The 59,796-nt window shown below is 43.2% G+C and overlaps 4 protein-coding genes across 5 annotated transcripts; all 4 read left to right on the plus strand.

Moving 5' to 3' along the window:
- Positions 1 to 2,406: 2,406 nt before the first annotated feature.
- Positions 2,407 to 2,812, plus strand: LOC306698556 (retinal cone rhodopsin-sensitive cGMP 3',5'-cyclic phosphodiesterase subunit gamma-like; the record flags this gene model as incomplete). The annotated part of the gene is made up of 3 exons (XM_079162913.1): positions 2,407 to 2,519; positions 2,606 to 2,640; positions 2,736 to 2,812. The coding sequence occupies 3 exons, from the start codon at positions 2,407 to 2,409 to the stop codon at positions 2,810 to 2,812; spliced, it is 225 nt and encodes a 74-aa protein (XP_079019039.1).
- A 6,641-nt stretch (positions 2,813 to 9,453) lies between these two features.
- Positions 9,454 to 16,431, plus strand: LOC306700173 (guanylyl cyclase-activating protein 2-like). The gene is made up of 5 exons (XM_079165111.1): positions 9,454 to 9,769; positions 12,928 to 13,135; positions 13,447 to 13,596; positions 14,283 to 14,379; positions 15,194 to 16,431. Exons 2-5 carry the CDS (start codon positions 12,941 to 12,943, stop codon positions 15,313 to 15,315), a joined length of 564 nt encoding a protein of 187 aa, XP_079021237.1. The 5' UTR covers positions 9,454 to 9,769; positions 12,928 to 12,940; the 3' UTR covers positions 15,316 to 16,431.
- Positions 16,432 to 19,919: 3,488 nt separating this feature from the next.
- Positions 19,920 to 21,123, plus strand: LOC306694780 (guanylyl cyclase-activating protein 2-like; the record flags this gene model as incomplete). The annotated part of the gene is made up of 4 exons (XM_079157784.1): positions 19,920 to 20,120; positions 20,216 to 20,365; positions 20,801 to 20,900; positions 21,002 to 21,123. The coding sequence occupies 4 exons, from the start codon at positions 19,920 to 19,922 to the stop codon at positions 21,121 to 21,123; spliced, it is 573 nt and encodes a 190-aa protein (XP_079013910.1).
- Positions 21,124 to 25,043: 3,920 nt separating this feature from the next.
- On the plus strand, positions 25,044 to 56,278 carry LOC306695944 (uncharacterized protein). 2 transcript variants are annotated; one of them, XM_079159383.1, is made up of 29 exons: positions 25,044 to 25,179; positions 26,664 to 26,723; positions 27,585 to 27,770; positions 28,769 to 28,906; positions 29,190 to 29,300; positions 29,628 to 29,783; positions 30,086 to 30,265; positions 30,347 to 30,469; positions 30,556 to 30,669; positions 31,097 to 31,409; positions 31,625 to 31,740; positions 32,559 to 32,676; positions 32,794 to 32,885; positions 32,972 to 33,122; positions 36,562 to 36,668; positions 37,506 to 37,629; positions 38,756 to 38,889; positions 39,541 to 39,650; positions 39,908 to 40,076; positions 40,163 to 40,267; positions 40,870 to 52,197; positions 52,451 to 52,533; positions 52,847 to 52,877; positions 53,000 to 53,146; positions 53,458 to 53,574; positions 53,717 to 53,814; positions 54,202 to 54,294; positions 54,800 to 54,893; positions 54,982 to 56,278. In XM_079159383.1, exons 2-29 carry the CDS (start codon positions 26,679 to 26,681, stop codon positions 55,138 to 55,140), a joined length of 14,742 nt encoding a protein of 4,913 aa, XP_079015509.1. In that variant the 5' UTR covers positions 25,044 to 25,179; positions 26,664 to 26,678; the 3' UTR covers positions 55,141 to 56,278. The 2 variants fall into 2 exon arrangements, with proteins under 2 accessions (XP_079015509.1, XP_079015510.1); XM_079159384.1 differs by having other exon boundaries at positions 37,506 to 37,596.
- Positions 56,279 to 59,796: the final 3,518 nt, after the last annotated feature.

Consider the following 59,796-nt stretch of genomic DNA (forward strand, 5'->3'; position numbering starts at 1 on the left):
GCCGTGATGACAGGAGTGACACGAGAGGCCTCCTTCTGGTTTCTATGTTGGGATGCTAATATTTAATATTGCCAGTGGACACCACCGAGGCTTGTGTTGATAATCTGTAGATCTGAAAGGTTGTGTTTCTCTTTACATTAGCTCTCACCTGTGATGCATAAGCTGACCTCACACCAAAGCGTTTCCTTCCACTCCATAACAGATGGTCTCTGATGTGGCATTGACTTGTTGCAGGTCCAACAGTGAGTAACAAGGCGACGTATACGTGGGTTGAAGATTGCATCACCTCCTCATAATTCAGGTCGTCGAGTGTAATCCAATCCAAACGCTGACCTCCTCCCTCCACACATACTGCTGTCATGTTGTCCTCTTAGTGTGGCGCCTCCACTGACCTGAAACAGAAAGTCAACACGTATTAATGAGCATGTTTAGTAGAAGGAAACAAATCTCAACAATGTTTTTTGCAGAGCGCTGTCCGCTGCCTCCCTTCTGTGTGCTTTCTTTAGCATGTCAACCATCTCCAACATGAATAAACTCACCAGCATCACACACACTGCCTCCAAAATCTTTTTGCCACATCCAATCCCTCCAACATGAGCGGCAGAGCCTCGATCAACACTTCACATCGCTACCGTCTGGTCGGAGCTCGTCTCAGCAGGAGTTCTGTCCCTGAAGCAAACTTCACCTCGCTGACACTGCTGTGAGCTGAGTGTACATGAAGACCTTATGTATTGTCTGTTTCTTTCTTTTGTTGTAATGTCTGTGAAAACAAACCTCCGTCTGGGACAATAAATCTAAATGTAAAACTTTAAAGACTGTCTGTAGTCTGTCGCATGTGAGCTCTGATCTACATCAGTAAAGACGGATGATGACACACCTCTCCGACATAGGAGCAAGACGCAGACCTTAGAGTTTAAAAGCCTATTTAGTTGTTTTGTCTCTTTGTAGTGCATCTTTTAGTATTTTATTTGTGTTTCCTTGAAGTCATTTTGTGTCTGTTTGTCACTGTTGTGCTTCTTTCTGTGGTTTTTGTCTCTTTGTGGTTGTTTTGTCTCTTTGTAGTTGCTTTGTGACTCTTTGCTGTTGTTTTGTGACTCTTTGTAGTTGCTTTGTGACTCTTTGTAGTTGCTTTGTCTCTTTGTAGTTGCTTTGTGACTCTTTGCTGTTGTTTTGTGACTCTTTGCTGTTGTTTTGTGTCTCTTTGTAGTTGCTTTGTGACTCTTTGCTGTTGTTTTGTGACTCTTTGTAGTTGCTTTGTGTCTCTTTGTAGTTGCTTTGTGACTCTTTGTAGTTGCTTTGTGTCTCTTTGTAGTTGCTTTGTGACTCTTTGTGGCTGTTTTGCCCCTTTTCATAGTCGTGGGTCTCTTTGTGACTCTTTGTATTCGTTTTATGTTTCTTTGTGGTCATTTGAGTCTCTTCCTCGTTGCTACGTGACTTTCTGAGTTACGTTTTGTAACTTGTGCCCGGTAGGCCTGTTCAGTAATCCATTAATGACAGTTGGCTGATCTTATTGCTTGAGAACTAACCTGTTATCCGATCTAATCCAATCAAATCTGATCTAATCTCTGCCACTACAAAACATTCAGAAAGTACAGAAGGTCAGCTGGCTGAAGTTTGATAAATGGTGGTTCTCCTAATTTAATCATTCTCAAAAATAAAAAACTAATTTACAATCTTAATGAGATATAAGAGCAACACTTTAAAGTAGGACATTGTTCAACTGTCTTCTTCTCTATTATTCACTACTGTATCTGTTCTGTTAGCGCACACTTATCCATCCAATGCCTCGTGCACACGTTCTCCTTGTTTTTGTATTCCTCTTCATTTCCTCCACCTAAAGGCTGCATTAATGAGCTCACGATGACCCATAATGCTTCATGTCTGTCAAACACCACAGGTACGGGCTGTTCTCCTGCTCATTATTAGATTATCCCTCCCAACTCTATTAACAGCTTTGTGTCTGAACACAGCAGGTATATAAACACTGACACCGAGGAGGACGCAGAGAGACAGAGAGACTGCAAAAAGAAAGAGAACCTTCTCTTTGTTTTGCATTTCTTTCGCTGCTCAGCGCTTCCAGATCCAGACAGCTTCTCTTCACCGATCCAAACCCCCAGAAAACCAACTCACAGGTGAGGCTCTCAGCTGACTCACCACCATGCATTCAGTTTCTCTAGTGAGCAATTTCATAAGTTCAACATGTGTCAAGAGAGCATTAATGCCATATTGTCTTAAATGCATTGCTGTGGAATTAGACACAAAAACAAATTGTTGAGCCTGAAATTGTAAATTGCTCGATGTGTAGAGACCATTTATGAAAAACTGACACCCGGCATCATTACCTCAGTATTTGTTCTGTTTCTTTATCGGCTTTTTCTTCTGAATCTTTGCTGCTTCTCAATAGACATGAACGCAGCAGCAGCAGCAGCACCCGGAGCCTCCAAGGCCGCTCCCCCCAAGTTCAAGCAAAAGGAGACCAGGCAGTTCAAGAGCAAGGCTCCCAAAGCGGGACAGAAGGGGTGAGTCCAGAGCAGAAAACACACAACTCCACTGCAAAAGGGTTAATCACAACTGTAGGATAATGGAGTCTCTGTCCTTTTCTTAGATTCGATGACGTCCCAGGGATGGATGGCCTTGGAGGTAACTATCAATCAAAGCACTGACTGACGAGCAGCTAGTCAGTCTAAAGTAGTCGATAAAGGTCAGATCCGTTGACCTTTGTTCCTCTCCTGCAGATGCGGAGGTCGTGTGCCCCTGGGAGGCGTTTGGTGACATGGAGCTGAATGATCTGGCCCAGTTTGGCATCGTCTGAAAATCAAATTGGAAACGGTTTATTCCTGGTGGCTGCAATCCAGCAGCTTTTCTTTCATTTGTCAGCGCTCCTCATGAGATCCCCCCCTCTCGCCGGGTGTGGAGACGAACCGGAATGGAAACCATTTTAGGACGACTGACGGACGGAGAGGGAATTCTTTTCTCTCCCCCTCGACAAGTGGAGGAAGAAGCTCTTGGACAGCAGCCCCCAAGAATGAGTCTCCTTCTGTTCTTGGGCACGATACATCTCGCCACCCGGAAGTTTTAGCATCTCTCTCAGTCTCTCTGTATATATCTGTCAGGATGTCTCTGTTGTGGCCTTGTTGTCCCGTGCAGCCCAGAGCATGTGTAAAAGTGTAACACGCTGTACCGCCGCTTGGGTTTAGTTAAAGGGATGACGAGTGAACAACCTGGGGATCAATAAATCTTTCCTGAAGTCCATGTAATCTATCTATCTATCTATATCTATCCATCTCTATCTCTATATCTATCTATCTATCTCTATCTCTATATCTATCTCTATATCTATCTATCCATCCTGTATACTGTGTTAACGCTTTATATCCTATAATAAAGTGTATTTTAGTCACATTATTCTGGTCTGTCTCTCCATTCTGATTATCATTCTCCCTTTTTGTGTATAATCACCGTTTCATAGACAGTGAAACATATTATTTTTAGTCAACTGAGTCTCTTGTGTTGAAAATAAGGACCGGACGAATCCATCTTCATTTTCCCTTCATTTGATCTAGAAGGAACTGCTTTCTTGAAATAGTTAACGTATACTGCTTTTATTTGAATAAGAACTGGGTTTATACCTATTTTAGAGGACGTGTGGGCCGTTATAACGGACTGTTCACCCGTTCTGACACACTCCTACACGATGGTTCACACAAGGTGCCACCTGCCCATCAGACTCTGATCAATCACACACCACAATGAAGAGGTTCAGCGTCTTTGGGTTGAAGTGTGAAGGACACTTCAACCCACCAATCTTCCAATTAGTAAACAACCCGCTCTACCGGCTGAAGGGCAGAGGCAAACAGACAAGAGGCAAACAGACAAGAGGCAAACAGACAAGAGGCAAACAGACAAGAGGCAAACAGACAAGAGGCAAACAGACAAGAGGCAAACAGACAAGAGGCAAACAGACAAGAAGCAAACAGACAAGAGGCAAACAGACAAGAGGCAAACAGACTGGCTTTAATGTAAAGACATCTCTCCGTAAAAAGACAAGTTAGTAGGACCTTCCGTTGCTACGTTCTGATTGGTTGTTTCAGTTGATTACTGGAGTGTAAAGACAGTGTTCGGGTAGAAAGGTAACACAAGATAGTTTGTCTTTCATGCGGTTCATATTGACGTATCTTTACCAAAACAACCACTGAAACACTGAAACTCTCATTTGTCCGGTGGCACACTTCAGACTCTATATTTGGGGTCATGAAAATGGGATTTGGTCAAATCGTCCTTATCGAAAATAAACAACTTTGACAGCAGCTTCTTACGACCGATAACTACATTTTTCGTTAAGCGGAGACCTCTAGTGGCTGTAGTAGTTACGACGGCAGCAAAGGAGGAAGTCAGGTGTGGTGTTATGAAGAGAGAAAGTCCGCATGAGGAGGTGGACGGGGACGGAAGGGTCGGACAAACACAGGACGTCTACCCAGGAGGCTTGTGGTCATGTCCGTGTGAAACCAAAAGTCAAGATGTTGACTTATTATAAGTTAAGTACATACGTAGCTCTGTTAGTACCTAACCACGTCAATCAAGCCACAAGGAAGAGCACTGGGCTCTGATGCTAATTTAACATCGAGGCCTTACAGTGGAATTAAAATTCACGGGTTCGTCATGTAATCCAACGGAAAACGCTCTTTTCTACAGACATACATTGGGGAAAAACGTCAGCGGATAATATTTTTTGGGGAGGTAAATAAACTTCCCAGTAAAAACACTAGAAACAATAATTGGAAAGATTATCATTCAGATTTTCATTCACAAAGAAACTAATTTGGTGCAGAGGCTAATCACATCCTTATACAAGTCCATATAATCTCATTCTGTATATCTCTAACACAGAAAACATAAATGACAACAAAATAAAGAGAGTCGACTCTTCTAGAGAAAAGTGTAAAGTTGTCTTTACGCCTACCGTCAATGTGCCACTAAGTCATTCATAATGCCGTCCTAAGAGTGCGTGTATTTTCAGACAGCATTATGGATAAGCCTGCTCAGGTCAGTGGAGACTGTGAGTGTCAACACATTATGTAAGTAAATAAAATATACGAATGTACCTGGTTGTTAAAATAGTTGAAGTATAAGTTATCTTTTAACGTCACATTGTTTACACTGTAATAATACAATGAGTACCCATTAATTAAAAAAATATTTAAAAAAATTAACTGTAATACGGGAAGAATTGTGTTTACGTTATGTAGTTTACGTTACATTGTTTACATTAAGTTGTTTACATTACGTTGTTTACGTTGTGTTGTTTACATTAAGTTGTTTACATTAAGTTACGTTGTTTACATTAAGTTGTTTACATTACATTGTTTACGTTACATTGTTTACATTAAGTTGTTTACATTACGTTGTTTACGTTGTGTTGTTTACATTAAGTTGTTTACATTAAGTTACGTTGTTTACATTAAGTTGTTTACATTAAGTTGTTTACATTACATTGTTTACGTTACATTGTTTACATTAAGTTGTTTACATTACGTTGTTTACATTAAGTTGTTTACATTACGTTTACGCTACGTTGTTTATGTTACATTGTTTACATTAAGTTGTTTACATTACGTTGTTTGCGTTACGTTATTTACGTTGCGTTGTTTACGTTGCATTGTTACGAGATCATTGCTACGTTGTTATTTTGTTACGTTACCTCCTTAAGTAGTTATCGTAACACAAACCATGATCTTTTTCTGACCTTTCAAGTGGTTTTGTTTCCTAAACATAACCAATTATTTCACAATGTTAACAGCGTGGCGAGCGTTCTACGAGGCTGATATGAAACGTATTATTGTTTCAGAGACGTCGACATTCATCGTGTCCGTTGGTTTGCAGAAACCATGACAATGAAATTTATTTTGTAGAGTTATTAGATGAAACACATTTAAAAAAAATGTGCATTACAGATATTCTTTACAGGCTGCAGACATTTTAAGGACAGAAATGTGTTCCTCTATGCACACAGTGAGTCATTTTAGGATGATGGATGTTATTTAGTATCATTTAATCTCCTAATTGTCCTGGAGTATCTTTCATCTGTTTACATATATATATATATATATACACAGTATATATATATATATATACGCGTCTCTGATGCTGTTAATGGGATCCTGTAAAGCCGAGCACAGCTCACACACTTCTACATGTTCCTTGTTGTGCAAAGATCTAAAGACCCCCTGACTTTACAGTGTGAGATTATTACCTGTAATCCTTTATTTTCTCACCAAACTGCTGCTGTACGACCCTCAGCCGCACCGCGGCGAATCAATGAGCACAATGATTAGTTGAGTGCCATTTATTTATTATGATATATTTTAATAATCAGTTAAAAGTGAGCAAAACTGCTGAGACCGTTTTCCATTTGACCATCTTTTGTTTTTTCAAAGTGAGCAGTGACATCACTAAATTATATTTTGGATGTCGTTTTAAAAGAGAAAAACGACAGCTGGACACTTGGATCTCAACATTTTAAATGTAATATATATATACTTCTTAATGTTTAACCCTTTAATTAATATCCCTGATTATCTTTGACTTATCAGGCTTAGCTTTAAGTCCACACTGAAAATACCCCTCAGCCCTTTGGGTTTATTGTTACAGGCAGGGGGGGGGGGGGGGGGGGGGGGGGGGTAGAGTCAAGGCTATAAAAGCAGTGATGGCTCAGGGATGAGACAGAACAGACAGACTGCAAGAAGAAAAGAAGACTCCATCTTTGTCTTGCAGCTGTTTTTTGTCTTCTTCTGCAAAGAGACATTTTTCTGACATCCAGTCCATCCAGCAAACCAATGAAGTGCATTTATCTTCTTTATCTTCAGCGTTGTGAGATCAAATGTGCTCAGTTAACAAGAAGCGTAGACGGGAAACTCATCAGAATGCATTATGAGGAAGTACGTTTCTTCACCTCATCGTTTCATAAGCTAGTAATGTGTCTCACTCCTATAACAGCGAAGTAATGGCACCATTGGTTTGTAATAAATATTAATATATAACTTTGAATCATTGTTATACTCCTTTTTTCTCAATAATCACAAAAGTCTATACCTCAGTTATGTTTTTTTAACTTATCTTTATCTAATCTGCTACTTTGTGCTCCACTGAAAGTTATATTGCTTTTCAAATAAAAAAAATTTTAATTAACAAAATGTAGATGTCCTCTTACTGAACACTTCTAATTCATCCGTTGATGCAATTTGCTGTTTTTGTTTTAAGTTACTTTTGTCTCTTATGTGAAATTTCTAATTATGTTTTTTAACTTTTATCTGTTAGTTTGAAGTTATGTGTGAATCAGCCAGGACAACCTCAGTGAAGACGTTTTCAATGTCAATGGGAACATCCTGCAGAAATAATATTAATGATAATAATAAATTCAATACAATTACAAAGAATAAAACTGTTTTACTATTGGTCGTCTTTAACTTAAGCACAATATGAGCTTCCCTGTACGTCCAACAAAGTAAATAATCTGAAGTCAAAAATGTAAGATGAGTAAAAAAAATGTAATAAAAAATCTAATTTATTTGTATTTAGTTATTAAATAATATTTTAATTATTGAATTAGTTGAACATTCGCTCACTTGTGATGATCCACTCGAGGTGACCAGGGTTTGGGATGTTCAGCTGCTGAATTTATTGTATGATTATGTAAAATTATCCTTTGTAAAATAAATTATAATCCGAACTCAAGATGGATCAGTGAGATCTTGTTTGGTGAAAGATGTTGATCCTCAGGTGTTTCTCGCTGATCCCTGACTCACCAACATGTTGTGATCCTGTAGCAGCTGAACTCTGACACTAATAGGATTAACACAGCAAAATATTCATGACGAAGAGCACTTAGGTCAAGACGAAGAGAATTACACAAAGACACGTTGGAAAACATGAGAGGATGAAGCGCTCAGGAGGAGATGGACGTCAGCAGCACACGTCCATCTCCTCCGGCGTTTATGACGAGTAAAAGAACTGACATTCGTCTTTCTTTTTGATCAAAAGTCTCGAAGATGAACGCAGCATCAGCTGAAGGCTCCAAGGCCGCTCCCTCCAAGTTCAAGCAGAAGGAGGTTATGGCAGTTCAAGAGCAAAGCTCCCAAAGCGGGACAGAAGGGGCGAGACTCCTGCTGTCCCACATCAAGATATTCATACATCCACTCTAACATGAGCAGAATGTTTGACCTCGTTTTCTGTGTTGTTGTGTTTTTAAATAGGTTCGACAAGGACGTCCCAGGGACGGAGGGTCTCGGAGGTGAATCTCATGTCTAGTCTGGAACTATTTAGTTTAGATGTTTAGTCTGGACTGTTGAAGGAGATGAAGTATCTGCGAATTTGGGAGTAGCTTCTCCCCGGAATGCCAGGGCCGTGTGGTATTAAAGACACCATACTGGCTGCTTAGTAGAAAACAGTAAAAGAAAAACTATTAAAAACAAAATAAGTAACTGAAGGCCTCGGGGTTTGACCCTTGAGGGTTTCGTAAGAAGGTGCCTCCGAAAAAACAGACACTAAGCAAATCTGGGGCGAATCTAGTTCTGCTTAATGTAAGAATAATGTAAGAACGGACAGAGATTGGTTCTTGTGTTTTGCTGACAATGTCGGGTTTGAGGGAGAAGATCCTCTGACACATAGGCTGGGCCCCATGGCCAAGTTCAAGTTCCTCTTATCAGGGGGGCCGATCACACACACACACACCCACTGACAAACTCACACTCAGCACATGTACACTCACACACACACACACACACCAACTGACAAACTCACACTCAGCACATATACACCCACCCACACACACACACACACCCACAAGCATGACACATATCAAAAAGGATCACTGTGTTAGGATTGCTTGATCAAGATTTAGGATGATTAAATGGTACATCCATAGAGGCTTAGAAAACATGTAAAGCCCGTACCCATTAAGGGAACAGGCCTAAAATAGGCAAAAGAGTACGTATATTAAGAATACTCGATTATTTTAATCATAGGCTGGGCAACAAACGATATTATGATTTTGTATTATGATTTTGTATTATGATTTTGTATTATGATTTTGTATTATGAGTTGTATTATGACTGATAATATGTTGTATGATGTTGTCCTTCCTTGATCTGTGATGAGTGAGATGGATTAATGTCATACCCTGAGCACTGTTAAACTGTCATACCCTGAGCACTGTTAAACATACGTTTGTGCAGAAGCTATCACGAGGGAGCAAGGGGGGAGGCAAGAAGTCCTGTGACCTAATTACAAAGAAAAGAGGAAGTCGGGGTTCAGACCAAGTGCAAGTTCAAGTTGAAGCATACGTCAAATCACAAGACAGCTATCACGAGGCACCTGCCAAAAAGAGGATCTTGCCCTAAGATAGAAAGGAGGGGGACAGCAGATCCCCCGCTTGAGAGTATAAAAAATCTCAATTTTTAAATGTTCGGGGCATTAGTCGGGAGGAAAGACGTATAGTCTTTTGAAGGCATAAGCCTTGGTTGTTCACAGGACTTTTTGTAAACTCCGTGTCTCACTGAGTGTTAGAGGTTTTTCAGTCTTTTCAATTTTGTTCTTTACCTTATTGGTTATCATTTTTGTATGCATTGGGACCTAAATAGGAAACTTGTAATTGGCAGAAAATAAATAAGTAAACTTGTAGCGCTTCGTCAAAGATTCTTTTCCCTGTCCATCGGTGATCTCCGGCCTCCGGGAGAGGGGACACCTCCTCGGGGACGAGACCAGCCCCTGCAGGTAAGCAAGGATCCATGCACGGCTACACGACTGATTGCTCCTTTAGCACACACCACATACATCTGTTTCTAAAAAGGAGGAAGAGATCCGTAGGATAACCTGCACGAGCTTAATATCTGTTGGGCTCTAAATCCAGGGGGTAATAAATTAAGAACAGCTTCTCCTTTATGAGCACCGGGAAAATTATTAAGGATTTCTAAAAGTACAGTTGACTGTTGAGATTGAAATTGAGAAGTTGATCGTAGACCAGGTAGCTACTCCTTGTTCACTTAAGGTAATTAAACTGGCGAGATCAAATAACTTTGCCCAAAGGTTAAAAGGGTCATATTGGTGATTTATTACTTTGTGGGGAAAGCGACATCCCGTCGGGGATTTTCTTTAACAAATCAGTCCAGAACAAGAGGCCAACGCTAAAACTTAAAGCCAGTTGAGTGGAATAACATAGAGGTAAAGAAAAAAGGGGCTCCGTCCCCCCTCCTCCTTCTAGCCGACCACTTCCGGCCCAGGGGCCACTCACCGGGGGAGACCGGACCTCGGGACAAGAGCCCCGTTGATCCGTGTTCACCCTGAGGGCAGACGTGGATTCTGCCCCTCGCTGCCGAGGATCCGAGTCAGAGTGCACGCAGACACTCCGAAAGATCCTGGGTCAATCACAGTCCGTCTCGGACGGAGAGCCTCTGTTCATTTGATGGACCACACTTGTGATTAAAAGGGACTGATAAAAGTAAATTTTAAAATAAAAATAAAGAACTTGTATTTTTTATTGATTAAAAAACTTTTTGTCTTTTAATATACATATATCTAATAGAAGGCGCGCGGAAGTATAGCTAACTAATACGTAGCACGTCACAGGACCAAAGAGATACAATATGAGTAGAATGGACTTTACCATTCAAATCAACATTGCAGAACAGAACCGCTAACTAGTCAGCTGCTAAAGAAGTAAAATTGAACAACTTCATGCTTCATTCACACTCTCTTGTCACATCATTCGAAAGATCATTGTTACAAACAGATGGGTGACAACTTTGTCCGACTCATTAGTTATTCATTAGTTACATCATCAGGTTTCTTCTCAGGAAGTAAAGTCAGAAATGTTCATGCAGAGAGGTTGAAGGTCATGTTATTCAATGCAGTGTGTTCTAGATAAGAACAGTGGTTTACAGAACTGATGACAACAGTCATATATTTGTAACAGTCCTTCACTGGTTGGGCACAAACACATGGCTGGATATCCAGCTGGGCAAAATCAAGAAGTGATTAACACGTTTTAATTAATCAGTTCCTTCATAATTGTTCGGGAACTTGCACCTCTACAGCTTAACAGTGCTGCATTATTACTGTCACAGTCTCCTCTAAAGCTAAAGCCACGTTCACTATTTCTCGCTGTCACTTTACATCCATCCACCAGGAGTCCTCCTTCCTCTCCCATCACCTCACCTCATCTCCTCACCTCATCTCCTTCCCTCATCAGCCTCTCCCTACATGTACACAGTCTCCCTACAATACGCAACACCTTTAGATAATACCTTATACAATACCTTATACAACACCTTTGAATGCTTCTTTCTATGTAACGTTACTTTTGACGATGATGTCGTTGTTCAGGAGGAACCTGTGCCGTTCTCTGCGGCTCCAACAGATTCTTTATTATTTATTATATTCAGAATGTCTTCATAGAGATTACTGAATACTCCATCTGGACAAGATTTTGGTATCAGAAGCATTCTGGTTTCCGTTAATCATCTAACGATGAATTAGCTTTTTATTTGTCTAAAATGATCTTGTAAACTTGTGAAACGATCCTTTAGTAAACGTTGTCTCGTCTCACATCTCAAGTTACTAATCAGACTGTAAACAACGAGCAACGCCCGGAAAAGGAAGTCTTGGCCCGGATATCCGCTGGCTACACTGGAGCCCCAGAAATACAGACCCTGACACATTATTGGGCTAAGACCCTGTGTGTCTGCTGCAGTGATTAATAAACTAAGTCAATCAGCTAACGGTGGTGTTACGTGGCTCACAGGACGACCTCATGATCTGAAAGTAAAGATCATTCGGTCGGCGACACACAGTTGTGTTCAGTGTTTAACTGCTGACTCTCAGCCAAGAGGGTTTCAGTGTTTTCTTCTAGAATAAATGTGTGTAGTTTGGGGTCAAAAGGGGTCAAACTGACTCTTCTCGCCCTGGAGCCTGCAGCTTCACAAACTTTATCACCACTTCAGTTCTATCGACCTCCACGAGTGTCAAATAACATTCCAAATGTAAATTCACACCAAGTCTCTTGTGAACTAACTTATTCAAAACATTCAGAAGCTGTTTCACAGTAAAAGCCTCAACTGGAAGGTTTGATGCACAAAGTATTTCAGGTTTCTGGTATCCAGTCAGATGTGATTTCACAATATCTCAAAATGTGATGCATCGCACGCTGAGTTTCTTTTTCTGTTCTCCACATCACGACGAGCTCAACGAGCACAACGAGGAGATTCTGTTTGATCGGCACGTCGACGCCTCAACCGTCTCAGATGAGTTTCCAGTCAGACTTGTAGTCAACGTTGTGAGAACAATCCGGGAGAATTAATCTCACAGAGTGCATGAACAAAAACACTTTACAGGAATATCTACTATTTATTGCAAAAATATATAGATTTATATTTGTTCTTTAACCTCCAATAAAATGCTAAAAAAGAAAGAAAAGCTGGTGTTATATTCCTTCTGTTAATCTCAGGTCAGTTGATAAAATAGCTGACACACACACACACACACACACACACACTCACACACACACAGTCTGGACCAATCCCTGCCTTGCTCACACGTGGACACGCCCCCTCATTATCATATAAACGTTCACGTTGCTGACAGACATGTAGAGCTACAGACAGCCTGCTTTGTTTAATCGACTCTGTTCTATCGTTAACTAGAGAACACAGATGTTCCTGTTTCTGGTGACGACAGCGTTGCCAGATTTTCCAGACTCGCTGGCACTAAAGATCAAGTGATTAACGAGTTAATGAGATTAGTAGCCGCTCAGAGAGCAGCTGGACGCTGCTGCAAAGCTCTTTAGTTTGGTTGGACCGCGAGGACAGATGCCTCGGTGACCTGCGGACAACATTCAAACAATCACATCGTTTTCATTCACTCTGTTCCATCAAAAGTAATCAGGAGGCCATGGGACAAGAGGAGAGCCACAACGAGGAGATGGAGCTGGCTCAGATTCAGGAGCTGTGCATCTCCTTCATGAAGGAGTGTCCGAGCGGCGCCCTGCACCTGCACGAGTTCAAGAAGATCTTCGGGGTGGCGAGCAGCTCTGCAGAGGAGTCCGTCTACATCGAGACGGTGTTCCACTCCTTCGACACGAATAAGGTGAGAAACACGGTCGATTCTCATCGTAGAATGTGTTGTGATGGCTTTTATTTACATCACCCTGCATCCCCATCCCTGTACCACCAGTAGGTCACCAAGGTCCTCAGCAGCTCCAACCGCTGAAGCTGACTGTCTGTAAACACGGTGGAAGACTTTAAACTGGCCTTCGTGTCACCTTGAGCTGTCTAGCGGTTGTGATTTTGTGTGTTTTTATCTGTTTTATTGATTATTTTAATCGTTTTTACTGTTTTATGTTATAAACGGTGCTTTACTAAAGGAACTTTTTGTGCAACTGCATTATTTGCTTGCAGAACAACACGCTTGATTTCGTCGAGTACGTGGCGGCACTTCACCTGATCTTGAGGGGGAACCTGGAGGATCGGCTCAAGTGGTCCTTCAAGATGTACGACACGGACGGGAACGGCAAGTTGGACAGGCAGGAGGTGAAGCGGATCATACGGGTGAGCGAGAGACGGTTTCACATCAACATCACTTTTCTTTTCAGGCCGGTCTGAACAAAGTGGAGCGGGACAGATTCAGCCGATGATGTGTGAAAGTGTGGACATGTTCAGGTTTCGTAACATAAATCCTCTCAAGGCAGATTATGTCGGTGGCCTAGTGGGGGGAGGCTCAGGGCCGAGGGTCACGTACTGCAGGTTCACAGGGCGTTAGAGGAGGAGAGGGTTATTCCTGAAGTGAACATCTATGGAGTGCTCTACAGTAAGCCTCTAAACTGACAGACGTAAATTTAGCCCACTGCCTCCATGATCTGATGTCTTGACTTTCTGAGATTAGGTAATATGTGTTGCAGTAATCCAAAGGCAGAGTGTTTTCTTCCTTATTATGATTGTTATATACCGACAATATTAGTATTCTACATTCACAGAAACCTCCAGAGAAATGACGATACTCGTTGGATTTGTTTTTGCGCAGTGTGTCATTCCATTTAAGCTGAGAGTGTATTTTATTATTAATTTCATACTAAAGTAAATCAAACATTTATTTTATTACTTTGTCTATTTACGTCTGTAGATTACTACTAAATTCACCAAAGGTTGCCATTAGATAATGCCTCATGGTGATGTATGTTTGTTTAACCCATTTTCCTCTAGTTTCTCTTTGATCACTCTTTTGGTTTCTCACTCAGCTTCTTTACAAAATCAAACTCCCGACGAGTGACGTCAGCATGACGCCGTCCGAAATCTGTGACAGGATCTTTGAGCTGGTCGACCAGAATCATGACGGTAAGGAAGAGCAAAATGTACATCACAAAATATAGCTTAATAATAAGGGTCACGTTTATTTATGGGCTGTGTTTCAGCGTCTTTCAACAAATCTAATGGGACTAGAATGAACGTTCAGTAAATAAATCAACACTTCTTTCAACAAGACTTTAGGCTTTTTACATATCGAATATTTAGACTTTATTCTTAATATTTAGACTTTATTGTCAATATTTAGACTTAATTGTCAATATTTAGACTTAATTGTCAATATTTAGACTAAATAGACTTTATTCTCGATATTTAGACTTTATTATCAATATTTAGACTTTATTCTGAACATTAAGACTTTATTCTCAACATTTAGACTTTATTCTTGATATTTAGACTTTATTCTCGATATTTAGACTTTGTTCTTGACATTTAGACTTTATTCTTGACATTTAGACTTTGTTCTTGACATTTAGACTTTATTCTTGACATTTAGACTTTATTCTTGATATTTAGACTTTATTCCTGATATTTAGACTTTGTTCTTGATATTTAGACTTTGTTCTTGATATTTAGACTTTGTTCTTGATATTTAGACTTTATTCTTGATATTTAGACTTTATTCTTGATATTTAGACTTTGTTCTTGATATTTAGACTTTGTTCTTGATATTTAGACTTTATTCTTGATATTTAGACTTTGTTCTTGATATTTAGACTTTGTTCTTGATATTTAGACTTTGTTCCTGATATTTAGACTTTGTTCTGAATTCAGCTGTACATGAATATGCAGCTGTGTACAGCAGTTATTCTCCATGTGGATGTTGTGTTGTTGTGCCCTGCAGGTCAGATAACTTTGTCTGAGTTCATGGAGGGAGCTCAGAAGGACGAGTGGGTCATGAACCAGCTGAAGTTGGACGTCAACGCCACCGGTTGGGTCATCCAGAAATGTGGGAAACTACCGTGATCTCTCCCTCAGTGGGTTTCGCCGTCGGCAGGTTTTAGTGTGAGGCTGGCACAGAGGTGTCGTTTGTGTGTCCACGTCGAGCTTCCTGTGAACTGAAGCTGGAGCTCGCTGCGCTTTTTCGAGGCCGAAGTTGTGCTGTGATGTTGACCGCTGGTCCGAGTCCTTCCTGTGTGGCCTGTGGTCTGTCATGGCCTTCAGCCTCATGCTCACAAAGATCTTGTACTTTAAAATACAGTACATTATTGTATATTTACATTCCTCATCATTGCATGTGTTTTTTTAGTATGTTTGATGTTAGGACTATATATATATTGGTTTTATACTTGTCGCTGCAAAGGGGTAAAAATAGCACTAAATCATGTGATTATATCAGGCTAGTGAATAGCTCTGTTTACTGATTTTTTTGGGTCTCGTGGGAGCAGCGGAACAATCTAAAAGCTAAAAGAAACATATTATCATGAGGTTCATTGAGGTTCCCTCAAGGAGTTTTTGACCTCTCGTAGAGCCTTTGGATCTGTTTTTCTGTGGGTTTTGTTTGTGTTTTGTTTTGGTACTATTCCGCTAATCTACAGGTGGAGGTAACACAACAAGATATGCAGCAGTGTGCCAGCAAAGATAGGAGTAGAAGAAAAAACACTGGCAATAAACAGGGATGTAAACGATGCTGGAGATAAAGTAATCTCAAAGATGTTCTATCCCTGAATGAGGCAACACAATGGGGATGAAAGGTCTTGCATTTGCACTTTCATGAATTTGGTGTCTGTGGTGACATTCGCGTGAAAACAATCTCAAGCGCTGCACAGTAAGTAAGATTTAAAGAATCACACCTGCAATTACCGCTTAGCGCCATAGATGTCGCCAACGAGAACAGAACGGAGATCTTTGAGATTGTGACTTTTAGATACTTAAAAAATATGCTGTTTGCAAATGATGGACATTTGTTCAAACGATGTGTTTTGGTGTAAACATAAACTCCACAGGGCCAACCCGATTAGGGATGTTTATAGGGTTAGCTGAAGCTAATTAACATTTATTATTGTTGTTTTTTTATTTACTGTTTAAGTGTGAGGAGATGGTTTCATCTTTTTTCTTATTAAAAACGTTTTTTATACACTTCATGCTGTATTTTCTTGAATTGCTTAGTGTCTTTCAGTGTCCTTTGTGATTCTGCCACTTGATGTCACTAAAGTCAGAAATGTACAAATCCTGCACTCAGGAGCTTTAAACTAAATCCTCAGAGAGTTAAGTTCAACACTTAAGCCTCTGAGGATTTAGTCAGTCTGCCTGCAGAAGGTGATTGATCTTATGTGCGTAAGTAGAGAAGAGCACATTATCCACATCCCATAAAGTCACCAAGGGTATGAACGTAGACGAATTAAGTTCTTGTGTTAGGTTGTTCCAGTACAGATGTAATGGGAAGAGGAGACTAAGAGGGACTCGTCTCAGGCGCTGTTACGTGAACTTATTACAAGCCCTGGACTGTACGTGGAGAAGGGAGAGATTGAGTTAGAGCTGGGATGGATAGGTGTAAACATGTAACTGTCCGTGTTCCAGACTAGACGTAGCTGTCCGTGTTTCAGACTACACGTAACTGTCCGTGTTCCAGACTACACGTAACTGTCCGTGTTCCAGACTACACGTAACTGTCCGTGTTCCAGACTACACGTAACTGACCGTGTTCCAGACTACACGTAACTGTCCGTGTTCCAGACCAAACATAACTGTCCGTGTTTCAGACTACACGTAACTGTCCGTGTTCCAGACCAAACATAACTGACCGTGTTTCAGACTACACGTAACTGTCCGTGTTCCAGACCAAACATAACTGTCCGTGTTTCAGACTACACGTAACTGTCCGTGTTCCAGACTACACGTAACTGTCCGTGTTCCAGACCAAACATAACTGTCCGTGTTCCAGACTACACGTAACTGTCCGTGTTCCAGACCAAACATAACTGTCCGTGTTTCAGACTACACGTAACTGTCCGTGTTTCAGACTACACGTAACTGTCCGTGTTCCAGACCAAACATAACTGACCGTATTTCAGACTACACGTAACTGTCCGTGTTCCAGACTACACGTAACTGTCCGTGTTCCAGACCAAACATAACTGACCGTGTTTCAGACTACACGTAACTGTCCGTGTTCCAGACCAAACATAACTGACCGTGTTTCAGACTACACGTAACTGTCCGTGTTCCAGACCAAACATAACTGTCCGTGTTTCAGACTACACATAACTGACCGTGTTTCAGACTACACGTAACTGACCGTGTTTCAGACTACACGTAGCTGTCCGTGTTCCAGACCAAACATAACTGTCCGTGTTCCAGACTACACGTAACTGTCCGTGTTCCAGACTACACGTAACTGACCGTGTTCCAGACTACACGTAACTGTCCGTGTTCCAGACCAAACATAACTGTCCGTGTTTCAGACTACACGTAACTGACCGTGTTTCAGACTACACGTAACTGACCGTGTTTCAGACTACACGTAGCTGTCCGTGTTCCAGACCAAACATAACTGTCCGTGTTCCAGACTACACGTAACTGTCCGTGTTCCAGACTACACGTAGCTGTCCGTGTTCCAGACCAAACATAACTGTCCGTGTTCCAGACTACACGTAACTGTCCGTGTTCCAGACTACACGTAACTGTCCGTGTTCCAGACTACACGTAACTGTCCGTGTTCCAGACTACACGTAACTCTCCGTGTTTCAGACTACACGCAACTGTCCGTGTTCCAGACTACACGTAACTGTCCGTGTTCCAGACCAAACATAACTGTCCGTGTTCCAGACTACACGTAACTGTCCGTGTTCCAGACTACACGTAACTGTCCGTGTTCCAGACTACACGTAACTGTCCGTGTTTCAGACTACACGTAACTGTCCGTGTTTCAGACTACACGTAACTGTCCGTGTTCCAGACTACACGTAACTGTCCGTGTTCCAGACTACACGTAACTGTCCGTGTTCCAGACTACACGTAACTGTCCGTGTTCCAGACTACACGTAACTGTCCGTGTTCCAGACTACACGTAACTGTCCGTGTTCCAGACTACACGTAACTGTCCGTGTTTCAGACTACACGTAACTGTCCGTGTTCCAGACTACACGTAACTGTCCGTGTTCCAGACTACACGTAACTGACCGTGTTCCAGACTACACGTAACTGTCCGTGTTCCAGACTACACGTAACTGTCCGTGTTTCAGACTACACGTAACTGTCCGTGTTTCAGACTACACGTAACTGTCCGTGTTTCAGACTACACGTAACTGTCCGTGTTCCAGACTACACGTAACTGTCCGTGTTCCAGACTACACGTAACTGTCCGTGTTCCAGACTACACGTAACTGACCGTGTTCCAGACTACACGTAACTGTCCGTGTTCCAGACTACACGTAACTGTCCGTGTTTCAGACTACACGTAACTGTCCGTGTTTCAGACTACATGTAACTGACCGTGTTTCAGACTACATATAACTCTCTTTGGTACTGAGAGGTGAACGATAGAACTGACAATGGCAAGTTTTTATGTATTATGCTCTGAGATACAGATAGCATGTAGTAAATGTATACCTAATATCAAAGGTGGTGTGTGTGGCCCAACAACGACACCATTCATAGATGAGCAGTGGTGGAGAAAGTATTCGGACACTTTACTTAAGTAAAAGTATATGTACAAGTACAGGTATTACATGGAGTAGGAAAATGTTGTTGAAGTATCCACAATAAAAGTACTGTAAGTAAACCATTTATTGTTACTTTATATTGTTGCAACTATATCAAGTAAAATTCTGGAGCACCAAAAAGCTCTCTCCCAAAGTAAAAGATTAAATATGTACAATGAATTTCTGAGGTATGATAATACTTAATTTTAAAAAGCAATAACCACACGTTCATGAGCCTATGTTCTCACTAAACCTGTGAGTGATAAGAAACTTGAATCTTTCATTATTCAATATTATCAGTGTTTTCTTTTTCAACTAAGACACTTTGAGAAACACACAAAAAGCAGATCTACGACCCAAAGTTATGCTGATATTGTTCACATTTACTGTTTGTGCTCAAACCCTTTGCACAGTAGTCTTTTGTGTGATTTTGATATCAGAGTGTTTGATTATTTATTCTACAGTCAGGTTGTTGTGTGTGCGCTCAGACACACCTCAGTGGATGAACTAAAGACGACCACACTCAGGCTTTGACGTCATACGTCTTTTAATCTCGCGGAGAGCTCGGTGGTGGACTTATCTCTTCGGGGGGCTCTTCGCTCTGTTTGCTGTTCAGGAGGAGGAGCTTTTGCTTGCTAGCTAATTTATAATTCTCAGCAGTGAGAGGAGCTGTACTTTTCATCGGAGCAACATATGGTGACTTTTTCAGATTTTTTGAATATATAATATTGAAGAAATTCTCAAAAAGGATTTGTGAGAAGATCTCTGAAAAGTCAATTGGATTTGTCCTTTAGGTCACCTTAAAATAGCCTACAGTGGTCTGCCGGCCATGGATTCAAGGCTCGTGCAGTGATGATCGCACATGACAACTTATTTGTATGTTTTTATTCATCTTAGCTAATATTTAGCTTGCTTGTATTTGAAAGCATGGGTCAGGCACAGGGCGGCACGGAAAAGGAAGTGAATCTCCAAAACATCCAGGGACTCTACCGTAAATTTGCGAGTGAATGTCCGAGTGGAAACCTGCACTTACACGAATTCAGGAGAATCTTTGGAATCAACCGCAACTCCACAGAAGAAGAATCTGCGTTTATGGATAATGTGTTTCGGTCCTTTGACACAAATAAGGTAATGTGGCAGTGTCACAGAAATACGTTTTAAAAAGTGCAATGTTAGAGATGTGTTCAGTGTTATTGTGAGTCGTTGTCTGACTGACTTCTCAGGACGGTAAACTAGACTTCATGGAGTACGTGACGGCGGTGCATCTTGTTCTTCGTGGGAAGCTGGAGGACAAGCTGAGGTGGTCTTTTAAAGTTTATGACAGAGACGGAAACGGCTGTCTGGACAGACAGGAAGTGAGACACATTGTCAAAGTAAGTATTCAGTCATTTATATTTGTGATTAAAAAAAGAAAAAAAGTATTTTCATCATGTTTGAAGAATGAAATGGGCGCATCAATGTTTACAATACTTGATGCTCTAACGAGACGATGTGGTCCACATTCTCTCATTTCCACGGCTTATTATTCATGAATGCTAGTTGATTATATTTAAATGACAGTGGACTGGCAACATGAGCACACACACCACAAACCACCACTGAAATACAAACCAGTGAGAGCAGCACAGAGACCAGAAGTCAAACTCATGTCAAATAACAAAAACAGGCACAAGAACATGCGGAGCAGGAATTTGTTCTGGTGCAAGTGTCAGAACAATACGGTACGATTAAGAAACATTCACGGGCAGATCATTTTATTGTGTTTCAGAAATGTTGCTGCTTTAGATCTTTTCTTTCCATCTGCTCAGATCATCTACACGATAAAGAAGCACAACGATCCGAGCATCACGGGGGATGTTGACCAAATTTGTGACAGAATATTTGAAGTGGTGGACAAGAACAATGACAGTAAGTTCCACTTTTATCATAATACACATTTATACATCCGGCTCTTTTCTTGTGCTCTTGTGTCTAATTGTGCGTCCCTTTTGTTTCTTTGAATTGTGTAGGTCAGATTTCTTTGGAGGAATTCATCGAGGGGGCTGAGAAGGACCCGTGGGTGATGGCTCAGCTCAAGCTGGACATCGCGCCCTGTGATTGGTTCATTGAACAGCAGGAGAAGAATCCCTGACTTCTTCATGTTTGGCGTGTGTTTTTCATGAGGAATGATTGGAGACTAAGTGACGGTAACAATCTGCCTTCAGTGTTCGGTCTGTTGTTTGCACACAGAAGCATCAGAGAAACCTTCATAGGGATAATCTCAAGGATTGTCTCTCCGGTTGTGGGACATGCCGACTGCTTGGAGATGCAGGACACAGACAGACAAATGTCTTTTCAAGAGATCTTTCCTCTAAAATGTTTTTTAAAATCGGGCAGCGGTTGCACGGAGATCTCAACCTGAAGTATTCTTAAAAGTGGACGCATGTTTAAACCCGCTCATCTGCTTATTTTCTATTCAGTGATATTGTTTTTTAATTTGATGAAAGAATGAAACACATTGTTTTTTGAGAAGCTGATGGTGTAAGTATGAAAGGAGTGAGGCTTCTCATCTCTGTTGAGAGTTGCTCATTCTCACTAGTGAGAAAATGGCGACGGGTAAAAATAACTTTTATCAGCCGAAGTGCAAACAGGATGTGGGCAAAACTCCAGATTAATTTACCTAAAAATAGATCAAACATGACATTTAGGTTTGGTCTTTCTTGTTATTTGATAAACACTAATAAATAAAACAATTTGTAACGGGGCAAGTTGAAATTCTTCTTAAGAAAAACGTTTATGTTGAACACTTTTTATTAAAGAAGCACTCCCACATTTTGGGAAATACGCTTATTCACTTTTACATTTTCATAGTAAGTTAAGAAGATAAACGCCACTTTCATGTCCGTCCGCTAAATATACAGCCAGGAGACAGTTAGCTTAGCTTAGCATAACTACTGGAAGCCGGGGGAACCAGCTAGCCTGGCTCAGTCCAAAGCAGCCGAACTCTAAAGCTCACCGACATGTTGGGTCTCTAATCTGCACAAAAACTGAAGTGTAAGAACGACATGTCGTGGTTTCATGTGCTGAACTATTTATTGGCTCTCTGAAGTCTTCACCTCACATGAGACTGGCTAGCTTCAGGCTAGCTGTTTCCCTCCGTTCCAGTCTTTATGCTAAGCTAAGCTAACCGTCTCCCAGCTGCCGCTTCATATTTTATGGAAAACTAATAAGCATTTCTACCAGTGGCGGGCCGCCAGGGCCTGCAAAGCCTTCTCTGCTGGCCTAAACAGAATCACAAAGTTAGAGCTATTTTATAATTTAATAATTGTTCTTAAATACACTACATGTATTATAATTTATACAAATATTTTTCCCATTATCTTATGTTCTCATTGCACAGCTACTGTGTTCCTCAGTTGCTCTGCTTCCAGTGCAGCTTGTTTTAAGTAGAGCTTTTACCCAATCAGAGTTCACCTCTGTGTCTCTAGGTAAGAAGAGAGGCCCGAGGCCTGCAGACTCACCAGTGAATCCATGTGCAGTTTACCTTTTAACCTCTAAGCCCATTTTGAGGCCTCTGCTCGAAAATGTCATACCCATACTTAAAGGGGCTTATCTCTCTAACTACAAGGTCTATTTGAATAATTTAAATGGAATTATAACACTAACACTTGTGATAGTTTGTTAATACGTGTACATATCAGTGTATATGTTACTGGCAAATGCTGAATGAATATAACACACACCTCAAACTGAAAATGTTCAGGTTCGCCTGGAAAAAAAAGCACTTTTGTCTTTGAAATAATCCAGCAGTAAACCTGAAGCTCTCCACAATCATAGCACAACATGTCAGCAGTCCTTTTTAAAAAAGAATTGGCTTTGATAAAGTGAAGCAGGCCAAGTTTATAGAGGTTGGAGTACAGAGAGTTCATGCCAGCTCAAGCCAAAATTCGGAATTTTCCGAATTTTTGAACAAGGTTTCCTGCTGTTCTATTCTAATTTTATGCAGTGTAAAAAATGTCAGCGTTTGTGATCACAGACCTTTGATGAATATAAACTGGTCAGAATTTCCACATTTGAAATGAATCAATGACATTTTAGGGTTTTGTTTCGCGTTTTAAATCTTGTTTTGTCAACACGTTTGTCTCTATACACAAATTAATGTTTCTGTTATTGAATATTAAACTTGTATTTAAATGATATTTAATTATTGTATCATCAGTTCATTCATAAACATTAAGTCACAGTCTGTGATTCTCTCATCACTGTGTTTGTTATTTTTGTTCTATTGTACAAACTGTATCCTCATCACCTCTGTTAGTGTGTGTGTGTTGAAATATATTTTGACTCTTGCATTTGTCATTTACAAAGATAGAAACCATGAGTGCAGCTCTTCACCTAACGTAGACCCTGTGCAGCTTTCACACCAGGGTTTAACCTGAACCACTATTCTTAGCCTCTTAGGCTAATTAGCTCTTCAGCTAATATCCTTTAGCTTTCACAGAGACCCCAATGAGAACAAAACAGACACACTGTGTTTTTGTTTTGCACGTTTTAACACAATTAAATTAGTAAAAATAAGGTGTTTTCCTGCAAGAGACCACAGGCTTTGTTTTCATGTAACTCATGTGGTTTTGCTGTTGTCTATGCAGATATATTTGAAGAGTCTGCTGTGTGTTTGTGAAGCCGATGTTTATCATACAGTTAGGCAACGAGTCTTAAAGGCTGAGATGAATTAGACGATCTAAATCCATACAGTGTCAGGTCCCGTAGGGTCGACATAAAGAGAGTGTGAAGCACCACCAGCCGCCACCAAGCTGCATTCAGAGTCAGCACGCACAACACGTTAAAACATTTTGAAATATATAAATGAGCAAATATTACCAAGTTTGATTTTGACACAAAACAAAAAAATATATCATTTATTTTATAACATATTCCTATTTTAAATTGTATTTTATGTTGTAGTCTCTGTTGCTCAATTAACACTAATTAAACTCTATAAATCAAACACAGAGTACCTAAACGTCTATCAAGGCTATTGATCAGTGTGCTATTGATCAGTGCATTGCACCAATGCTACATTACTTAACTTCCATGAGACCGCTGGACCTTGAGGAGCCCTAAAGGCTTCACACTTCACTGTATGTGAGATTCTTTGTGGTTATTTAAAGCAATCCTTAAGATTTCAGTCCTGGTTCATTTAGAATTTCTATTTGAGTGAGAAAAAAAACAGTACAGCATTCTTTTTCCCCGATAATGTCGCCGCAGACACCCAGTTTGTAACACAAACACTTAAAGAAGCAATCTCGAAGATTAGGTCACAATCTATTGCCAAAAGAGGTAAAACAATGGTGTTGTATATATATATATATATATATATATATATATGTATATGTATATATACACATGCATATCTTTTAACTTATATATATATATATATATATATATATATATATATATATATATATGTATGTGTGTGTGGACACATCAACATGGACTAGTGTATGTGTATGTATATATATATATATATATATATATATATATAATACATATATATACATCAGTTACGTTTTTGCATATATCATTACTTATTTTGTATTTTATGTTTTATAAACATATAACATAAAAATACTGCATACGTTTAATTATATATACAGTACATATATATATATATATATTAATTAATGAATTAATATGGGAGGGGCCTGGGAACAATAATGTCATCACATTATCACATTATCATAGGCAATTAATGTGCCTATGAGTTAAACTTAAGTCTAAAAAGGACTTCAAACAACCAGTGATCAGCACGAGGCCGTTTAAACGAAAACGGAAACGAGAGGTGAGTTACTCTCTTGGTGTTTGTTTCCTCTTTGATGAGATAACAGGCCTCAAAAAGCACATAAAGAGCTAATAGAGGACTTCGCGTCTATATAACTGTATTATATATATTATATATTCCTTCATGCGTGTTGTACTCCATAATTACACAAATAAATCCGATGATGTGTTGCTTCCGGGACCTCACCATGGCCACAGTGCGCATGCGCAGCTTCTTCCTAGTTTGTCTGTTGACAAACGTGACCAAAGCCTTATCTCTCTCTATTTTTGCAGTTTTGTCGCCAAGTGGAATAAAAACATGTCTTTTCACAGGATCGTGTCGACGTTGTGAGGATTCAGGTCAACTCTTCATGAAGTTGTGAATCCGGTGAGCACTTTCAAAGCAATATTTAACGCGCACGAGTTGTTTAAACGAGCTAATTCATCAGGTGTGGACAGTCAAAGAGTCACTTCAATGCTAGGCTAAGTTAGCATGTTAGCAAGATGAAGTGAGCTAGCTGGATCACCGTTAGCGTTAGCTGTAGCTGTATATAACTATAACTGGTACTTGTTTTGAATAACCACGCACACCACGAGGCCTACAAGTGTGAAGCTTCTGTGGTGCTAATCAGTTAGCTAAGTCAGCTAGCTAAGTCAGTTAAAATAGCATTTGGAGGTGCTAGCTAGTAGCTTAGCTAATGTCAAATACCTTCAGCTTCCTACTGAGAACTTTTAGTGACGCTGTACTGTTAATACTCTGTTTATAATGGAAATGTGTCTCCAGCTCAGTCAGTAATATTATTTATACTTTATATATTATTCACGAAACGACTTGAAGAACTGCATTTAACACTATAAACACAAAAGATCTGTGCAACATACATACACTGTGCAGTACAATTATTGTCTGTATATATATTATTATTACTTATTTATAATAGCCTACTTGTTTTGATCTTGTTTTTTTTTACTATTTACTATATTGCTCATCACAAATAAGCACATTTATTTTGTGTTTGTGTAAATAAATTACATTTCAAACACAGAGGCCACAGAGGCGTTCAGGGGAGCTGGTTTGTGAGAGGACCAGTTTGACCTGATTTATTTTCCTCCCCCTCTGCGTCACGTGGGTCTGGACTTGTTCATCAAGATGAATGAATATGTCTGATGATCACGCACCGCGTCAGTGAGCTCAACCGAACACCAGGCCTCGAGTCACGGCCGGTTCATTGCTCTGGTTGTTCTGCTGCGAGCTACAGCAAGTCTTTAGAGCCACGCCTCTCAGTCTGAGCTTTAATAATTAAATAACCTGCAGTCTGTCTGACCCACATACCTACAACCTGTGGGCCGTCCTGAAAGCCCCGTACTACACTTCAGCTGCTATTCTGAAGGTGCTTCTAAATAATTAAGAAAGGAACAGAGAGAGAGAGAGAGAGAGAGAGAGAGAGAGAGAGAGAGAGTCATCTTGTGTTGCCTGTAGTTCCATGAGGATGACCTGCTCGCTAATTTAAACACAGCATCACTTCTGAGGTTTCTGTGTAAACCATAAAACTACACATGTTCACGATTCTATGCAGTGTCTGTTGTGAATTTATTTAATTTATTTGAACTTGAACACTTGACACTCATTCATGTGTGTTAGAGAGGAAAGGCGGGGTCGGTAAACAGTCTCTTATTGGTTAATGAGGACGGTAATGGATCCGTTATATAATGAATAACGATCTGATTGATTGAAGTCAAGTTATTTCCATAATGATGATAAACCAGAGAACCCAAAGCTGATAAAATGGACACTTTTCTGTCTTCTGAATAATGTATTATTATAGTGTGTGTGTGTGTGTGTGTGTGTGTGTGTGTGTGTGTGTGTTTTAGGTCTGAAGTGACAACATGCTGAAATGGCTTTCTGGTGAAGAGGGAGAGCCTGGCTCTGCAGTAAGTACTCCTGGTTATTGTTCATTACTTCTATGTAATCTGTGTCAGTCATTGAAAATCATCACATGTTACATTATTAGAGAGAGACACACACACACAAAGTCCACTGGCAGCAGACAGCAGACAGCAGACAGCAGCCGTGTTCATGTCTCGTGTCCAGATAGACGGATTAGTTAGACTGCTGAGCGCGGCGGCTTTTGACTACAGCTCTTCTTCTTATCTCCACATTACGTCTCGCTGTGATCACAGTGACTGAGGAGGTGTCACAGAGCAACATGTCTCATCTTTTCAAACATCCGTTAGCTTTCAGCTCACACACGTTGGTTTGAATTCCTCTCTGGAGGGAGGGAGGGAGACACACACGCATTTAAAGACACTGTGAAGCCTCGTCTACACGTACACAGATGTTTTCCTCTACCTTTTAAAATAGACGTTGTACAAAGTGACTCACTGGCCGGGTTAGTAGATTTAGATAAACACCAGAGAGCAATGTGAGCATGCTCAGTGAGCTTATTGTCTGTTTTCAAAGAGTAAAAGTAGCTCATTATGTCTTTATTTCTATTTGTTTACATACTGAATAATTGGTGCCATGACGAAAAACTAAGTTTGACTCGTGTGTGGACGAAGGATGACTTCACAATATGAGGAGATGAAACACGTCGATTGGGAGAAATATGAACTCATCTCGGTGGTTTTCTGAAGATACAAAGTAATCAGAGTTTATAGATCCACAGCGTAGAGGTTTATACTCCAGATGAACTCCAGATGAATACCTGTGACCCTCGTTCCACCTCATGGTGCGCTGCATTCACAACCAAACACAGTGCTGGTCACCAGCTCACCGTCTCCCCTCCCCCTCAGGGTCCAGGCTCTCCGGGCTCTCCGGGCTCCCCCCGCGGCGCTGCTGCTGCTGGCGGCGGCGGTGATGAGGTCGCTGTGGAGGAAGTAACGGAGCGACTCACCCAGACCGAGCTGCTCGTCACGCAGCTGAAGGAGTTGATCCGGGAGAAGGACGCAGCGCTTCACTCCAGAGATGAGCAGCTGAAGGTGAGGACGGGTGAAGAGGTCAGCGTTGTTATAGACGCGTTATAACACACAACCAATGTCCGCTGGCTCTGTGAAGTCATCGTTACTAACTCAACAGGTAGTGTCCTTGTTGTGTAGTATACATGTTAGTTATGTCCGTATTACTGATACCTCGTCTGTGATTATCGACACTAAAGACTCCTGCTGGTGTTCTCAGCATACGTCCTTTAACTGGCTTCATATTATCTAAATAGAAGTGCACCAACGCAACTAACCATCGTTTTTATTGGGGATTAAATCTCTTGATTATTTTCTCGATTAATCGAGAATCAGTGTTTTCCCCAAAGATGACGTCAAAGATATTCAGTTTACCGTCACAGAGGACGAAGGAAATCACAGAATAGTCTCATCTAAGGAGCTGGAATCAGATTTACAATACATTTAGACAAATGTATTTGTGTATATATATATATGTATGTTTCTATGTGATGTTCCTCGTACTGCAGTAGTGCTCTGATCTGAGAGGGATTTGTCTCTGACTGATCCGGGCACAGCTGGTCACATGAGTTATTCTGATCCTGTTATTCGACTGAGATCAACCCGGATCTAGTTAACTATTAAACCCTGGAGTCTGCGTCACAATAGTAAAGGCAGGAATGTGAGATTAGAGCTCAGCCGTGATGCCGTTAATGTTTGCAGGGAGCTCCACTCCTCTACAGGTCGTCTCACTGTCAGAATAAACATTAGAGAAACCAGCGTGACCAGCGTGTTTCCAATGAAAGCAGCCAGCAGCACTACAAGTTATGACACCGACCTCCCCCCAAATTATCATGATGAATGTGGCTATTGTTAGCACTCACAGCTGTTCAGATAGCAGCTTGTGGAAAACACCGGCTGAAGGAAACGATTGAACGGGTTTATTAACAAATATAACAAAACGGTGTCTCTAAGATACCTCAGCTCAGCTCTAACGCACGTCCTGTCACACTGAGGTGAAGAACATTCACTCTGTGACTCAGGTGGAGAAGCAGACGTGTGAATCCAAACTGTCGAAGCTGCGTCTGCAGAACAAGGCTAAGGTGACCTCGCTCACCTGTCAGCTGGAGGAGCTGAGGAGGCAGCAGGGAGGTCCGGGCACGCCCACTCACAGCAAGAAGGTACAGACACACATTCACACATTCACACCGGGATGAATACCTACAATGAATGCAGGAATCTTGTGGTTTTATACTAATTCTAATGCAGATCTCAGCAGTACGCGTTCTAACCACTAGGGGGCACAATGCAGCGTCTGTGTAAAACACACCGCTGGCTTATGAAGTTGTTACGACACAATGATAAATATAATAACTGCCAGCAGAGTCGACACATGTGAGTTGTTTTGTCTTCTGGTGAATGTAGTCCGATGCGTGTCTGATTCCATCGCGTTGTTCCTCGTAGGGATCGTCAGAAGGAGAACACGCCAGTCGAGGAAAGATCGTCTTGCTGAAAAAGAAGGTGGAGGAGCTGGAACAGCAGCTCGCACAAAGACAAGAGGAACTGGAACACAAGGTCGAGTGTCTTCATGTTCAAGGAACCAGCTGGAGATAGTTCACTGATACAAACACTGTTTACATTTCTACAGATTAAACATGTCGGCTCTTTCTCATAATGATTCAGCCGCTATGATGAAGGCTCTTTGATATTTCTTTCCTCGTTTGTTCATGGATTTTGGAGGATTGTCTTCCTGTTCATCCTGATACCTTCAGTCTTTATGCTCCACGTGTCTGAAACAAACTCAAGAACTCTGTTCTTTTAAGTTACATTCAACTATTTATTCATATCACTGCACAGTCGTCGGCTCATTTCTCTAACGATCAGCTGGTTTCTGGTTTCCAGAGGAAGGAGGTGGAGTCACAGCGGCAGCGCGGCGAGGAAATGGACGCCATGCTGACGGAGAGGGACAGGAAGCTGGCAGACAAAGAGGCTTATATTGTTCACCTGCAGACGGCGCTGGCTGGAGATCAGCCCGTCACACCGGCACCACAGCAGCAGGTCAGACACTCACAAGCGTCCTGTAAAATAGCAGCTCTTTAGTTCAACCCCATCACACCGGCGTGGTCCTGCTAGTCAACTAATCTACAATTCGAGGGAACGCAGTTTGTATGTGACATTTTAGAGGGCTTTTATTTTGAAAGTCCCCCTCATAATGTCCTGATTAACTAGATCCCACGTAGAAAAAGACATCCGGTGCAAATGCGATGTATTTCCCTCCCTTTATTCCCAGGTATTTGTTGTTTTCAGTGATTCATATTATTATTGCGTACTTGATATTGAACCGTGCTTCACCTCCTCAGGAGGCGCGGGACAGTGGAGCGATGCAGGAGCTGCAGCTGCTGGTGCAGGGCCTCACCAGGAAGGTGGGAGAGGCGGAGGAGCGCTACAGCCTGCTGCAGGAGCAGACGGACAGCTTCAAAGAGCTGCTGGCCACGGAGAAGGAGCAGCACGTCCAGAGGGAGGAGATGTACAAACAGAACGTACGTTCCTCTGAGTTCCTCTGCTGGAGAACCTGATGCTGTTGTCTGGAGCCTCATGATGTTTGTGTTTTGTTTCTTTAGATCCAGACATTCAAAGACATCATTATTCAGAAAGATCAGCAGGTGATGGAGAACAACCAGATGCACGAACAGGAGCTCTTCAAGCTAGCGGCCAAGTCTGACGCCAGTGCAGACTTGGACCAGGTAGTGACATCACTCATGTATTATTATTGTTGTTATTATTATGTCTAAATCAATCAGTGAGGAAACATTTTTTGTCTCCTCCTCAGCTTCTGAAGGCTCTGAAGCAGAAGCTTCATGAGAAGGAGGAGGTGCTTCTGGGTAAGACGCAGGTCATCGATGTTCTCCAGGGAGAGGTGGACGGCCGGGACCAGCAGATAAAGGTCAGGAACAACATCTCTGATGCCCTGCAGAGATACAGAGGGTATAAATAGATATATATATAGATATTAGTGCTGGGCAAGTTAACGCCGACAATTATTATTATTTTTAATTATTAAGCGGATTTTTAACACATGAAAAAATCATGCGATTAATCGCGATTTTAAAAATTGTAATCAGCACTAATAAAAGTACAATATTTTATTTTCTCATCATTTTAATTTTTGGTTTTTATGAAGAAAAAAAAACACTATAAATCACTAACACAAAGTCAAAAGTAAAACATTTAGAATTGTTGATGATTTACAGACTTCAGAGCGTTAAAATGATATTTGGGACGATGACAAAAAAACCACTAATATATATTGATATATTCCTTAACTCTTCAAATATGAAGTCACATGACACTTCTTCTTCTTCTCCTCTCAGGATCTTGCGGAGCGGCTGCGTCGGCTGCACGTGGAGCGAGAGAGCCTGGCGTCCAAGATGGAGGCCGAGAAGCACGTGATGCGAGCACAACTCCGCGACCTGATGGAGAAGCAGCAGGCGGAGGTGCAGCGAGTGACGGAGCAGCATCAGGCCCAGATGGACCAAACGCAGCGGGATCTCCTCGGGCAGCTGGAGGAGCTGAGGAGGTCCTCGGGACGTGGACACACGCCCGCAGACCCCGCCTCCACGCCCGCAGACTCCGCCTCCACGCCCGCAGACCCTGCCTCCAGCCAAAGGATCGTGGAGCTGGAAGGTTGGTGGTTCTTTATTTTGATTAGCATTACAACCGTACATTTGGTCTTTCATCAGAAGATACTCGGATCAGTTTTAACTGATATTCAGTGATCCCTAAATATTGTAATGACAATCCATACAAATGTGCGGGGTGTCTCTAGAAAGCATGTTTAATTCCTATAGCCTTGAATATCTCAATTTTAATGAATATATCTTAATATCATTTGTTTGCAGCCCAAGTGAAGCAGAAAACGGAGGAAGCGAACAGATCAGAGGCCAAGTTCCTGAAAACGAAGGCCTGGTCTAAGTCTCGGATCAGACAGCTGGAGGAGGAGTTGAAGAAGAGCCAGGTGAGATGTTTATTGTGCTCCTGAGGCCGAGTCGCACGATCACGTGACTGTCACTGATATAAACATTATTTACATGTCTGGGGACAATAGAAAGTCTAAAAACTATTTATTAGAGTAAATATGTATCAGCCAAATCAAATAGTTTACATGATATTCAACCTTTGTTTCTTTATGATACATTTAATACTTGACTTGTTTCTTTACAGGGTTTGTATGAAGGTAATAAAGTAGTTTATGAATATGAGATATGAATTTAAAGTTAATTATAATCCCTCCTCATTGTGGAGGTTAGTTTATGGTGTTACATCTACAGCCTGTGTTTATATCTCTGAGTTACACTCATTGTCTTCTTGATTCCTCACAGTTCATTTTGTTTAACATAATATAATAACAGAGTATAATAACAGAGTATAATAACAGAGTATAATAACATAATATAATAACATAATATAATAACAGAGCATAATAACAGAGCATAATAACAGCATAATAACAGAGTATGATAACAGAGTATAATAACAGAGCATAATAACAGAGTATAATAACAGAGTAAGATAACAGAGTATAATAACAGTATAATAACAGAGCATAATAACAGAGTATAATAACAGTATAATAACAGAGTATGATAACAGAGTATAATAACAGAGCATAATAACAGAGTATAATAACAGAGTATGATAACAGAGTATAATAACAGAGCATAATAACAGTATAATAACAGAGTATGATAACAGAGTATAATAACAGAGTATGATAACAGAGTATAATGAAAGAGTATAAACTGATTTAGAAGCTGTTCATTCTGTCCCCTTTAGGCTGGAGGTGCCCCCCCAGACCTGACTGCCCTGAGGACTCGTATCACAGCACTGGAGGAGGAGAGAGAGGAAAACATCTGGAAAGTGGAGCAATATGAGGAGCTCAAAGCAAAGAACGGTACAGAAATCAAACCCGAGAGACTAAATGGAGCAGAAATTATTATCGTTAAATCTTCAGCGTCATTGGTGGCTGTGGAGCCAAAACAAACGTGGTGTGTTTGATGTTTTCTGCAAGAAATGCTGGAGACCAAGCTGGTGGTGTATGAGGAGCAACAGAGGACTCTACAAGCAGACCTGGAGCAGTTCACCAAGAGGACTGCCTCTCAGGTCCGGGATCCAGACCTCTTTAATACCCGCCTCCACCTGCTCGTCGTTGGTTCTCCTCTGACTCTCTGCTTCCTTCTTGCTCACAGGCAAGCGAGTCCGGCAGCGCCGACGAAGCTCAGAGCCAGGTGCTGGAGTGGCAGGAGATGGTGACGGAGGCGGTCAGCGCCAGGGACCGGGCCAAGGAGGAGAAGGCGGCCATGGCCCTCCGCATCAGCCACATGGAGGAGGAGAGAGAGGGTAAGGCCGGTGCTGGAGGATGACGACTCCAACTCAGCACGAGTTAACACAAGCAGTAGCAATCGCTGGAAGGTCTGCTCCGCCGTTCATATCGTGGAGAACATCCTGATGCACCTGATCTGTGTAGAGCCTCAGTTTCTTTCATAGGATTATTAACAGTCACCAATATGTGACCGAAGAATGTCTCATAATGCAGCTTGTGCCACAAACTTACATACAAATATCTCTTCCTCATTATATTGGTATTTATCTTAAATCTCCTATGAACCAACTTTACATTCCTTTTAATTTAGTAGATATAATTATCAATTATTACGTCACTTTTAAACTGATTAGTTTATGAATCTGATAAGCCGATAACCAGCTTCTTTTTCATTTCTTGAACCATCGTACTTTGTACCAGCGTTGCATGTCGGTGTCCCTCCGGTGTTGCTCTTCCTGAGCGTTTCCTGATGGAATTAAAGAGACAAAGGAGTGTTTGGAAGTCCAAAAGTCCACATTTATAAGTCAAAAACATGTGAAATATTCTGCTTCAATCCATATTTGTTGGTTTTTAGCCTTTCAAAACAAGTCTGTTCTTTCATAAAATATGACGACAGACATTCAAAGCTTCATTTGTAAACCTCAATAGAAGCTTTATAGATAAAAGAAACAACGTTAGGAGCAGCACTGGTATTGTGTTTCTAGTATTTAGTAACTCGTAAAAAAGCGGAGAACAAAATAATAGAAACCCTCTCAATATAATGCAAATAATGATTTAAAACCCGCTGAGCTGAGGATCTCTGTGGCTTCTTTTACTCCATGTTTCATCAGGAGTTACGTTTTATTGTTTGGTCCTCTGTTGTCTGACTGAACATTACTTTCTTTTTCTTATTGTTTTCCCGTCCTCACCGTTGTAACCGGGGAGCATTTGGTTCGTCCCGTGCTGCCCCCCCACCCACCCACCTCCCCCCCGCCCTCCCCTCCTCCTGCCCCTGTTCCAGGGATGGGAGCAGCCACTCAGAACAGTTTCCCATCAGTTTTGTGCATGCAGGCTTCCCCCCCAAACCTCCAGTGCAGCTCACTGTACTGCCTGCTGCTCCCCCTGAACTTCACCCTCGGAGAGCTGCCGGCAGTACAGTGGCCGGCTGCACTTCAGAGTCCGCCATTTTGTTTCTCCGTTCTTCCTCCCTCTCTGTTGTTCCTCTGTTCCATTTCCTTCACCTCCTTCTCTTCTTCTGTTTCCTTTCTTTGATTTCTGGTTTGGCCACCAATAATCCACCAGTGATGATTAATAACCTAACTATCAAATATAATGAAACAACTTTGTCTTTTTCTTTTGTGGTGGGATGGCTCTCGCTCTGGGAGGAGTACTAATACGTGTGATAGCATTAATGTCTTTGTAGGCTTTTATTCACTACATAACAATCAGTCAAAGCTTCACGTGTTAAAGCTGCATTCTCTCTAGTGTCCACCAGGGGGCGACTCCTCTGGTTGTATAGAAGTCTATGAGAAAATGACTCTACTTCTCTCTTGATTTATTACCTCAGTAAACATTGTAAACATGAGTTTATGGTCTCAATCTCTAGTTTCAAGTCTTCTTCAATACAGCATGATGTTCATTTAGTGAATGATGGTCCATTTAGAGTCACACAGACCATAAAGCAGGGGATGCTTTAGGGGCGGGGCTACACAGTGATTGACAGGTCTCTACCAGAGACGTATAGAAATATCAACAAACCAATGAGAGACGTCACGATGACTACGACCACTTCTTATATACGGTCTGTAAAGTAAACTAGGATATTTCAGGAGAGCTTTCTGGTCGTTAATGTCACAAGTAAAAGTAATCAAATCTGTGATTACACTAAAACATTGTCATCATCCCTCTAGACATCCAGCTGTTTTATATAAACAAGAGGAATACACAAAATATATTTAAGTTAAATAAAAGTCCTGCTCAGAATAAAATGGCTCCACAAACCGTTTCTCGTCCTCGTCAGTAGCGACAGTTCTGTTTTTGAACTTTAGCATTCGCTCCTATCCTTGTGGTGATATTTGGTGATTTAATTCAAGGGAAGTTTATATACTAACCTGCTGGTTGGTGCTGCCTTCAAGTGCTGCTGGAAATCCTGTCATTCACTGTTTGTTTGCTGTAGTAGAGGCTGAGTTTCTCTGATGTGACAATAACATTGTTCATTGAGTCAAATGGAATCTACGGTAGAACATCTAAAGACTTGATTAACTGTCCATTATTATTATTTAATGTAGAACCAAAGCCATAACTCAAAGGGAGAGTTTAACATTTACTCATCTACTTTGTGGGGAAAATAAATACAAATTAATTTCCCTTTCTGATGAAACTTTGATGGATGGATCTTAAAGCTACGGAGCTCCTCAGGAGTCACATGGTGGACAACATAACATGAAGACGATGGTTCTAGAAGAAGAAGCCGGTACATGTTTTATGTAGGTGAACATAATCAGAATCATACTGAAGGATTCACAGCGAGTTATCTTCCACCATGTGACCCCAGAGCTGCTCCATGAAGCCACGTGAACTCCGTTTACTGAACTCGCTTTATGAGAACACGATCGCGCTGGAAGCTTTGGGTTCTGACAGCAGACGACTCTCGTCTCTCCTGTTCTTACGTATAATCCATAAATAATCCCTCCTGCTGTTGATGCATGTTCAGTACTGCTGTAGTAATGTCTGCATAGATCTCACCTCTGCTTCTCTCTGCTGTTACACTGAGCGCTGCTGAACCCACTGGACTCTTTTCTTTTTCTGCCCCCCCCCCCCCCCCCACCCCCCTACACATTTAAATCAGCCTGTTGTCACAAAACAGATGGGAACGTGTTTTGTTAATGTATTTGCCGTTGCCCTGCTTGCATCCTATGCTGCTAAATGAAAACACAAATTCAAGATTCCCGTCAGATGTGAGAGAGACTCTCTCCCCCCCTCCCCCCTCCTGTCTCCCACGTGTTTCATTGCCGTTTTTTTTTCCTCTGCTATGCAAATTAGGTGTGCATGGCTCTGACCAGAATGTTGCTTTTGAAGTGTTTCTCAGGTCCACGTTTAAAATACAGAAGTGCGAACACATTTCTGTTGACTTTGCTCTTCCTCCATCTTTGATCCTCAGTCGTGCTTCTCTTCCAGTCTGTCTCTGTCGTTGCTTTCTCTGTTTTCTATGTTTCAAAAGTTGAAAGTGCCTCGTCTCCCTCTTCATCCAAACCACACCAACACACTCCATCTGTTCTCCTTCTCTGCCATCCTGTCTTCAAAAAAAACACACAAAAAACAAAACCCGTCTTCTTTCACTCTTTCCCTTCATCCTGTCCTCCCCCGTTTTTAAACCCATCCATCGATACATCCTCAATCCAACCCAAACACCCCCCTCTCCCTGTGGCACAAAACTGATTGAGGATGACTGGTTCTTTCCTGGCTGCTCCGATCCAGCACTGGCCACTCGGCAGCAGGAGTTGGAGGAGGAGCTGACTCAAGCTCGGGGGCTCGGCCAGCAACGGGCCAAGAAGATGGCCGCTCCGGCCCAGCGGAGCCTGCAGGTACACTTCTAGACATTTGTTAAATGTTTCTATGTGCTGATGTTTCCAAATCTTTTTCATGGATTGATGGATGTGTGGATGGATAGATGGATGGATATGTGGATAGATGGTGGAGGATGGATGGATGGATGGATGGATGGATGTGTGGATGGATGGATGGATGGATGTGTGGATAGATGGATGTGTGGATGGATGGATGGTTGATGGATGGATGTGTGGATGGATGGTGGAGGATGGATGGATGGATGGATGGATGGATGTGTGGATGGATGGATGGATGGATGTGTGGATGGATGGATGGATGGAGGATGGATGGATGATGGAGGATGGATGGATGGATGGATGTGTGGATGGAGGATGGAGGATGGATGGATGGATGGATGATGGAGGAAGGATGGATGGATACTTTATTAATCCCGTGAGGGGAAATTCTTTTCATCTGTTTGACAGACGAAGGAAAGACAAACTTTAAAAAAGTCACTTGACGAAACTTTTCTCCCGAACGTTTTCAGTTCTTACGTCATAAACACAGAAGATAAAATTCAGATCAGTTTAGTTTTTAGGTTTTTTTTCGTAGTTTTTTATAAAAGTAGCTCACTGAGTTGCAAACTTTCAGAAAAGTTTCACTGAAATTAGGTTTTGTTTTGATGATTGGGACTCAAAATGGTTGAGCACCATGAAAGGTGTTATTAAATATAATATTATTATTATTATTATTGACAGAGCTCTAATATACTGTACTTCCTGACTGCTCTCATTGACTAATATTAAAGGAATAGTTCAGTGTTTTGTGAATATTCAGTATTCTTCACATGCTTCACATACGCCCCCCCACAGGAGGACTTTGAGTTTGACGGACAGGCCTCGTTCCAGGACCCCCGGAGCCCCTCAGAGAGCACCACCCCGATGGAGGGAGAGAACATGGGAGGTTGGTGGCCCGAGTACAGTACTCCCGACACAGGTGTGAGACCCGCTGGACAGTTTACACCGGCATGCACACATTCATCCTCACGCCGCTCTGGGAGGGTGTCACCGGGTTGATATTTGGTCATTGTCACCGTAACACTGTATTTAGTGTGGGGTTTGTGGCTGTTTGGTTGGTTTATGTCCCTGTTCTCCATCTAACCTGCCACTATGTGACTGTGAGAGCTGGGTTAACTGGGTTCAGCTTGACTTCATCTCCACCTGTGGACTCAAGCTAAATGTAAGCTCTCCTCACATTAAAACTCTGGGACAATTGGTGTAACCCCCAAGAGAGACACTCATTCATTGGTTTTCGTCTTCATCAGTTTATTTTCTGTGGACGTTGTGCATGCTGGTTGAGCTGGCTGGTGTTTGTTGGTCCACTGAACGCACTGAATTCTTGTGAGATGGTATAAATGTAGGTGACGGGATAAACTCCTCATCCATGGTAAGTTTTATTTATTCATTATTGTTTTATTGTTTGCATGTTCGGCTCTTTTTCTTCTTCATTTCCTCTCATCCTGTCTTTTTAAGCTGCTTCTTGTAATGAAACCAAAAACTACTTCAGCAGATATCCAAATGAACTCTAACAATGGACGTTATGATTTTGGGAGTTTAATGGAAATCTGACTGACGTACTTTGTGGTTGTTTGTGGATAAACCTTGAGATGCATTTCACACTCTGTCTTCTAATCAATGAATGTCTTTTTAATACTAAAGAGACTCTGTGATTATTGCTTCACCTCTTCTTTACCTCTTTTTACCCCCAGACAGCAGGGCTGTCACTGTTTAATACAAACATGTCGTCTGTTTGACTTAATGTAAACCAGCACAGTTTAATCATAAACTATGTTGTTATGGTGGAAACCTAACCGGTAACTTCATGTTGTCACAGTTGTTGTTACTCCAAGTTGCATTTTTAAAACATTCAGCCAGCAGCTTTTTACCGCCACAATGTTTCCATCTGTGGTTCACCGACAGCCCGACGAGCCAGTTACACCCTTTGAGCCGCCGCAAGGCTTTTAATCTGAAACATCTGTGCAGGAAGTGTTGAGTTTCCTTGATGGTAACTTTGCAGTGGAATTGTACACGGTGTTGAATCTTCTCCTCTCTGATGACTGCAGACGGTCTGCGGTCCGTCGTGGAGGAGCTGGAGCTGGAGCGGAACCAGCTGCAGGAGCAGATCCTGAGTCTGGAGGAGCGCTGTCAGGACCTGGAGGACCGGCTGCAGCTGCAGGCTCGCATAGAGGCCTTACAGGTAACGTCACGTGAACACGTCATCGCCACGGCGTCCAGCCTGTAATTGTCTTGTTTAATGTAAACTGTGCTCGTTCATACTGATGGAGGAAACGATGAGTGATTTGCATGTTACCCCCCCCCCCCCCCCCGAGGACTAGGATTTTGTAACAGGCTCTTCTAACACAGGTGACGTTTGATGTAGATGAAGATGAGCAGCCATTTTGGGTCTCTCAGGTGTGTTGGTGTCTCTCGTGTGTGTGTGTGTGTGTGCGCTGGAGAGCCCCTCCGGCGGTGACGGCTAACGGTGTGGTGTGCTCGTTTAATCTCAGACACGTTCTGTTTCTCAAATCATGTTTCAGTGAAATGTTCTGTCGCAGAGTCACCGGGTGTCATAAATCACACTTCACTGCTTAAAGAGACAGTAGAGATGTTTAGAGGTGTAACAGTCAAAAATGGTGAATATCAAAGTTCATTATTTCCACATAAACGGGTCAAATAAACGTCTGCTAATATCAAATATTGTGTTGACTGTAGAAACAAATCCCACCTGTCCTTTGATGTCCTCTCCAGCTCTCTGCTGGGATCCACGTCTGTGTGCAGTGAGACTCTTTCTGTGTCCGGCGCTCTTTTAAATCTTTACACATTGATCCGTCTTCTTCTGCTTCCGCAGAACGAGTCGGAGAGACTGCAGAGCCAGCTGGCCGGCCTCCGAAGTCAACAGAGCAGAGATGCAGAGAACCACCAGCTGCTGGTCAGCAGCCTCAACGAGCAGCTCAAAGGGTGAGCTTCACTTCCTCTCATCACGTAGGAGCACAGCAGGATACACAGAGGGAGGAGTCATTCATAAAAGCTGCACATCTCTTTTCTTCTGTCTTGAACATTCATTGCTGCAGAGTATTCCACATCTTTATAACGGACAGAAGCTCTCTGTCCTCTGCTTTACATGGATCTGTTTTGACGTTGCTGCGTACAGCCTGGCGTTTGATACGGGCATTTGTTAAATGTTTTAACGGTGTGTGTGTGATCGTGTTCTTCAGACTCAGTAACACACAGGAGTGCCTGGAAAGCTCCCTCATCGAGAAGGAGAACACGTTGGCCAAGACGTCGGAGAAACTGGAACTCATCAGCGGCCTCCGAGAATCTCTGAGTGAAAAGGAAATTCAGTGCAAAGAGGTGTCTGACAAGCTCCTTCAGGCTGAGCACGCCGTAAGAGCTTTGACTCATTATTCTGTTAGTTTCTGTTTAATACTCTGCAGCGGTTCATTTCATTGAGTTCTCTTTCTTCCCTGCAGCTTGAGGACGTTTCTAAAAGATGCAGCGGCTCAGAGAAACGGTGCTCTGAGCTGAAAACAGAAGTCGTCGACCTCACGCAGAAGCTCGGTGTGCTGAAGGAGAAGGTGTGATTTTATGAACACGTTAATGTTGTTTCACTCATCAGCATCTTTCATTTGTTTGGTCTGTTCGTTGCATACGAGGATTTGCGGTTAAAGTCCCAGTGAAAGGGAACTTAGAGCGTCTTTATCTTCTGTACTGTGAAGCGTTTCACAGTGAAACAGAATATTAGAGATGTGTACAGTTTCAAGAGGGAATAAAATCAAATCAAATCAAGAGCCACATACACCTTCCTCACCCGAGACCAAGAGGAGGACGAGGGGGAGATAAAAAGGGAAACTTTGCAGATTTTCAACGAGTTCTGTGTCACTGCAGCTCCTGAGAAAATCATCAAAGTTTCCCGTGAATGAATTCGACCTCAGCCACGTTGTTTTGACAATGAAAACGATCACATTTCTCCCCGTCGCTACATATTGCTCATTAGCTCTGTTAGCTAATACAACCAGAGAAGAGTGGTTTTATACGACCGGTGTTTTGAGTCATCAAACATCCGTAACAGAAGACGCTCTACACACGACCATAATGAATACATGAGATGCAGTAATGTTATATGGCTTTGTGATAAAAAAAGAGATAAAAATAAACTTTTTAATCTTCTCGTTTTCAGACACAAAAGCAGGAAGTCACCATCGAAACTTTACAAACGGAGCTCGATCAGACAAACGAGGAGCTGGACAAATTAAACTCCGCCCACTTGGAAGAGCGAGCCCAGCTCATTCACGACCTCCAGAGCTGCGAGCGTGAAATCGACAGACTCAAAGACGCGCTGTTGGAAAAGGAGGAGGAGATACAAACCCTCGCCGGAAACATGGCGGAGTACGCGGAGCAGGTCGCCGTGCTGAAGCAGGAGATCAAACTCAAAGAGGAGAACCTGGTTCGTGTAGAAAACGCTCTGAGTAAGGCAGAGCGGGAGGCCACGGTCATCAGAGGGTCTCAGACTTCAGATCAGCAGGCGCTGGACAGCAAGATCACAGAGCTGGTGGAGAAAGTAAAGGACGCCGAGGAGGAGTTGCTCAAGGCCAAAGAGGAACGAGAGTCTAGAGAGGCTGAGCTGGAACATCTGATAAAGCAAACGGAGGAGGACAAGAGAACTAACCTGGACCTTCGGGGGGAGATCCAGAAGCAGCTTGTGAGCCATCGCAACCATCTCTCTGAATGTGAAACACACATCGCTTCACTAAAAGAACAGCTGACTGCGTCCACGCAGAAGCAGCGGGAGTCAGAAGAACTCCTTTTGCAGCTCAAGGACAAAACCGCCGGCAGTGAGCAGCTACAGCAGCAGCTTAGCGAGAAAGAACAGACGTATGAGAGAGAACTGAAGTCTTTCAAGGATGAACAGAACCAACTCCTGGCACAGGTGGAAAAATATAGTCATGAAATGCAGACGTTGTCCAAACAGTTAGAGGAGCAAACGCAGAGCGAGGAGCACATCAAGAAGGAGATTCAAGAGAAACTGGAAACCATAGACACGCTGGAAAACCAACTAAAGACGACGGACAAACAGGCCGAGGACGAGAGGCAGAAATTCAACAACGAACTGCAAAACCGGGATTCAGAAAACGAGAAACTGAGCAGCGAACTCCAGAGCAAATCTGAAAATATCTCCAAACTCAAGAATCAATTAAAAAGCGTGAAGACGGAGAAAAAGCAGCTGCAAGAGAAACTTAAAGGGCTGACGGAGGAGCTGGAGCAGCAGAAGCAGAACGTTAACCAACTCGGTGAAGAGATTTCGTCCGCTCTTGAACTCAACCACAGTCTGGAGAATCAAGTCGACGGTCTCACAAAAGAGAAAGAGAGACTCGAACTGGAAGTAACCGGGAGCGTAACAACTATCTCAGGAGTTACACTTGAGAGGGATTCGTTGCAAACCAAAGTATCCACATTGGAAACGCAGCTTTCACAAAACAACACGACAGTTGAACGGCTACAAAAGGATAAAGAGGATCTGACTCTTCGAGCTCACGAGTTAAACAAAGTTCTCGAGCAAAGCACAAACTCAAACTCAGAGATTCTGCTGGCAAAAACCAACGAATGCAGTAACCTCGGCCAGTCGCTCAGGGAGAGAGAGGAAGAGGTGACGCGACTGCAGCAGCAAGTGCAAAGCTTGTCGTCGAAGGCGGACCGGCTCCAGCAGGATCACCGATCGCAGGTCGAGGCCCAAAGACAGCAGCAGACGCAGCTTCAGGAGACACTGGCTCTGCTTCGAGAGCAGGAATGCAGTCTGCAGTCTGAGTTAAAGGAGAAGGCGACCATGTTGACGGAGAAGCAGGAAGGGAACCACAGTTTGCAGAACGAGATCACACACCAGGAAAATATTGTGATCAAACTGCAGGCAGAAGCTGCTTCGCTGAATGAGGAGCGCTCGCAGCTTCGCCAGCTGATCGAGGGGCGAGAAGAAACGTTGAAAAATGTGTCACGACAGAGTCAGAAACACAAAGAGGAAGTGGACGACGCAAACAACACCGTCAAGTCTCTGAGTGAGCAGATCCGCGTCATGGAGGAAAACGCCAGGAAGCTGGAGTCCGAAGCAGAACTGAGGCAAACGGACCTGGCTGGTTTAAACGGACACATCCAGGCGGTGACGGAGCAAAACCACCAACTCCGTGCTGCCTGTGAATCCAGAGAGAAGGAGCTCGCTCTGCAGGCTCAGGTTCGGTCTGACCTCGATGGACAGCTCAAAGCGACTCTTGAGCAGAACGCCAGTTTCAGCCTGAAGATTAGCAGCCTCACAGAAAGCAACGAGAGACTACAGGAGGAGTTAGCGCAGAACATCAAATCAGCTTCTGAACTAACCGCTCAGAGGAGTTCACTCCAGGAACAGAACTCTGGACTTGAAATTCAAATCTCAGAGAATCAGAAGATAATCAACGGCCTGTTGAAGGAAAAGGAGGAGCTTGCTTTTGCAGAAGATGAATTAAAAAACATCCTCAAGGAGAGCGAACAGTCGAACTCTGCAGGTTTGCTTGAGAAAACAAGTGAATGCACGTCTCTGTCAAAAACGTTAAAGGAGAGAGAAGAGCAACTTGAAAGTCAACGAGAGCAAGTTGGTCGACTCGACGCGTCGTTGAATGAGAAGCAGAACCAACTGCTGCAACTTCAGGACACTGTGTCAATGCTTCAGGAGCAAGGGTCTGTGCTGAAGTCAGGGCTGCTGGAGAAAGACGCCATGTTTCAGCAGAAAGCAGAGCAGTGCAGCGTTCATCAGAATGAAGCGGTGCAGCTGAAAGCCCTCGTGTCCCAGATGCAGAGTGAAGTAGAGACACTCAGGAAAGAGACAAATATAATCATAGAGCAAAAAGAACAGACATTAAAAGACTTGAGGGATGAGTTTCAAAACCAGAAAGACGAGCTGAGTAAACGAAACGAGTCGGTGTTCTCGCTCAGCAGTCAGCTCGGCGCCATGAACGAGAGCGCTGCAGAGATGGAGGTTGAGATGACCGGCCTGAAGGCCGCTGTGCAGAAACTCGCTGCGGAAAACGGTCAGCTGACTCGGGATGAGGACCGGAGGAAAGCAGAGATCATCGATTTTACCGACAACGTTCAAGCACTGAGCGAGCAGAACGCGAGGTTGAAATCTGAACTTCAGAAAACGGTGACGGAGTTGTCCAAAACGCGCAAAGAGGTCGAACATCTCAAAACGGAAGTCTGTGATGGAGACGGCAAACTCCAAACTGCAGACTCGGAGAAGGACAGGCTTCACTTGACCTTGCAAGGAAAAGATGACTCCCTGAAACAGCAGGAGAATCTGATCCAGCAACTCACCGGCAGGATCTCTGAGCAGGAGGAGCAGCTGAAACAGAAAGCAGATGACAATGCGAGTTTAAGTGCAAAAGTTTCAGAGCTTGAAGAATCCATCTGTAAACTCAGAGGACAAGTTGACCGTCTTTCCTCAGAGTCTTCTGTACTGAAAAATACTTTGGAGAAAAAAGAACAGCTGAGTCTTGAATATCAGAGTCACTCTTCAGCTGCCGTTGAGGATCTCAAGTCAAACCTACGAGCCAAAGAGGCAGAGTGTGAGGGCTTAAAGGAGCAGACGTCCCACCTCGAAGAATCGGTCACAAAGCTCAACAGCAGCCTCCAGGTGCAGATGTCTGAGGCAGAGAATCTCAAAAAGGCCTTTGATGAAAAGGAGGCGGCTCTTTTGGACCAATCAAAGTCTCTTCAGGATATCCAGAGAAGAGCAGATGACGCTTTGCTCTTCAAGTCTAAGTTCGTGGAAAGCACAGAGTCGGTGTCACAGCTTCAGAGTCACATCCAGCTCCTGTCTGCCGAGTCCGAAAACCTCAAAACGTCAGCAGAGGAAACACAAAGTGCCTTCAACAACCTGCAAGAGAAATACGCCGCTAACTTGGAGGAGCTGCAGGATGTGAGGAAGCAGCTGTCCCAGACGACGGAGGAGGTGTCCAACATTCGGAGGTTACTGGACGACACCAGTGACGAACGTCAGACGACTATAGAAACACTGAGGAGTGAGTTATCTCGCATCCATCACAAAGTTCAGAAAACCGAAGACCTGAACTCCAGTCTTTCGAAGGAAAAGGACGAAGCATTCGCTTCCCATCAAGCCAGCGTGTCGCTGCTGACCGTCGAAATAGAACGACTCAAATCACAACATCTTCAAGTCGTGGCACAAATGAACGCACTGACGGAAAACCTGGAGCAGAGGGAAATGGCTCTCCATGCAATCAACAGTCAGTACACATCCCAGGCCAAACACGCATCCCAGCTGGTCTCAGAAATGCAGAAACTAGAACAGCAGAACAAGAGGCTAAATGAGGAGATCGGTCTGTCAAAGGAGGAGCACCAGAGACGTCTCACGGCTGTCAGTAATGAAAACACACATTTGCAAGAGGAGGTTAGGAAACATCTGGCGGAGAGGGAAGAGCTGGAAAGGAAACATCATCAAGTACGAGCGTCGCAGGTCCAGATGGAGCAGCAGTCCAGCAGCTTGAGCCAAATAATGGAGCAAACGATGTCCGAGAAGGAGAGCCTTCAAGCAAAGGTTAGTGCCAAAGACGAAGAGGTTTCTCAATTAAAAGAAAACATTGACAAGATAGAGCAGATTCTGCAGGATTCTGAGAAAGAGTGGCTGTTAGTTCTGGATAGAGAGAAACAGGATAAGAACCTGCTTGCAGAACAATTGAAAAGTGTTGAAAATGAAATGAAATCTAAAGATGTGAAAGTTAATGCTTTGAAAGGAGACTTGGACAGCTTGCAGGAGAAGCTCGCAGAGGCCTCCTCCGCTATCAGGCAGAGGTCTGATCAGCTGAGCACCAAAGAGTCGGAGGCGTCAGCGTCCAGGATTCAGCTTGAGAAGGTTTTAGCGTCTGTCCAGGAAAAGGATAATGACAACACTAATCTGCAACAGGCTCTAAAAGCTGCAGAACAGGAGTTGCAAAAACTTGTAGTGAGAAAAACCGGTGCCGACAAAGAGTCTGAGAGATCAGCTGCTTCTTTACAGGACGGGATAAAACAATTACAAGAAAGCCATCAGGCCGAGGTAGATGCTTTGAGAGATGAGTTGGAGGAAACTGTTGCACAATTACAAAAAACACAGAGCACACTCAGTCGAGGAGAGAGGAGTAACGAGGAGAAGGGTCAACAAATTGCTCTTTTGAAAGAGATGGTGGAGCATCTGCAGACTCGACTGGATGCCGAGTTGGAGACGGTGAAAGAAGCTGCTGTCAAACACTCTTCTTTACACAGAGAATCACAAGCAAAAGATGAGCAGCTCAACTGTATGAGCGTTCAGATCGGTCAGCAGAAGGAGTTACTCGCTGGACTTAGTCAGCAGTTACGGGATAGAGACGCATCCGTCGCCCAACTTATCGAATCTGCCTCAAAAGAGAGAATGAAACTCGGTGAGGAAAAGACTTCTCTGACAGCACGATTGGAAAGCGTTGAGCGAGAACACGAAACCTCCACGAAGAAGCTTGAAGCGGTTTCTCAGCAGTTAGAGGAGCGTCTGTCACGCTCTCTGAGTGAAATCGAATCCAAGAATTGTGAGAAGCTTGAGCTGATCAACACAAATGACGATCTAAAGAGTGAAGTGGCCAAGGTGTCTAAAGAGAAGGACGCAATGAAGAAGAGGCTTCAGGCTGCTCTCCTTGTAAGGAAGGATCTGTTGAAAAGAATTGAGCAATATGAAAACCAAAAGGATAAAAGTGAGGCATTACTTTTGCAGGATAAATTAGAAGAGGTAACAAATCAAGCTCAGGCCTCTGCAGAGATGTCTCAAGAAAACCTTTCTCTTCTTGAAAAGAAACTTCTTGAGAAAGAAGGAGAGATTCTCAAACTCAAAACAGAAAGTGAAAGACTCGTGGAACAACTTCAGTCGGAAAAACAAATGCTGCAAGCCGCGTTCGGCGAGAAAGAAGTGAGTTTGTCAGAAACTGTGCAGACGCTGACTGAGAAAAGCATCCTCGTGGAGCAGCTGCAGTCCACAGCCGCTGAGAGGGAGGAGGCGTACGGGCGAGACAGGAACGGCTGGGTGCAGAAATCAGAAGAGCTTCAGAAGGAAATCAAGGCGTTCAAAGAAGACTTAGAGGACAGATCTTCCTCCGCTGCTTCATTCGTCGATTTGGAAAATGAGCTTGTTCAGATGAAGCTTGAAAAGGCGAAGATACAGAAAAAGGCCCAGGCTGCCTTGCTGGCACGCAAAGAGACGCTGAAGAAAGCTCAAGAGAACGAAAAGAAATTAACCCAAGAGCTGTCTGAGCTGAAAGACGACTACAAGGCTCTCTTAGAGCAACGCTGCCAGCAGACGAACGAGCTGAACGCCGTCCAGTTGGACTTTGACGAGAAGGTCAAGGAGCTGAAGACGCTCCGTCAGAGATCTTTGTCCGATCTAGACGAGCTGGACACTTTGAGACAGCTTGTCGAAGAGAGGGATACAACTCTGCAAGATCTGAAGATGTGTCTGGCTGAGAAGGAGAGCCAGTGCCATTCTCTGTCAAACCTGCAGACAGAGCTTGAAAATGTTAAATCTAAATTTGAGAGCTCGTCTCTTGAGATGGCGAGTAAGGACGAGGCTCTGGTGGTCGGTGAGCGAAGAGCAGACGCTCTGAAATCCAAACTTCAGACGCTAGAGAAGGACTCGGAGAAAGCTCATGCAGAAGTAAAAGAGAAAGCGGAAGAAGTTGAGAAATATCAGGAAGCAATTAAAGTCGCTGAGCTAAAGAGCGAAGAGGAGAAGCAGGATTTATTGAATGAGCTGAGCGTCTCACTGGAACACATGCATGCAAATGAGGAAAAATATCAACTCTTGATGGAGCAAAACGAGGCTCTTTTGGAGAAAAGTGACCAGATGAAAGTGGAACTTGAGGCTTTAGTGTCACAGAAATCTTTAGAAGTTTTAGCCGTCGAAAAGACGGACGCACAAACAAAGCAGGAGCTCTGTGATGACAAAAGTGTTTTAACTGAGGACCTTGAAAAAGCACAACTGCATTGTTCTGAAACGCAAACGAAGTTGGATTTGTTAAAGCAAGAAAATGGAAATGCTTTCAGAATAATCGGTGAACTCAGAGACGAGGTGACGGCGCTGAATGAGCAGCTCCATCAAAACGAGCTTCAAACAAACAAACAGGAGGACGTGAACAACGAATTCCCCCGTTCGTCCGGCAGATGTGCGGAAAACTTTGAAGTGAAACTAAAGGAGAGAGACGACGCCTTGTCAGTTTCTCAGGCTCAAGTTTCAGAAAAGGAAGAACTGATATCTGCACTCGAACTGCAATTGCAGCGTCAAATTAAAATGCATGAAAGTGCCGTTGAAAAGATGAGGACGGAGGCTGCTGAGCTTCAGAAATCTGGAGTCAACGGCACCAAAGCGAACGATAAGGACAGCCAGAGCAAAGCTGCTCTCCTAACCAGGAAACTTCAAGCGGCTTTAGTTTCCAGGAAAGAGCTCTTGAAGGGAAACGCAACGCTCAAAGAAGAAGTAGAAAAGCTGTCAGCCAAACATGACGCCAAAGAAGCCGAGTACCGCTCTCTGGAGTCGTCGGTGCTGAAGTTAAAACAGCAGAACGTGGAGCTGGAAAGCTCCGTGTCGACTCTGGCGAGGGAGAAAGACGAGCTCAGCGGCGAGGCGGAGGGCGTCCTCAGTGATAATCGCAGCCTGTCAGCCGCCTGTGAAAGCTTGAAACTAACCATAGAAAGCATCACGCAGCAGAAACAAGCCTTCTCCTGCCAGCTGGAGTCTCTGAAGGACTCTCAGACAGAGGAGCTGTCCAAGTGGAAGTCCAAGCACGCCGAGCTGAAGCAAGAGTACGAGTCTCTTCTTCAGGCTTATGAGAACGTAAGCAGTGAAATGGACAAGATGAGACAGCTTTTGGAGGGAGCTAAACGAGACCGGCAGGAAGCCCTCAGAAAAATCCACAAACATGAGACCGAGATGGAGTTTCTGGACAAGCGAGCTCGAGAGACGGAGGAAGAAAATGGGAGAATTAAAGAGAGGATGCACACATTTTCCAAAGAGAAGCGGCAGAAGATTGAGGGGCTGGAGGAGGAGAATCAGAAAATTAGAAAAGAGTTGGCTGAGCTCGAGGAAAACCACAAACTGGCAACGTGCGAGCTGACTGATAAAGATCAACAATCGGAGGCGGAGATTTGCAAACTCGGAGAGAAGCTCACTGAATTGGAGGTTGAAAATAACCGATTGGCAGAAAAGCTTGAAGTGGCTAACTGTTCGTTGGAAGAGAAGCACTCCGAATCAAACACATACACAAACAACATGCAGCTCAAACTTGACGAAGCGCTCAGTCTGAATAATTCCCTGACGGCCCAGATCGAGGCCCAGAAAACAGAACTCGGAGCTCAGTTGGAAATCAACAATCTGTTACAAAAAGAGAAGCAAAATCTTTGTGAAAGATTGGAGAAGATGCAGAACGATCACGAGCTGCAGCTGGAAAAGAAAGACGACGACATTAAAGAGCTGAAAGATGTCATGAACAAACACACCCGAGAGAGCGTCAGCCTGAATGAGAAGGTGAGGATCTTGGAGGACGACAAGTCTCTTCTACAGGAGGAGCTCGAAAACGTTCAAGAGATTTCAGACAAGGTGAAAAATGAACACGAGTATCTGGAAACTGTGATCCTGAAAAACTCTGAGAGTATCGATGAACTGACCGAGTCCGTCTCCGTTTTGCAAACCCAAAACGCGCAGCTGTCCTCTCAGCTGGCGGCGAGCAAAGAGACGAGCGGTCGAGTTCGCCAAGAAAAAGAGGAGGAGCAGCTCAGACTGGTCCGAGAGTTCGAGGAGAAGCTTAAGACGGTTCAGAGGGGCAGTCAGGGCTCCAAGAACGTGAAGAAAGAACTGCAAGAGCTGCTCAGAGAGAAGCACCACGAGATAAATCACCTGCAGCAAAACTGCATTAAATACCATGAAGTGATCTTGGATTTGGAAAGCGCTGTGAAGAGCTCACGGTCAGCCTGTGAACACTTGGAGAGAGAGCTGAAGAGAAGCTCGGAGCAAATGTCGGCTTTAGAGGAGAGAAGTAAACTGGTTGAAGCCGAGCTGACGACGCACAAGGAGCTCCTCCAGGAGGCCACGGAGAAGATCCTGAGTGTTGAGTCTGAACGAGACCAGCTGGCTCTGGACATCTCGCAGGAAAGTAACAAATCTGAGGATCACAAAATCACAACATCATCACCAAGTATAGATGAGAAACAATTCAGTTCTTATTTGGAGAATCAGTTTATGTTACAGCAGCAGATAGAAGACCTTAAGGACCTGAGAGATAAAGAAAGTCAAAAAGTGATTGAGCTGAGGCAGCACTTAGACTCTCAGGATCTTCAGATTAATAATCTGAAGAGATCGGCTGAGACGAACGAGGCCAAGATGTCCGCTTTATCCGCCACTCCTCAAGGCGCAGATGCCTCCAAACGCTGGAGTGATTTGTACCAAAAGACGTTGCACGAGAAGGACAGCCAGCTCCTGGAGCAGGGTTTCGTGATCAAGCGGTTCCTGGAGGACATGAGAGTGAAAGACAAAGAGGTGAACGAGCTCCGAGTGACCAAGTCCCGACTGGAGAGGACTCTCAGCGAATACTCCGTCGCTGCCGCGGCGCAGCAGAGGCAGCTGTTTGTCCTGAGCGCGAGCAACGCCGAGCTCTCCGAGACCGTGGAGCTCATGGACGCACAGGTGAGGGAGCTCGGCGCTCACGCCGAAAGAATCGACCAAGATAAGAACAAGCTTAACCGACAGCTCGCCAACAAGGAAGACGTGATTTCCCAAACGCAGCTAAATCTGCAGCAGGTGGAGAAGACCAACGCGGACTCGGACGCTCAGCTGTTCCTTTTACGGTCTCTAAATGACAAAGTTCAAGCCGACTTTGAGAAGCAGGAGGGGATTTCTCTGCAGCTGAAAACACTCCTCCACGGCAAAGACGCCGAGATCTCCTCCTTGCTGTCCTGCAGAGACGGACAGATGTCCGGATATCTGGAACAGCTCCAGGCTAATCATCGCGCCCAGTCGGCCGTGTACGAGGACAGGTTGGCGTCGTCGCGCTACCAGAGAGAGACGGCCGACAAAGAGCTGAGAGGCCTCGAAGCGAAGGTGAGAAGCCTGCAAGTTAAAGTAGACCGGTCCATCCAGGAGAAGGAGCAGGCGGCCGCTAAGATGGAGTCGTTCAAGAACTCGATGGTGTCTCTACAGAGCGAACGGGAGCGACTGACGTCAGAATACAGGATCCTTGAAGCAAAGAGCCAGTTAGGGTTAAAGGGGAAAGACGGCTCAGCCGACGGGGAGGGTGGCGCCAACAAAGGCCTCAAACATGAAATACGGAAGCTGTTACATCAAATGGATGATCTCAACTCAGAGAACGCTATGCTCAGGGCTCAACTGGTCCGGTACAGAGAGGATCTGAATCAGGTTTTATTCCTGAAGGACAACCAGCTGAAGGGGCTGCTGAAGAAGCAGCAGGATGTGATCAAAGACCTGGAAGACCAAAAAGCTGCAGCCAAAAAGCAGCACAGAGAGTCTCGGTTGGACCTTCAAAAGGAGGAAGAGGCGAGTGATATTTTAAGAGCAGAGATCTCTCAACTCAAAGCTCAGGTTTCCAGTCTGGAGGCTGACATGTTGACTCTAAAACAAGAAAGAGCTGCGACCAATGAAGGCAAAGTGATCTCCGATTTGCAGGAAGCGGTCGCAGCCAAAGCGGCCGAATGTAACAACCTCCAGCAAAAGCTTCTTGCTCAGAAGGTCCTGACTGACGAGCTGAAGGGGAAAATGCAGCTGGTGGAGACTGAAACGGACAAAAACCTGGAGCAAGCCGAGGACAAGTACAACAGCGAGCTGGACGCCTTCGAGCGCGAGGTGGAGCTGATGAGGACCGAGCGGGAGACGGCGGACGTCAGGACGGCGGAGCTCGCCGCAGAGCTGCTGGAGATGGAGCAGCAGCTATCGGAGGCCAAGACGCAGAGCAAAGACACCAAGGCTCAGAACGAGTCCATGTGCAGAGCCATGGCCGCTCTGCAGAACGACCGAGACCAGCTCATCGAGGACTTCAAGATCCTGAGAAACGGATACGACGAGGAGCTCCGAGAGACTCGGGCGGCCCTGAACAAGGCGGAGCGCGGCCTGCGGGACTCCACGTCCGACCTGGCGATGTTCGCCAAACAGAGGGACATCCTCGTCCGGAAGACGGCAGCTTTAGAGAACAGAGACGCGCACGCAGAGCTGAGCAAGCTGCTGGATGAGCTGTCGAGGGAGTTGTCGGAGAAGGAAAAGGAGCTGAAGCGGGTCGTCCTGGAGAACGACGCGTTCGGCAGGCAGCTGTCGGCGTTCTCCAGATCCATGGCCAGCCTCCAAAACGACCGCGAGCGGCTGATGGAGGAGCTGGCCGGGGCCAAAAGAGCGGTCGAGTCCTCCAGGCAAGGGTCGAGTCCGGAGACGGGAAAGTCAAAGGGAAGTGTCCTCCGGAGTGAGAAGGAAGGGCCGGTAAGTGAAGTCCCTCCGCTGTGGTTTGAGTTTGGCTGTCACTTCCTCTCTGCGCCGTTTCATTCTGCAGAAGGAAAAGCATGCAGGGTCAACGTTGTTTCATACATCATCGCTTTGACTTGCATGGTGGAGTTTCTTTTTGTTTTTGTGTTGGGACGCTCATGTGTTTGTGTCTGTGAAGTTCAGTCTGAACACATTTAGTCGAGGATGAGTAGTTTGATCTTTGTGACTAAAGACGTTGATGTTGTTGCAGGAGGTGGAAGAACTGCAGCGAACTCACAGAGTTCCACCTGAAAGAGAAATCAGCAGCTTCCAGCAAGGATCGACAGATCTGAGGTAAAAGTAGACCGGAGATCAGTTCAGCTGCTGGGTTTTCAATTTAAAGTGTCGTGTAACTGTGTTAGATCCACCCTGTCGATGCACGTGGTGTTGTCAGTGTGGCGGACCTCATCTACAACTCACAGGTCTGGTCTTTCCCAAAACTTCTTGCTTCAAAACGTTTTTGTTCATCCACAAAAACCATAAACGGTGTCTCGTTCTTTGGCAACAAGCGGGACGTTGGATATTCGCCCAAACTGCCGCGAGCGCACGTGAGAAATGAAATATATTTTCTTATGATGCTAAAGGTTTTTTTCTGTCTGTTTTGTAGATCTGACGCAGAGAGGAAGGACCCGCTCAAGGTGAGTTAAACCTAAAAAATACTATTTTGCACTCAACTGTTTGAGATTTTGTTCTTCTTTTGTTTTTCAAACCGGTTTGATTCTATACAAACAAACGTGATTTTTTTCCTTCCCCTCATCAGGAATCGGTTGTTTTGGCCGGTCGGAGTGCAGCGGACGAGGCGGTGAGTCGCTTGGAGGCCGAGAGGATCCAGCTCCACAGAGACCTGCAGCGCTGCTTGTACGAGATCCAACAGCGAGACCAGTACTCCCAGCAGCTCAACCTGAAGGTACGACGACAGCCGAGCTCTCCCACGTCCCTCAAACGCAACGCGTCTGCACACGCTGGCGGTGCAGACGCACACTGAGTGATATTGGCGACGTAGCAAAGCTGTTTGATTATATTAAACGTTTATTGTTACAAGATATTTATTTGATATTGCTCTTTCTACAGACGACATAACCTCTGAAGTTAGAATGAAAACAGTTCTTTGAGGATAATGAAAAGATGAAGTGACTGCTGCATCACCATGGTCATGTGCAAAATCTCCCTTCCTCCCCCTCTCCCTCCCCCTCTTCCTCCCCCTCACCCCCTTTCCAGCTGCAGCAGGTGGTGGAGGAGAAAGGTGCTGCTGCAGCTCAGCTGAGAGCCGTCTCCCAAACCCTGAGTGACGCCCAGGAGCGCTGCCACTGGCTGGAGCACCAGGTTCAGTCTCAGGTAGATGACCTGAAGTTGTATCGTGTACTTTCCCTCCCTTTGTTTCTTGTCTCTCTGTATTGTCGCGCTATGAAATGAAGCCAATCAAAGCAGACAATAAAGATTTCTCTATTTGCCTGTAATGCTGCGTCTCCACCACCAGGGGTCGGTGTTCGCTGAGGTTGCACCCGGAGCCCCTCAGGAGAGGAGCAACGACTCCACGACGGCTGAAACCGCTGAAGCCAGTCAGCTCCGAGAAAGGTGAGGAGACAGAACTAAACATGTTGTTTGTGTGTGACTGGTTCACTGAAACTTGTTGTTTATGTGTGATTGGTTCACTGAAACATGTTTATGTGTGATTGGTTCACTGAAACATGTTGTTTATGTGTGATTGGTTCACTGAAACATGTTGTTTATGTGTGACTGGTTCACTGAAACATGTTGTTTATGTGTGATTGGTTCACTGAAACATGTTGTTTATGTGTGATTGGTTCACTGAAACATGTTGTTTATGTGTGATTGGTTCACTGAAACATGTTGTTTATGTGTGATTGGTTCACTGAAACATGTTGTTTATGTGTGATTGGTTCACTGAAACATGTTGTTTATGTGTGATTGGTTCACTGAAACATGTTTATGTGTCTTCAGGCTGCTTGAGTTGGAGCAGAGTCTGACTGAAGAGAGAGCGAGGAGAGAGACGGCTGAGGAGGCTTTGCGTCTTACTGAGGACGGAGCGAAGAGGTCACTGATCTGTCCGTCTCTGTCTCTGTCACACACACACACACACACACACACACACACACACACACACACACACACACACACACACACACACACACACCATAAAACGTCAATTTACAACCAGGGCTTTTTCATTCAAATCCTTCATTTCAAGACGTTCAGGACGTTCGTCTCACAACACAACACCTCTCTTAATCCTCTTCATATCCTCTTTAATCCTTACGAGCCTTTTTGGTGCTCCGACAAAGAAAAGAGGTGAAAGCCAAACAGGAGGGTGGGGTCACGAAAACAAGCGCACCCCAACAACATGATGTTTATGTCAGCTTACCCCTGAACCCCAAGAAGTTTCAGAGCATTTTATGCTTCATGTTTTACTCTGTCACCTGTTTTTTCACTGCAATATATATATATATATATATATATATATATATATATATAAATAAAAGTACTGCTCTAAGGAAACAGCACGATGGTGGCTGACTTTGATGATGCGTTTGTTTTGCAGTGTTAGTTCCAGAGACTTCAGCATCGAGATGGAAACAGAAGAGGAGTGGGAAGCCCTCAGCCTCAACCCAAACCAGCCTCTAATAACACGAAAGGTACGACTGTGACGAGGGGATTTTTAGCGTTCGTGTGAACCCTTCGACCTGGTTGTGTCTCTGATCGCTCTGCGTTTTGTTCCTCCAGGTGAAAGGCGGCGCGGTGGCGTGCCGGCGCTGGCTGCGGGGGCGGAGCCTCTACTTCTCGCGGCTGCTGACGAGCCGTGCCCGCTCTCGATACTTCTTCCTGGGCTACCTGCTCACGTTGCACCTGCTGGTCCTCATGTGCCTCACCGGTGCCCTGTAGCCCCGCGGACACACCGGGATGTTGTAAAGCATGCTGGGACGTCACAGGTGCTGCACGTACAGACGAGAAGCACTACACGTCTCCCCCTCGTTCATGTATGCTACGGTAAAGATGATGCTAAAGAAGATCCCAGCACACGTGTTGCTGTGGAGGCTCCACAGAATGTAACTTCCTTTTTATTTGTTTCTCAGACTTGAATTCCAGCGGCTCTTTTTCTTTCAATGTTTTACGGTGAATCGAGCCTTAACGTACGATTCTAGCTTGTTGCCGACGGTTTGTTGTTTTCACAGACGAGGAAAGAAAAGTTGAATTGCCTAAGAAGGTGCAGGAAGCCATACCCCTAAGTTAACACTACTGTATACTCGTGCTGCTCTCCTTCGCCTCGCCTGCTTTCATATCTTGCACATAATCGCGATGCTGAGTTCAAACTATGCACTGAAGCTCCAAATGTGTAAATAGTCGTATCAGAAGCACTACACCTCTCCCACCCTGCTCCCTTTAAACTGCAAAGCCAAAGGTGTCTGCATCCTCGCTTTGGCCGTTTGAACACGTTAAAGACGGCGAGTCAGTAAATGAAAAAGAAAACGCAGACAACATACTGTGTATTTAAGGTTTATTGTATTTATGTGTGCTGTACAGTATCTATGACGGACTGTATGTATGTATATATGCAGTTCTGTACATTTCTTCTTGTCACAAGAGAAGGTGAGTTAACGAGCCAAAAATGATAAAACATAAAGGATGAAAGATGCTTTCTGGCTTGTTGACTGATCGGCTTGTGTAGAAATGCGCGGCTGTTGCTGGAACGTTGTCCTCGTGATGTGTACATAAAAGGTGTGATTGACGGACAAAACAATAAATCTATTTATGAGAAGATGGTTGACGACTGAGAAATGTTCAGATGGCATATTTTTCTCTGCTGCCTCTATTTTTAAGAGCCGGCGACGCTGTCGGTCTTTTGGTGACATCGGGCTCAACTTGGTGCAATAATGTGTCATCTCACCCTTTCATCATCTCAGAAGACGTTTAATAAAGATTATCCAACTTTTGTTTTTGTTCACATGATGCGTTTCTTTGATAAGTCTGGAACCATCAGCTCAACTGTTGCTTTGAATGGAAAACGCTGAATGTGACGAATATTAAAATGTGTGAGCGTTTATGTTCAAATGCAATAGATTTTGTTTTTTGGTACTTTCTGCACAAGATAACCTGTAATGATATAAAGTAGATTTATAATGTTAAAACATGTTTTAGATGTTTTTACATCAACATTACGTTACATCAATGTTACAACATGAAATCAATGTTACATCAATATTACATTAACGTTACATCAATGTTACAACATGAAATCAATGTTACATCAATATTACATTAACGTTACATCAATGTTACATCAATATTACATTAACGTTACATCAATGTTACAACATGAAATCAATGTTACATCAATATTACATTAACGTTACATCAATGTTACATCAATATTACATTAACATTACATCAATGTTACAACATGAAATCAATGTTACATCAATATTACATTAACGTTACATCAATGTTTAAATGTTACGTCAACGTTACATCAATGTTACAACATGAAATCAATGTTACATCAATATTACATTAACGTTACATCAATGTTTAAATGTTACGTCAACGTTACATCAATGTTACAACAATGTTACAACATTAAATCAATGTTACAACATGAAATCAATGTTACAACAATGTTTCATTAACGTTTCAACAAAGTTACAACAAAGATACAACATTACATCAATGTTACATCAATGTTACAACATTAAATCAATGTTACATTAACGTTACGTTACATCAATGTTTAAATGTTACGTCAACGTTACATCAATGTTACAACAATGTTACAACATGAAATCAATGTTACAACAATGTTTCATTAACGTTACATCAACGTTTCAACAAAGTTACAACAAAGATACAACATTACATCAATGTTACATCAATGTTACAACATTAAATCAATGTTACATTAACGTTACGTTACATCAATGTTTAAATGTTACGTCAACGTTACATCAATGTTACATCAATGTTACAACATTAAATCAATGTTACATTAACGTTACGTTACATCAATGTTTAAATGTTACGTCAACGTTACATCAATGTTACAACAATGTTACAACATTAAATCAATGTTTCATTAACGTTACGTTACATCAATATTATATCAACGTTACATCAATGTTTCATTAACGTTACATCAATGTTTAAATGTTACGTCAACGTTACATCAATGTTACAACAATGTTACAACATTAAATCAATGTTACATTAACGTTACGTTACATCAATGTTTAAATGTTACGTCAACGTTACATCAATGTTACAACAATGTTACAACATTAAATCAATGTTTCATTAACGTTACGTTACATCAATATTATATCAACATTACATCAATGTTTCATTAACGTTACATCAATGTTACAACATTAAATCAATGTTTCATTAACGTTATGTACATCATCATTCGGGTCCATCATCTGAGAACCATGAATCTACACACATTTCATTTCAATCCATCCACCTGTAGACGCCTATAGGTGCTCAATATAAACTGTACACAACACGTCAAACTTAGAGTTTAAGTTTAGTCTCAAATAACTGTTCCTGCTTTTGTAAAGCACTTTGAGCTGCATTTTTTGTATGAAAGATGCTTTAAAAATGTACATAAAATCTAAAACACAAGAAAAAAGTAAAAGCTCTGAACAAAGTTGATCTAATGACATTTCCCTTCATAGTGAATTGTGGAACAGATGAACTAATTGTAATATTTTAAAGACAAATCTACCTTTAAACACTGTTTTTAGGGTTTTCTTTACACTAAGTGTCCAAACTTAAAAGATTCCGCTTTCGTGGAATTCACAGGCAGAAAAGATTCTCCTGCAGGTTTCCGTGTCTGAAGGCCTCACAGTCACAGAAGAAAGGATTGTTTTTGGAGCCATATGTCGCACCGACAGTCGCTCAGAGACTCAGAGACTCAGAGACAGAGAGACGGACGTCTCCAGAGACTTCTTTGAAGTACCAACAGACACAGCTGCACTCTGCTCCTGCACTCTCATAACATAGAGCAGTTTCACCGTCAGTCTAAAACTACACAACATGATAAAACATATCAGCATTTAGCATTTCTATCCGGCTGAAAGTGGTAATATTCATGAGGTGCTGGTGGTTTATTTCCTCTACAGAGAAACTCTTTGACTCTTTTGTTCCTCGACCGTCTGCTGATGACTCCGTTTCCTCTCAGAGCTCCTTCAGGTTTCACATCTTTTCTCAGACGACACGTTGAAAACGGACCCGAGAGAAGAAGAAGAAGAAGAGCACAATCATCTCATGTATTGTGCAAATAAATCAGAGAGGTCACATGACTCAACTGTTTACATCTTCCAGCTTTGCACGATGAAAATATCTCAGCTCCGTCAGCACTGTTAGCACGGCCGCCATGTTGAGAGCCGTGTGGAGACAATAGTTCTGCACTGAATGTCCCTTTGAGCGCGTTGCAGTGCTCGTTAATTCTTTTTTATTATCATGCTTTCGTGTCATTCTGTGGATTCTACGATGTTTTTTATGGGATGTTTTTTTATTCATCCGTATTCTAAATGTAATGTGCACATGTAGCCACTAGATGGTGACGTCAGCTCGTTTATTACCAGATGTTGTAAGACGTTCAGGAGCGTCTTCCTCAGGTGATCATGAATGAGAGAAGTGGCTTCATATTGGAGCTCATTTTATGAATTGTAGTTTATGGTTTTGCCCCATTTTCCTGTTTCTTTGGGAAGTTATTTCATGAATATTAATGAGATATTCCCTTTTCTCCCTTTGATGATATCATTCCACGCTCCTTTTTTATTCTGAAATATTATTTTTTGTTTCTGACTCGTTTCCACGTTTATAAACCTGAACGCACATTTTCAAAGTCAGCTGGTTGGAGGAGAGAAACATGATGAAGGAAGCCTTCAGACCGCGCTCCTTCTCCTCTCGCTCTCCTTCTTCTCCTTCTCCTCTCGCTCTCCTTCTCTCTCCTTCTCCTTCTCTCTCTCTCCTTCTCCTCTCTCCTTCTCCTTCTCTCTCCTTCTTCTCCTTCTCCTTCTCTCTCCTTCTTCTCCTTCTCTCTCTCTCCTTCTCCTTCTCTCTCTCTCCTTCTCCTCTCTCCTCTCTCCTTCTCCTTCTCTTTCTCCTTCTCCTCTCTCCTCCTCTTTCTCCTTCTCCTCTCTCCTTCTCCTTCTCTTTCTCCTTCTCCTCTCTCCTCCTCTTTCTCCTTCTCCTCTCTCCTTCTCCTTCTCTCTCCTTCTCCTTCTCTCTCCTCTCTCTCCTTCTGCTTCTACGTGTCCTTCACTTTCTTTTTCTTGGCCTCCTCATTCTCTCTCGTTCTCCCTCTCCTCCTTCCATTTTCCTTTCCTTTGTTTCTCCTTCTCTCTCCTTTTCTTTCTCCTCATCCCTCTCCCCTGTCTCTCTCTCTCTCCTTCTCCCTCTCATCCCTTTTTCCAACTCCTTCTCTATCCCTCTCCTTCACTTTCTCCATCTCTCTCTCCCTCTTTTTCTTTCCTCCTCCTCCCCTCTCCTTCTCGCTCCCTCCCTCTTCTTTTCCTTTACCTTCTCCATCTCTTCTTC

The sequence above is a fragment of the Pholis gunnellus genome, assembly GCF_910591455.1.
Source record: "Pholis gunnellus genome assembly, chromosome: 1".
Lineage (NCBI taxonomy): Eukaryota > Metazoa > Chordata > Actinopteri > Perciformes > Pholidae > Pholis > Pholis gunnellus.

Coding starts and splice junctions, on each gene's coding strand:
- LOC306700173 (XM_079165111.1), top strand. CDS start 12,941: ATGGGACAAGAGGAGAGCCACAACGAGGAGATGGAGCTGGCTCAGATT. Junction 13,136..13,446: donor ACTCCTTCGACACGAATAAG/GTGAGAAACACG, acceptor ATTTGCTTGCAG/AACAACACGCTTGATTTCGT. Junction 13,597..14,282: donor AGGTGAAGCGGATCATACGG/GTGAGCGAGAGA, acceptor TTTCTCACTCAG/CTTCTTTACAAAATCAAACT.
- LOC306695944 (XM_079159383.1), top strand. CDS start 26,679: ATGCTGAAATGGCTTTCTGGTGAAGAGGGAGAGCCTGGCTCTGCA. Junction 28,907..29,189: donor CGCCCACTCACAGCAAGAAG/GTACAGACACAC, acceptor TGTTCCTCGTAG/GGATCGTCAGAAGGAGAACA. Junction 31,741..32,558: donor AGGAGTTGAAGAAGAGCCAG/GTGAGATGTTTA, acceptor TGTCCCCTTTAG/GCTGGAGGTGCCCCCCCAGA.